Source organism: Ruditapes philippinarum, unplaced genomic scaffold (genome assembly GCF_026571515.1).
Source record: "Ruditapes philippinarum isolate M1 unplaced genomic scaffold, ASM2657151v2 ctg3678_1_1_1_1, whole genome shotgun sequence".
In the NCBI taxonomy this organism is placed as follows: Eukaryota; Metazoa; Mollusca; class Bivalvia; order Venerida; family Veneridae; genus Ruditapes; species Ruditapes philippinarum.
This window is the reverse complement of record NW_026858632.1, coordinates 3,299-75,387: the sequence shown is the minus strand read 5'-3', so window position 1 is coordinate 75,387 and position 72,089 is coordinate 3,299. Positions and strand designations below refer to the sequence as shown.

At 32.6% G+C, this 72,089-nt stretch overlaps 1 protein-coding gene across 1 annotated transcript; it reads left to right on the top strand.

Moving 5' to 3' along the window:
* The first annotated feature begins 30,925 nt into the window (after positions 1-30,925).
* Positions 30,926-50,624, top strand: LOC132753782 (interferon-induced very large GTPase 1-like). Its single transcript, XM_060744308.1, has 7 exons — positions 30,926-30,976; positions 31,308-31,341; positions 34,724-34,854; positions 43,656-43,821; positions 45,295-45,342; positions 45,814-46,044; positions 46,507-50,624. Exons 1-7 carry the CDS (start codon positions 30,926-30,928, stop codon positions 50,622-50,624), a joined length of 4,779 nt encoding a protein of 1,592 aa, XP_060600291.1.
* Positions 50,625-72,089: the final 21,465 nt, after the last annotated feature.

Here is a 72,089-nt window from a genome sequence, read left to right as displayed (position 1 = left end):
TTCTATACCATTATTTTACGTAATATTAACAAAGGTACCCTTCCAAATTCACCATATACAGCAGCATTTGATGTTTGCTGTCTAACACCCAGAAGTTGCTTCAGAAACTTTTTATGAACATGTTCTATGTCTGGTGCATTATGCAAACCAACCACATACTTCAGAACCATAATTGAGAATATGCATAATCATGTAGTCAAATACCTTTAACTTTTCCGATATTTTTAGTGACACGTTATCAAATGTGAATTAAGTGAGTAAAGGGCCTTTAAGGCTTGTTCTGACAAAGATTTTTGTGCTTGGAACAAGGTACCGTTTGACGAAATAGATACACCTAGATAAGTTTTATTAACACATTTCAAAATTTTATCATTATAGAAAACATCATCATTTTCTTGTCTAATACATATATAGTTTATCTAGTAACAATTGTTAACCACTTTTCGTATATGAAAACAAAACTGTATCATCGGCGAACAATTACGGAAATAATTTCATCTCTTCTAACGTAAACATCTCAATATTATTATCATACATTTATTCATTAATATCATGATTGATAAAAAAGATAATCAACAAAGAAGATAATGGTTCGCCTTGTTTAATACCATTATTACAGTCGAAATAATCAGTTACAGACCCATTAACTCTAACACATGCTTTAACATTTATGTAAACATTTCTGAATTTCTCAAAAATTAAAGAAAAATGTATATTACAGAACTTATGTATGCTGTCAGTGCAAGAAATTTTGTATAATTAAGTTCAGGTCTTAGATACATTTATTGCTTATTTACAGCAGAAAAAGCATACATATATCGTATTTTAGCTTACCTTGCACATAGTGCAGGTGAGCTATTAGGATGGCCAATTATTTGCGCCTGGCATCCGTCCACACCTTATTCAAACGACATCTTCTATGATACCACAGGACCGATGTTAATGAAACTTGGAAGGACTACTCTTTGTATGAAGCTCTATCAAGATTGTACAAAGAATTCCATTTTATGCTAAACTTTGGTTGCTATGGCAACTAAAAGAAAACACTTAAAAGTTCTTATACTTCAAAATGGAAAGGGTTAGAGCTTAGATATTTCTCACAAGGGCATTAGCTTGTTGGTTTCTACAAAGTGTATTCAAATTATGGTTTAGAGTTGCAAATTTGGCTCTGTTTTGGGGGCTAAAGGTTTGTTTTTTTATTGCAAGGTTATATAGACTTTCTTTGTAGAGATAAATGGAGATAGTGTATCTTGTATTTTTTGTCTCAACAGACATTGTTATGAAGAGTTTCTGTTAAAGCATTAGAAAGATGAAAAGGTTGTTGAGTGTGAATGTTAATTCAAAACAGAGTCAATCAGAATAGCACAAATTAGAGAGCTACAGTGAAGTTGAATTCCCTATTCAATAATGGATTCTTCTATTAATTTCGTAACACCATCAGTAAGGAGACTGTGTCATTTCCGAAATACAGTGTAAAATATTTTGGTTCTTGACAATGACTTGCACATTTTTTTTGTGTAAAATATTTCACAAAGAAATGAAAGTGAACAAAAAAATTTGTATTTTTTTCACAAAAATTAGCTGATTAAGATAAAAGTTTAATTTACAGTACGGATATTATTTTTACATCCTTCCGGGTTGCGGGAAAAATCAAGATACCTTTTCAAGATGAATTTTGAAAATCTTGAAGACGTTTCACTCTTTTTTATACCAAAATTATATTGATACTTATGATGTACTAATTTAAAAATAGACCTAAAATATTGAATTGAATTGACCTAAAATAGACCTTAAATTTAATAAAAATAAATTAAAAAGGGGGATTTAATTTTTTTTGTCAATGACTTACTTTAAGTTCTATCATTTCTGTTATCTTTTCTTCTATATTGTTGTTGAAATAATGTGTTTTCTATTCTTTGATCTATATGTGCAATTATCATATTATTTCACTTAATGAAAAAAAAAATTTTGATTAAAATAACACTTAAATATAACTAACTATTTGAACTTTTGTAAACATGGACTCAATAGGCAATTTTAATTTAAAGCATAACAATCTTGTGACAACAATTAACTTTGAGTAACGTTTTTTTGTTGTTAATTTTAAGGGATAAAAAATGTTTAATTATTTAATGCTAGTATAGTGCTTTTGCGATATATGTCAAAATTTTTAATGGCCGTTGAAATTAAAAAATATCTTTAAATTGAATTAGAAACATTTATTGGGACTTTTTCAATATTTGTCATGAATAATAGTTTTTTGTGACTAAAATTCATTATTATATAAACAAAACTTATGGAGAAGTTTCTGTGTTAAAATAGGCTGTTGTCAAAAAAAAAATGATGGTCCAATTAGTAAACTGTTGATGCTTAAGTGCAGTGTTTATACAACTGATTTAATAGTGGTGTCAAACTGTTAGTTGATTGTCTCACCACATTTTCTTAAGTTCGTTTAATGGCTACTGTTTAACAAATTGATGAAGGAAATAATTTTAAAAAATAATTTATTTAATACACATGTTTCGAATTTCATTGTTTAAGACTTACAAAAAATAATCAGTATATAGTCAATATATTTAATATATTGATATTTTTTATTTATTATTTAAATAATATTAGTCACTTTACTGATTGTGATTTCAATAATTTAAACTGATACTTATAATATGTCTTTGTTGTTCTTTCTATGTTATTCTTTTTTTAATTTACTATAAATAGAGATTTTTCATGTTGTAACACTAATAATAAAAGTGATATTTCAGAAATTGTCTTTCATTTACACCTCTTATCACTCAACCCATAATTAAATGAGTGATCTTCTAATAATTCGTATTAACAATAACATTGAAATCAACAAATTGAAACATTTAATTGAATTTTCATTTTACGCTGTTTGATATTAATGGAATTAAAATTTGTTAACTTTCCTAGTAAACATCTCTAAAAATACGGAGTGAAACGTCCATACAATGGACAGAATGGCGGTGAAACGTCTAGGTGTGAAACGTCTTGGGAGTGAAACGTCTTAATAGTGAAAAGCCTTGGGAGTTAAACGTCTGACAGTCACCGAAAGTATGACAAAATGGCCGCCATGCACAAGAAAATTGAGAAATTTTGTAACATAAACTCGTATTTCATAACAAAGAAGTGAAAATGAATACAATTATCTGTGTTTCGTTAAAACAGGTATTTTGTTAACTATTTGTTAAGTATTAAGGCAAGACATTCAGTATTTATGTAAATATCACCGACCGTGTTATGATTTCTAAAATTATACATTCACACATGTGATATTGACCACAATAAATGAATTGAAAATGGAACAATAATTATGGTAATTATCCATGGTGCTATTAATACTTAATTATCTTAATCATTTTGTTAACCAATTAAGAAGCTTACGTAATTTTATAATTTAAAAATTACCTAACGTCACAATATTATCAATTTAAACTTGAAAATCTACTCGAAATGACTTCCCAAGCAGTTATTTTTGAAACACGAAAATGATTCATATAGACAAATTACACAAGAAAAAACTTAATGCCGCATCAGATGAAAAACAAAAATGTTAAATAGCGGCTTATAAAGTTTTGGAAGCCAGAACTACTGACAGGCCTTTTTTCCTCTCTTTTGGGAAAACGCCCTGAGATGGGAAATTTGTGTCGTAAAATTTTCCAATTTGGGAAAAAAAGGTTTTCGTAGTCTTTTACAGGGTATATTTTGCGTCCAGTCCATAACTTTTTCATAGATCAAAGGATTTTGTAAATACTTGACACTAATGGTCACTATAATAAGACAATGTGTCTTGCGCAACACCTGCATCCCTACCTCCAAGTTCAAGGTCACACTTAGAGGTCAAAAGTTAACATAGTCTGTTTGATGGTATATTTTGTGTCTGATCTAGAACTTCTTCAGGATTTTGAAATAACTAGGCACCAAGAGTAGCAATGGTAAGATGATATGTCAAGCATAACACATGTGTCCCTACTTCCAAGGTCAAGGTCACACATAGAGGTCAAAGATTTACATAGTCTTTTATAGGGTATATTTTTGTGTCCAGTCCATAACCTGGGATTTTAAAAATACTTTGCACAAATAATCACAATAATAAGATGATATGTCAGGCGCAAAACATGTGTCCCTACCTCCAAGGTCACACTTTAAAGTCAAAGATTGACATTGTCTGTTACAGGGTTTATTTTGTGTCTGATCTATAACTTCTACATAGTTAAAGGGATTTTGAAAATACTTGGCATCAATAGTTATATTAATAAGACGATATGTATTGTACAATACCTGCACCCCTACCTCCAAGGTCAAGGTCACACTTAGAGGTCAAAGGTTAACATGATAGAATTTTCAATTCCGTGTTTCATTTTACTAGTATTTCTTTAATAAATTTATTGTTGCATTTGCAGATCTAGCATTGATCATAATTTTGGACATAAAATCCTTCTGAAATTAATACCTCAATCTTTTGAAATAGTACAATTTTATGCTTCATATAAAACTTCCCCGAGGCGGGGGACGTTGGTAACTCTGTTACAAATTCTTGACCCATTTTTATTGAAGTATTATCCAACTTTGTACTTTGTCTTCATTGTTAAGATTTTCATGATGTAAATTCGCTACAGGGAGTGTATTTTTAGGAACCTGTACTTTATAGAAAAAAAGACGTATTTCTATACACTTGCTTGCATTCCTGTTGCTGTTGGCCAAAAATACTTTACATTTGACAATAACCTTTAAATGACAATGATATTAAAGAATTTCATAAACCTGGTGCTTGTTTTTAAAAGAAAAATACTTATTAGATCTCTTCCTTAAGGTGAGCAATATAAGGCCACCATGGCCCTCTTGTTTTATTTTAATTTAATTTTTTTTAATTACATTGTTATTACAATGTATGAATTTAAACAATGATCATAAACAGAATTTTTGATTAATAATTTACTAATAATATGAAAACAAGCACTTTAGATAAATTTCATGACTTTGTCATATCAAGCATCATGTTTTTGTTGTTTTTTTTTGTAACTCAAGAACACTTCAAAGTAAATTTCATCATTTCTCTGTTAAACCAACTTTCTAATAAATGTAACACTTAGTGATCAATATATTATATTACTAAATATAAAGACTATTAACTATACTGGTAGTGATTTCGATATTCAAATATGTCATTGTTGTTCATGAAAATTTTCATTTTTAAGTTGTTATTTTTCTTAATTTATTATAAATAGAACTTTTTTCTTCAAATTCATAAATTCTTATTAACAATACCCTTAAAATCAACAAAATAAAGCATTTAATAAAATTTCCCAAATATTATATGAAAATCATTTTGTTAACTTTCCTAATGAACATTTAAAAAAATGGGAGTGAAACGTCCATACAATTACAAATTGGGAGTGAAACGTCTATGTGTGAACTGTTTTGGGAGTGTGATGTCCCAATAGTGGAATGTCTGGGGAGTGAAATGCCTGACATTCCTTTAAAACTTTGTTTGTTTATTGAGAATAATATTTGACATAGACAGAAAGAAAAATATTTGGCTACTGTCACTTTTGTGAGATTTATTTCCCTTTTTTATGTTTTATAACACATAGTAATTTTTGAAGTCCTTAAACATATGTTACATTATGCAAAGTGTAAAAAAAATAGGCTGAATACATACTTCTTTATACTCTAATTCATTGCGCCAACACCTGTCAGCATACATTTCATTCAGTTTTCAGAGAAAACTTCAAAGTATAATGTTCAGTTGTCAAAGAATTGTCAAAATATAAATGCGAGAAACAGATATTTAATCCAAATATATAGAATAAAGGTACTGGCGCAATAATCTAGAGCAAAATGAAGTTGTTGGACACATTCCTATTTAGAATTTTACCTAACAATATAATTTTTATGAACTTTAAATATTTTGTTTCTAGAAAGTGGGAAAATGGGAAATAATTCTAAGAAAATAAAAGATAACCAAAATATTTTGATTTTGATTTTTACCATATATCAATGCTTAATAAACAAAACAAGTAAGAAAGAAACAATAATAATTATTTTTCTAAAAATATGATATTTTATGTCTTAGCCCGATCGGGCATTTTCACAAGCTTGCTTAAATTGTTTAAAACTTATATGATTATGATATTTTATGCCGGCTCGCCACGGCGAGCCGGTATTACGTTAGGATTTTACTTAGAAACAACTTAAAACTCCGAATCCATCCAAAAATTTAATCGAAGCTTAGCTTCCAGCTTTCTACAAAATTTATCTATCAGGGCTAGGATCCAAAATTATTTAGCCAATCAAATTTAATCTTATATAGCGTGAAAAAACCTTCAATTTTCACGCCATTTTTAAAAAGCAGCAAGTATTGTTTTGAGCGCAAAGATATAATGATAATTAAAATGTTTGTTTTCATGGATTCTTTTCAGTAAATCATATTTACACTGACTTTTGATTAAGTGATTTCACCAGTCCTGTTTACTCTGTAGTAAGTTTTCGTTTGGTTAATTAACATAAACGACATCAGGTTCTGTGCATTTTTTCTTTTTCCTTTTTTCCGGTCATTTCATCCTTTCCGGTATTTAGTGTATGTATTTACTGGCCGGGATCCGGGACGCCCGGGATCCGGGATCGCATAAGATAATAGAGGAAAAAACTAATAAACTATATTTGTGTTGATTATTGTCGTAATGAAAGGCCATTAAACGTTAAGTTTTTTTTATTGTATGTAATGAAAGTTAAATTGATTTAACTTAGGATATAGATATATTTAGAGCTATTTATTAACAAAATCACAATACTTATAATTATATGCCTAATTAATTGGAAAAATCAAAGACTATATTCTTGAATTGGTCAAATCCCGGGATCCCTATATGGTTTAATACGATCCCAGCTTTTCTGAAAACAATATTCTTGAACTGTCCAATTCCTGGGATCTCTTTATTTTTTAATATGATCCCGGCTTTTCTGAAAACTATATTCTTGAACTGGTCAATTTCCGGGATCCTATTTTTTTTAATAGGATCCCGGCTTTTCTGGCTGAATTGATTGACAACTTGTGTTTACTTAAGGACTTGTATCTGTCACTTATTCCAATACTTAATAACATATTACAACTTAACTTCGTATAAAGAGACATTTTTATGAATTCTACTTATCTATTTTTTTCTGGTCAAGGTCAACAGGCCATATAGTAAATGTGCATAGACATAGGGATTTCATTCTATCTGTTTACATGCATCTTCATATATACTCATATTCCTCTTTGTTAAACTGAGAGAACTGGCTTCCTTAACTTTATATGTCACTTTTATTTTGATGTTCGCTGAAGTCTTTTCAGCTAACAGAACTGTCATTTTTACATTTAAACACGCCCCTGGGAAGAAATTACGAAGCGAGTCGCTACTAGCTTTTTTAAAAGCTAACCTTGTTAAACATTTAGAAACGGTTTTATTTTGCGTGCGTTTTATCGTGCGCATATCGTTTACCGTAGGATGGTCCCCTATGGTAACTTTGTTCTTATTATTCCAGCAAATTGTACAAATAAAAAAATAGCTTGTATTTACTATTTTATTAAATTGTGTTTAACTTTACTTTAAAATACACATGTCATACATAGAAAACTAAATGATTTAAATTAAAAACATTTATGGTCAGTCAGCCATGTTTTGGATTGAAGCTTAAACGGAGAGCACTATGGTACAGTGGTATGTTAATTTATGGCCCTTTTTGGCTTCAGTAAATAATTTCTTAACAGGATTTGACATCACTACAGTTTCAGCAGACGACCTTTACTTGTCAGAACATGAAAATATCAGTTTCACGGGTAAATATTGGGCAAAATAAAGAAGTTTTTTTTTCAATACAGGCGGGCAGTTTTTTATTTTTCTATCATGACAGAAATTTATTTGAAATGAAAATATTTCTAACAATTTCTATCCAAATTTAAAAAAGCAACACTTCCACTTTCACTTTAATGGTAGAAACAGTATACGGAATGGGCAAGGACGCAGTACCCGCGGGGAGAACTATATATCGTTTTCGGTAAAGCCTGCGTATAGCGTGTAACGTGTGTGCGTTTTTTCCAGAGCGTACGTTTTTGCATCTAAATTTAAACGTTCACCCTACTGTAGCTATATAATAAAAATCAGTAAAAATGATGCAAATGATAGACACTGGTTTGTCTATGTAAATAAAAGGGCGAAATATACATGGGTGCAAGTTGAAAATTTGGAAAAACCTGAAAACTGTTATTCATAATCATTTTCCTACATAATCTAATAGTAAAACATGATGAAATTTGTCACAAAAAAAGCTGACTTTCAGGCACATGCCGAAACACTTCTGAAAATACATAGATGTGTCAGGGTGGTCATCATTTTAATTCCACAAACTAACTCTAAAGTACACCATCAATACCCCTTACTTTTTACTAGCTGTGTATTCTGAATAATGTTCAAACACCAAGATAGATTGTTGTATCATCTGTACTTCATAATGATCTTAAGAAAGTGAACTTGAATTTTATGTTTCAAACTGAGCCCTGTTGATACTTTACAAGTTGAATGTTCATTCCTATAAGTTTGAGACAACATGTCAAACTAGAGTATTTTTATAACAAAATGTTTGTTCAAAGCCAATCCCTTCTCTTGTAGAACCTGGACTTTAATTTTTGGATCATTGATATTGAACTTAAATTAACACATTCCTATTAGTTTTCTTTGTGTCATCAAAAACACAGAGGAGATTAATACCAAGGTTGGCAAGGTGAAGAAGGTATTTTGCTTCACCCTGTCAAAATCTTTATTCATGTACAATATATATTTTGTAACTTTAGGTTAAACTAATTCGTCTTCATATAAATTAAAAAAATAAATTCAATTTTTCGAGTATCATAATATATGCAAACAAGGATTTAAGGGGATGGGTGCACTTAACACTTGCGCATTGGCCAACTCATCCAACTTAAATTGTCCAAGAAAACCCCCAGAAAAGTAAATTAAAGCTACACTCCCAATTAACATCTATAGATTTGCTTAAGATGGTAAAGTATGCATAATTGCATATAAGTAAAATTTGCACTTTCCATGAATAATATTATATAAATAACACATGGGTTTGTGGGTAACAGTAAAAAATATCATCCCAAGGAAAATACTGTTACCCGAGGCGTAGCCGAGGGTAACAGTATTTTTACGAGGGAGGATATTTTTACTGTTACACAAAAATGTGTTATTTATTTTATTACCCCGAACAAATACTGCTGTGATGATCTGAATTTGTAAACTAAATCTAACTGTAACAAAAATATACCAAGAGTAGCAATAACTAAACTGTCCTTACCTTGCAAGTTTTAAGTGTACTGTAGGCCTACTTGAAAAGCTGTTTTCTTTTATTTTTTAAGCAAATGATGATATCTAGCAGTCATAAACATACAATAAGCTGTATTATATTTAGAAAACAAATCACTAACCTATTTATAAGGTTATGATCTGTGAAATCTGATCCTTGTGTATCCAGAATATTCTGCGGATGGTTTTTGACAAAGTGCATTTAAAAAATAACGACGATACTCCTACAGATGTCTGTCCACTAACTCGATCTGTAACGTTTCACTGGTTAAAATTGCTAAATTATCCTAATCGTCTGCATGTTCCAGTTTGACACAAAATTATTCACATTACAATTACTTCTGTTGAAAACGGATGTTTACTTTTTGACTATTCAACAAAAAGATATTTTATACGCAAAAAGAACTCTAGTGTGCATTTTTTAAGAACTAAATTCTATAAGAGTCAAAGTTACTTTGGTGATGCCCTAGGCCCTATCGTCGAAAATAAGAATGAAGTGAGAGAAAAATGGCGGCCATTTTATTTAATTATATTTAGAAAATAGACCACGTGACCAGCTTTTATACTGTTAAAAATACTGTTACCTATGTAACAGTACAAAATTCTTAGTCATGTGGTACACTTGCATTAACAGCAAGAATAACTCCCAGAGGCCTATGGGAAATTAACATTACGAAAAAAGTGAGGGGTAATAATAAGATTGTGACTAATCAGTTAATATGTATAACTTAATGACACAGATATAAACACCCCTATTATCACACCCGTTAACTGTAGGACAGGAACTAACTTACTATATATATATATATACATACACCAGCAAAAAAGTTGCAAATCACAATTTGTGTAATTGTCATTGACCTTACAATGGTTTTATTTGTAATGAAATTCTAAAATAAATATCAAAGTTTTTGTTTCATATAAATAGCAGAAGGAACAAAATTTAAAATTGTTGAAACATGTTTTAACGCTTTATTGTCTCCTTAAATGACAGTTAATCAGTACCTGTTGCGTTCATTTATCTATGGATCAACGAAAGTGATCAAAAGTACATGGACCTGGCATAACGCCATATGGACTTGGGTTTAAGTGATGCTCTATTTAAAATTTCATATATCCAATGGCAAAAAAGCATTTAAAAAGGTACAATTCTGCAACTTATTGACAGAATTAAAAAATAAGTGTATTTGCCTGTGAATGATTGTGTTAGATCGAGCGTATATTTGCTTTATGAGCGGCATGCATGTGCGAATCTTTATTAAAATAATATAAAAAAGTCCATTTGCATAATTTCACAAGATATAAGTTGTTTGTCTATGACCATTCTATTCAGGGAGCAACTCATAAGTCCATACTGCAAGAATTTGCAATATGCAATGCCGGGTTACTCTCTTACCATTTCATATTTATTTATATATTACAATTGATATAAGCAACCATTGCTAATCTTGTTCTCAAGGAACTTCTGATTATATTTTAGCGATCCAAAATAAGTTTCTCGGACAGACAAGACAATTGCAGTAATTGATTATACCAAGTAGATTTAATGCTGACATTTAACATGATATTGTGTTTAAATAGAACATACAGACTAGTACATTTTAAATAATTACAATAATGAAAATTCTATTAAAATATAAACAAATTACACTTACTTTTGACTGCAATAGTAGTCCAAAATTGTTATTTTTTGCCAGACAGTACTTTCGTTAATTTTTGTCGTATTTCTCTAGGTCATAATTATGATACTTTTGATGTAATTATATCTCCTTTGCATTTGTATATCGGTCTGTAAAATCAATAAATCTATAACAATTAGGCCTAGAAACTTCAAACTTAGTATGGCGATGGGTCATTATAAGTAGATGACCTCTATTGATTTTTGGATCAAGAGGTCAAAGATCAAGGTCACATTGACATTGAAGGTAAAAACGGTTTCCAATCAATATCTCAACAACCTATTGACTCATCCTCAAACATCGTAGGAATATTGGTCTTGGCAAGTTGCTGGCCCCGATTAATTTGAGGGTCAAGAGGTCAAAGTTCAAAGTCATATTTACCTTGTAGGTAAAAACAGTTTTCGATCAATTGCTTGACAGCCCATGGCTTTTGGCACATTAACTTCATAGATACATTGGTCTTAGCAAGTGGTTGACCCCTATTGATTTTTTGTGTCGCCTTGAAAATGCGTCGTTGTCGGTGTCCCTTTAAGCTTGTCTTGAGCATAAGTCAGTCATTATAAGTCGGATTGACTTCAAACTTGGTATACATGCTTCTTATAATGACCCAAAGTGCAGTGCGCAAGAACCGGTACTCTGTACTTCTTAATTTTTGAGTAATTGCCCTTTGTAAATTTTCATTATTTATTTTTGTCCGGGCCATTCATCCTAAAGTATAAAAGCTTAAACTTGAAACTTCATATGATGATAGATCATATTAAGAAGAAATACAGTGCACAAGAATCGATACTCTGCACTTCTTATTTTTTGAGTTATTGCCCTTTGTTAATTTTCATACCTTATTTACGTCCGGGCCATTTCTCCTATTGTATAAAATCTATGAACTTGAAACTTCATAGAATGATAGATCTCATTAAGAAAGAGTGCAGTGCTTAAGAACTGGTACTCTGCATTTCTTTTTTTTTCAAGTTATTGCCCTTTGTTAATTTTCATACTTTCTTTTTGTCCAGGCCATTTTTCATAAATTATAAAAACTATAGACTTGAAACTTCATAGGATGATAGATGTTGTTGATAAGAAGTGCATTGCACAGAAACTGCTGCTCTGCACTTCTTATTATTTGAGTTATTGCCCTTTGTTAATTCTAGTGGGGGTCTAGTGGGGGTCAAGGGATCAAAGGTCATGGTCATATTGACCTTGTAGGCAAAAAAGGTTTCCGATCAATAACTTGACAACCAATGGAATTTTGGCCTCAAATTTCGTAGGTACATAAGTCTTGGCAAGCAGATGACCCCTATTGATTTTGGGGTATATTGACCGTGTAGGTAAAAAAAGTTTCCTATCAATAACTAGACAACTAATAGACCCTTAACTTTCAAACATGCTTTTGGTCAGAAGATGGCTTCACTGCATTTTTGGGTCAGATGTCACGATCACATTGACCTTATAGGTTAAATGGTTTGTTATCAATATCTCAACAAAACATAAGCCTTTTACCTTATAATTTTACAGGTGCATTGGTCTTGGCAAGTAGATTACTCCTATTTTAAGGGTCAATGTCACATTGTCTTTGTACGTAAAAAATGGTTTCTGACCAATAACTCAACATCTCAAGTTGCCTTGGTTGATACATTTTATTAAACTAAAATGCTTTTGGTGTCTGATGTAAAATAACAAATTGTCATTTAATAAGGCCTACGTGATTCATCGTAAAATTTATACATTTATATTTTTAAGAGTTGTTATAGCTTTGTCATAAAATTGATGCCCAAAACCTTTAAAGCCGCAATGACCTAGTGAATTGTCATGACCAGTAGATAATCCCTATTGATTTGTGATCCCTAGGTCAAATTCAGTCACAGTTAACTGGCCACATGACTGATTGTCTGCCGATAGGGGGCATACATGTTTTATAATCATATCTTGTATTCTTTTCTTTTTAAACAAATTATTTGTAAACTTTTGCTCCAAAGACATGCCTATCTGTGCCTTCACCATTTTTTGAACTTCTTAAGTCTTTTAAGTCATGGGTTATATATATATATATATATATATATATATATATATATATATATATATATATATATATATATATATATATATATATATATATATATATATATATATATATATATATATATATAGTATCAGTAATCCCCAACTTAATCCTCGAAAATATACTGACAATTGCTCACCAATTTTGAATAGCAAGTAGATAATTATATTATCGGGGAATAAATTATATACTTTACAAGGGGACCACAAAACTATGCTTCACCAACTCTCTCAACATTAGGCATTATACTTTCTGAAATGAATATTTCAACTGGATGGATGGGACTATATGTGTTTATCTTTACGTGTTAACAAATGGATATTAATTTAGCTACATGTACATAAGGAGTAACTGTATTTTTCTTTGATTTATTCCGTAAGCTCTAATGTTTTCTCTGAGATGGCTAAAATAAGGAACAGAAAAGTAGCCATTTCTGTATCGAAATGTAAGCACATTTGTCTGCCTGACCAGTCCAACTTCCAATGGAAGCTAAATTCTGTCAATAATCTTTAAGCTAGCTAAGAAAAAAACAAAGCAAACCGTTGGTGTAAGTGAACAATTTTCACTGATTTATCCCTAATATGCGTAGTAAAGGATTAAAAGGTCCTCAAATATTGGCTTTTCCGTCCGTTATCCTGCGGTTAATTAAAAAGTACTATTTTTCATGTAAAATTAAACGTTGACAGATAGCAATATAAAGATTGTTTATTCTTCTAACAAGTAAATTGTTTATTCTTCTAACAAGTAAAGATTATTAAAAATCGCTTTACTCTTTCAGTAAATTTAAAGATGGGGATTGATATTGACACCTACAGAGGCCGCATTGGTTCCTTCAACCATCGCCTTAAACTTGCCGTCAAAGCCAGAGGCAAGACTAGCGTCAACTTCGATTGTGCTTTGAAGTGTATCGGTTCGGTAGTATTTGTAGGCCTACTGTTGGTACTTGCTGGAATAGAACAAAATCCTGGTCCTCCCGGAAAAGGTGATTTATTTTATGCATTTATGTATAAAGGTTTTGCAAAAAGTAATACGTGATTTTTATTTCTTTTCAAAGATATTGCATTGTACATTGATAAAGAAAAGTTCAATATAAGTATTATTTGTCATTTTTTTTTTAGCTTACCAGGACACAAAATGCTCAGAGGTGAGCTTTTGTGACCGCTGTGTGTTCGTCGTCAGTAGTTGTCGCCTATTTGTTTTAATAATATCACCTCCTTAACCACTTGATAGATTTTGACAAAACTTCAAAGGAATAATCTTGGGATGGTTCTCCTCCACAAAAGTAACATAAATGATTTAAGTCTGATGCATAAGTAGGTTACAATGGCTAATGTAGATTTTCAAATGAACTCTTTCAAGCTACAATCCTCCAGATTAGTCAAAACATTTTTAGAAAATCAAACTTGAAGAAAATCACGGGGGAGGAACAGTTACACGAAGAATGGAGTTCTTATGATAACTTGTTCAGGAGTTCTTGTGATAACTGTCATGAAGTTCGTCGGAAAACATTCGTATATACTACAAAAACACTCGTCAAAAATGGTTATTTCCAACTTTCAAAAATAAGTTGTAGGTGCTAAATCAAACTTTAATGATTAAGCTTGTCATGCATCTTGTATTATGTGTCAAAAACTAATTCATAAGCCATTTTTCATCGCCTCTTATTTAAAATCTGGTAGTTTTGAGTAAAATTTCCAAATTATTTGCCAATCGCACGTATTGACTTGTTTATTTCAGGTCTTCATCTATAATGCAAACTTTCAAACATAAAGCACCGGCTTACAGATTTATTCCCGATTTTTCAAATGTCCTGGAGTTCTTGTGATAACTCTGAAGATGTCACAGAGTTCTTATGATAACTTTTGTTATTGCCAGTTTGTTTCTTACGCTTAATCACGGCACGTTTTGGCGTTTATTATATTCAATAAGATTGTAAATCATTATGAAATGTAGTACGATCATCCTTTGCACAAAAATTAGGATATATAATGTTGGTTTTGAGTGTATTTTAGTTAAAGAGATACTATTTCTTACGCCTCTTTCATTTTTATTGTATTTTTGCTGACGCAGATTTCGTAGACTGGAAAAAGGGGTTTATGTAGAGCGACGTGATAAAATGCGCTTTGAAATATTCAAATATTGTATTTTCATGTATACTTTACAGTCGATGATTGATGAGTATTTCCCTATATAATCTTAGTGGAGATCTTAGTGGAGGAAACTCTGCTACTTCTGCTGTAATTGATAACAAAAATATATAGTCAGTTTTTACTTAGATCCCTTGAGCCTGGAGGAGCCAGCAAATTTGTTCGAGGGATCGGTAGTGAGAGCCAACCACAGTTGAGTTTTTATCATGTATCGTACTTTTTTGAGACATTATAAATTATCTAGGTTATATACTTTTTTAAATTTTGGTATGAAATAATACAAATTACTTAGCCTATAAGTAAGGGCAGCATACCAATATATTGTTGTGTCGCCTTGAAATAGGGTCACTTTTGTCGGCGGTGTCGTCGTCGTTGTCGGCGGCGGTGTCGGCGTCCCCTTAAGCTTGTTCAGAGCATAAGTCAGTCATTATAAGTCGGATTGACTTCAAACTTGGTATGCATGCTTCTTATAATGACCCAAAGTGCAGTGCATAAGAACTGGTACTCTGTACTTCTTAATTTTTGAGTTATTGCCTTTTATTAATTTTCATACTTTATTTTTGTCCTGGCCATTTCTCCTAATGTAAAACATTTATGGACTTGAAACTTCATAGGATGATAGTTCTCATTTAGAAGAAGCGCAATACACAAAAACCGGTGCTCTGCACTTCTTATTTTTTTAGTCATTGCCCTTTGTTAATGTTCATACTTTATTTTTGTCCGGGCCATTTCTCCTAAAGTATAAAAGCTATGGACTAGGATGATAGATCTCATTAAGAAGAAGTGCAGTGCACAAGAACCGGTACTCTGCATTTCTTATTTTTTGAGTTATTGCCCTTTGTTAATCTTCATACTTTATTTTTGTCAAGGCCATTTCTCCTAAAGTATAAAAGCCATGGACATGAAACTTCATACTAGGATGATAGAACTCATTAGGAAGAAGTGCAGTGCTCAAGAACTGGTACCCTGTATTTCTTATTTTTTTTTGAATTATTGCCCTTTGTTAATTTTTATACTTTATTTTTGTCCAGACCATTTCTGCCCTTTGTTAATTTTTATACTTTATTTTTGTCCAGGCCATTTCTCATAAATTTAACAGCCTCTGTGGTCGAGGGGTAAGAGTCAATGACTTATAATCCAGTTTCCTCTCTTGCGTGAATTCGATCCCCAGTAGATGCTTTGGTAGTTTAGCACGGAGGAAGGTTGTCTAGTCCTGGTGTAACTCTCCAAGAACGATGGTTAGGGAACAACCCGCCTATATGACTGAAATACCGTTGGGAAAAGGCGTAAAATGAAAAAAACAAACATTCTAATAAATTATAAAAGCCATATTTCTCATAAATTATAAAAGCTATAGACTTGAAACTTCATAGGATGATAGATCTTATTGATAAAAAGTGTAGTGCACAGAAACTGCTGCTCTGCATTTCTTATTTTTTGAGTCATTGCCCTTTGTTAATTTTCATATTTCATTTTTGTCCTGGCCATTTCTCCTAAACTATATTGTTTACAAGGCGACACATCCGACTCGCGGAGTTCTAGTCTGTTTAAGAAAGGTGGTTGCTTAAAACATGTGAAACTGAGAACGTGTACGTTTTGAGACATTTTTGTTTCGCGGTTTAAGCCATAATACTGCTGAATTTCTGCTGCTGAAAAATGGCCTATGAATTAGTTTTCGACACATAATACAAGATGCAAGACAAGCTTAATCATTAAAGTTTAATTTAGCACCTAAAACTTATTTTTGAAAGAAAATAAATAAATAAAATAACCATTTTTGACGAGTGTTTTTGTAGTATATACAGATGTTTTCCGACAAACTCCGTGACAGTTATCACAAGAACTCCTTTACAAGTTATCATAAGAACTCCATCCTTCGTGTAACAATTCCTCCCCTTGGAAATGTACTAAAATTGTAAGAGAGGTAAAAGGTAATTTATATGTTTTGTCCGAAAAATGAATTATTGAGCAATATTTATGACCATATTTTTACTGAGTAACTTAAACAGGTAAGACTCTTTTGCATATTTTGACCTCTTTTTGGTAATTAATATGGCTTGTAAGTGCAGTTTGCAATGTATAAAGTACTTTCTTTGTTAACTTTACAATATTTTACTTCAAAATTTTCATGGAAAGTAGGATTAATTTGGAGGCTTGCTGCTTTTAAAGTCCTCTTTAAAAAAAACTACGGTGCCAATATGTTAGAGCATGTAGAATTACCATGTTGACTTTCACAAAAATAATTTAATCATTCACCTGGGTCAAAAATGGCCCCGCCCAATGGGTATGTGTTTATTGATAAATGTTTTTTTTCCTTCTTTTATGAAACTGCAATGCCAAGAGCTAAAGTGGCATTGCAAGTGAATCTCTACAAAAGTCATATTCATCAAGCTGCTTTGGGTCAAAATTGGTCTTTCTTCTTGGGTCACCTATTTTATAAAGAATTGTATGGTAAGATATCTTAAAAGACCTCTCCAAATACTATAGTGTCAAGAGCTAAGATATTTGGCATGTAACATACCTTGTCCTCTACATGTACAATAGTGATAAACTATGCTCCTTAAGAAAAAATTGGCACCTTCCCGGGATTCACTTAGTTATACCCCCTCGCACATCAAAGTTGTAATACTAGAATCAGTTTGTAACGGTTGTTCATGACCATTTGGTGACCCCTATCAATTTTGAGGTCACTGGGTCAAAGGTCCAGATCATAGGGGTGTTAAGTTCAAAAAGCTTGTCCGCTCAATGGCTTTGGTTAAAAAATCTTTATATTTGGTAAATAGGTTGGTTATGACTTTTAGGTGACCCCTATTTATTTGAAGGTGATTGTGTCAAAGGTCAATGTCACAGGGACTGTCTGCTTAAATGCTTAAGAATGCCTGTCCACAGTATATTGATTTTTTCGTCAGAGTTCAAGTTCACAGGGGCCGTGAGTCTAAAAAGCTTGACTTTCTTTTAGAAGCCAAGAATGTTTCGTCCCACTTTCTTCATATTGGCATAGCTGGCATCCCAAATCCCCTGCATTTTTGGGTCTGACCAATTCCCCCCCCAAAAACAAAGTTTTAAGGAGGACAACGGGAACCACTTTCTTTTGTTTGGGTTTTGTTTTGTCGCACTAAATAATTACTAACCTTTTTAGCTCACTGTTTTTAAATTTTTGGGAATAGATTTTGGTTGTGCCCAGTAAATGACCATTTTCATTTTAGGTCAGTAGGAAAAGGGCATGGTCCAGGGCTTTAATTTTAAACGAGCCCCAAAGAAAATTACAACTGTCCCCGTTTCTACCTAGAATAGATTTTTAGTATTTCCCCTTGGGACACGTTTTTCCCAGGTAAAAATGTCCTCTAGAAAATAAGGCTAGAATTAATAGCATTTTTATTTTGCCGTTACATCTAATGATTCATATAAACCCTTTTTTTGGCTTGCCATAAAATAATTTGCAATAATTTTTGTTCAAAAAAGGCTTATTATTTTTAAATTTCTAAATGAGTAATGGAAAAGGGGGGGTTTAACTGTTTTTTTTTTACATTGGCCGTTTAATCCTTTTATTAATTTTTATTGATAATATCTTTGGTGAACACATTAGCTTATCATATCCGCCCGTTTAACTCACACGACACGTGAAATAAATTGTCCAGCGGTTAAAATGTTCTGTGAGCAACTTCCGTTTCCTCGTTGTGAGCAACCCCATCTTTGACGTTTGACACGATAAACAAGGGTGACTTTTTCATAATTTTTGAAGAATTACAAGACATTTATGTAAAAATATCGGAATGCAGTTAAGCTAGCTACTGTGTTTTCGAGTATGCACATGTAAAAGATATTGTCTGGTTGGTGGACAATTTGATGGAAATACCGTGCGACGCAGTCACATAGGGGTTTATACCTGGGAAAAATGGGGAGACAACTTCTCTTTTGGGAGCCTAATTATAACATTATAGAAAACGTCAGGATTCTGGTGAACGTTTTGTGCATTCTTACTTAAAACAGATGCCCACAAGTCATCAGCGTAAATTATTATCTGAAAGTCTTCGTAGAAACGAAGATATACTCCATTTTGCTTTAATGCTCGTTGTGAGCCACCATAACCTCGTTGTGAGCAAAACAAGCGCAGTGCTTGTCTGGTTTTAATATGTAATTCAAATGGCAAGAATACAATTTTCAATCTACCAAAAGCAATCAAAACGTTTTTGTACAAAAGTTTTTCTTTGCAATAGTTCTTCTTTTTCTTTATAAAGTTTTTTTGAAAATTATTCTTCATATTCACAAGTCATCAGATTAACAAAAGAACTAATCAGTGTAGGTAAATCAGGTATTTTTATTTCGTATACTCTAGTTTGGCTCGAGTGAACATCACGGGAGTTTATGAATATTTCAACAATTTCACAGTCTTGTGTGATACACACATACATGTGTTTATCCTGAGCTGAAGACTGATCAAGTTATGTAAAACCAAGAACTATCACGGTAAGTTGACAATGCCCCTGAAGTGGTGCTTTGTCCTTTGATTTATGGACCAGATAGATTATTTTGTTTTTGACAATTAGATCTTCAATGTGAAGGTAATTCAATGTCAAGGTGAAATACATATAGGTCAGTTGGAAGGTCTTTCCAAAGGGGGCATTGTGTCCAAATATGAATTAAATCAACTTACTTATAAAGAAGTGATGACCAATCTTAAAGTTTTTGGGATGTTCTAGAAGGTCATTCACGGTACAAGATAAAAAAAAAATACAGATCATTTTGAAGATCTTGCCTAAAGGGTGTTGTTTCAAAATATGAGTAGAATCCGTTTACTAATAAGGAAGTTTTGACCAATTTTTAAGTATTTGGACAATTTGACCTTCAAGGTGAAGTCATTCAGGGTCAAGTTCAAATAAATAGGATAGTTGAAAGGCCTTGTCCAAAGATGTGTTGTGCCTAAACATTATGCCAGGACAGTATGGCCAATCTTAAATGTTTTTGGACAATTTGACCTTCAAGGTAAAGGCCATTCAGGGGTCAAGGTAAAAAAATACAGGTCCGTAGGAAGGTGCTAAGGGATGTTGTGTTCAAATATGAATCAAATCCGTTTTCTAATAAGGAAGTTAAGGCCAATGTAAAAGTTTTCGGACAGATTGACGGACGTACCAACTTTTGATATTTATGTGGCAAATCAGCTCATAAACACCACCTGAACCAACGTCCATTAGCAAAATTAGCTCAAAAAATAGTTCTTAATTTGAATTTTATGAGTTTTTGTTCTTTATTTAACTACGGAATGAAGCTCATAAATATCATATATTTGCTCGGACTGACAGACGAACAGTTCAAAACTAATATGCCTCCCTTTGCACAACGTCAAGTGCAAAGAAATGCTGCTGTGCAAAAACGTTTTAATTGCTGTGGTATATTGAAAATTATATTTTCACCATCTGAATAACATATTAAAACCAAACACGCACTGCGCTTGTCTTGCTCACAACGAGGTTATGGTGCTCACAACGAGGATTAAAGCAAAAAGGGTATATCTTGGTTTCTATGAAGACTTTCAGATAATAATTTACGCTGATGACTTGTGGGCATCTGTTTTAGGTAAGAATGCATAAAACGTCACCAGAATCGACGTTTTCAATGTTAAATTAGGTCCAAAGAGAAGTTGTCTCCAGTTTTCCAGCTACCCCGAGTGACTGCGTCGCACGGTATTTCCATCAAATTGTCCACCAACAGACAATATCTTTACATGTGCATATTCGGAAAACACATCGCTAGCTAACTGCATTCCGATATTTTTACATAAATGTCTTCAATCTTCAAAAATTATGAAAAAGTCACCTTTTTTATCGTGTCACACGTCAAAGATGGGTGCTCACAACGAGGAACGGAAGTTGCTCACAACATTTTTACCGATGGACATTTTTCACTCGTTGTGAGTTAAACGGGCGTGTCATATGAACCAATAAAATGAAGTGACGCCTTCCCGTGGTGGCACAACAACAACAACAGTACTTGTGAAGATTTCACCAATCTATTGCATTACTATCATTTCCAGCCATATTTTATCACTCCAACCCATAGGAAAGGAGGAGTTATGGACAATGTTTATATAAACTTTAATCCAGCAGGAATAATTACTGATATGACACCTACATATTATAGTGATCACTTTGTGCTTGGTGTAACTATACCATTCCACAATTTGTAAACTGTAGTTTTCATTTACCTGTTATAATTTCATTTAAGGATCATATTGTTAGTATGTTAGTAACTTTTCATTCTAAAACTACATTTTCCATTTTCACATTTTAAGCATATAATTATGTTCTCATTTATTCATCTTAAAACACCCCCAGGCAAAGTATGAATGTGGGGGGGGGGTATTCAAGTCATGAATTGGAGTTTCAGTTTTAATGTCCGTAGGTCAAAGGTAAAGGTCATTTTGATCTTTGCCACTAAAAATTTGCAGAGAACATAATTTGACAATGTACTGTCTGACTATCCTCAGATTTGGTGGGGAGGTTTTCCTTGAGCCCGAAAAGACCACTGTTGATTCTGACAAAGCGGTATGCAGGGGTATTCACGACATGACAGTGACAGTTCAAGTTTTTATAGACGTGTATAAGAAAAGAAATTTGAGTCTTCTTTGGGGAATTACAATGACAGATATTTCGCATTTATTTTTGCCTAGTTTCAAAAATGACACTGCATTGTGGGTCACTTAGTTTACAAAGATTTGCATGATAATATGCCTTTCAGTCAAGCCTTATGGGTTAAACATTGCCGTACGCCTAATAGGGGGGCATTTTGTTCATAAAGTTGTATTGTAAAAATATCTTAAAAATCTTTTTCTCTGAAAATACAATGTCCATAGTTTAGATAATTTGCATGTAGCATCACCTTGCAATACTCTATGAAATGTATACAATTCATACACTTTCATTCGTACACAAAAATTACATCTTGTTTATATACAAAATTACTTATATCTTGCCCCGTGGGTCGCTTACTGTATATAAACTTACAAAGAAAAACACATTCCAGTAAGGTACCTAATGTAGAACTTCTTCTCTGAGGTGCATTCAATATTTCCTGCGTAAAGTTTACTTACCACCTCAAATATTGTGTTAATGACTATTGACATATGGGTTTTAAACTTTAACACTTGTTTAACATCCTGTAGACAGAAGGAGGTAACTCTCCAAGCATTTTAACAGAATAATGCGCCTTTTTATTTAGAATTTATGTCACTACTTCAGGTATTTTCAAAGTCTATTGATATATGGCTTTGAAACGTTGCACTCTTGTTCACCAGCATGCCCCCAATCTGTAGACAGAAAGAGTCTGTTGACTTATGGCTTTAAACCGTTGCAAATTGCTCACACTTGCGCTCACCCCTACCTGTGGCTTGGAGGAGGTAACTCTATCAAGCATTTTGACAAACTAATGCCAATTTTTCGTCTTAACATTTATTTTTAATGTGTGCCACCTCAAATAAAATTCAAATACCATTGTCATCTGGCGTTGAAAAAAATGCATACTTTTTACCATCATGCCCCCAACGTACGTGTAGACATCTGGCTTTGGAACAAGTTAAAGTTTTATATACTTTATTTGAGAGCATGATTAGAATTTCTCCAAGGTCAATAACTGTAACATGGATTCGATAAATATTGGCTCTTTTTGAACTCAGTAAATAATTGACGCTCTTTAACTTTCAAGCATTAAGAATAGTCCAGCATAATGTCCTACAGGCAGTTCTTGTTAATGCGTGTCCGGAGTATAACTTCTAAACTGTCAATTATATCTTATTAAAACTTCACAAAAATGAGCATCGGTAAAAAGGACATGTGAATTTCCGCTGCACCAGATGTGTTGCATAACATCAGATTTTATATAACAGTTTAAAAGTTGAAAACTTACCCTGCGATTGACCTATTTTCATAGTCACATCTGGTGCATCGGAAATTCACATATACTTTTTACAGATGCTCATTTTTAACCAGGTTTTCCGAAGGAAAAAATGGTTATTAGATTGAGGTACAGATGGGCGGGCGAAAACAATTTCTTCTGTGTGCAACTCCTCCTACATTTCTCAACAGAGTTTGACCAAACTTTCACAGACGCTTTGTCATCAAGTGCCCTGGAGCATATTGTCGGGGTTTTGTGATTAGATAATATTTGACTTAATTATGGCCCTTTGTTTTTTTCCTTTTATAGAAAATATAGTGAATTATTTCTTCTTTGGTAACTCCTTCTACATTTCTCAAAGGATTTTGACCATATTTTCACAGAAGCTTTGTCATCAAATACCCTTGCGCATATTGTTGGCGTTTTGTGATTGGATAATATTTGACCTAATTATAGCCCTTTGGTTTTTTCCTTATGCCGGCTTGCCACGGCGAGCCGGTATTACGATAGGATTTTACTTAGAAACAACCTAAAACTCCGAATCCATCCAAAAATTTAATCGAAGCTTGGCTTCCAGCTTTCTACAAAATTTATCTGTTAGGGCTGGAATCCAAAATTATTTAGCCAATCAAATTTAATCTTACATAGCGTCAAAAAACCTTCAATTTTCACGCCATTTTTAAAAAGCAGCAAGTATTGCTTTGAGCGCAAAGATATAATGATGATTAAAATGTTTGTTTTCATGAATTCTTTTCAATAAATCATATTTACACTGACTTTTGATTTCGCGATTTCATCTGTTTTCTCTCTAGTAAGTTTTCGTTTGGTTAATTAACATAAATGTACATCTTGTTCTGTGCATTTTTTTCTTTTTCTTTTTTTCCGGTCATTTTATCCTTTCCGGTATTTAGTGTATGTATTTACTGGGATATACTATTCTCCGGTGCAGTCGCTTCTGGTCTCTCCCGGTCTTTTTTGACCGGGATTTACATGACTTGAGAACTTGTACAAATCAAACGTTAATCATGCCCCATGAATCTAAATTCGCCCACACCCAAGAGAGCTCTTCAGTAATATATTCCTGTATAGGACTTGTGTCTGTCACTCATTCCAATACTAAATAGCATATTACAACTTAACTTCGTATAAAGAGACATCTTTATAAATTCTATCTATCTAACATTTTTTTGGTCAAGGTCAACAGGCCATATAGTAAATGCGCATAGACATAGGGACTTCATTCTATCTGTTTACATGCATCTTCATATATATCATATACTTATATTCCTCTTTGTTAAACTGAGAGAACTGGCTTCCATAACTTTATATGTCACTTTTATTTTGATGTTCGCTGAAGTCTCTTCAGCTAACAGAACTGTCATTTAAACACACCTCTGGAAAAAAATTACGAAGCGAGTCGCTACTAGCTTTTTTAAAAGCTAACCTTGTATAGAATATAAATTGAACAATTTCTTCTGTGTCTGTGTGCAACTCCTACATTTCTCAAAGGATTTTGTTCAAAGTTTCACAGAAGCTTTGTCATTTAGTGTCCTGATGCATATTGCTGGGGTTTTGTGATTGGATAATCTTTGACCTAATTATGGCCCTTTGTTTTTTTATACAGAATATATAGTTCCGGTCAATGACTATTTTGGAATAAGATATTTTTATGAAATTTGATGTGAAGCAAGTTTTCATAACGACGCACTTGGGATGGTGTTTTTGCACGCTAGGGTCAAGGTTACAGTAACTAAAAATAGAAAAATCATTTTTGCACATAGTTACATTTTTGTTGCTATATAAAACTATATCTCAAATTGTATACTGCCGTATATACCGTGAGCACAAGAAAGTCACTGAAATTACATGTTTTTCTCTCCTTGCTTTGTAGACTTGTAAATATGCATATTTATTATCTTATTGAGTTTTTATTTCTAAGGCATATTTCTTGATTAAAAAAAACATTGATTTATTAAAGGTCCTTTGAGCCCCAAGAATGCTAAATTTCATATTTTTCAAAATAATTTCACTCTTGATGTTTTGTTTTAGTTTCCTTAACATCTCTTATTTGCCAAATAACAGTCGCTTTTTGCTTCTATGGCATATAAGTCATTAGTAATACCACTTTTTTACATTTTTGCTATGTTTATGACATATTATTTCACTTCAAGCACTTAAGTTTGAACTGATAAGCTCGTATCATGCTTCAGTTCCTTTCTTAAAACATTACAAAACAACTTCTGCCGTTTTTAGAAAATGTAAATGAATTTATTTCTGAGGATTACTGTGAATACTTTAAATATATATAAATAAATACAGCGCAAAAGATTATTATATAATTTAGTTGCATTTGTTCTCTGTTGAAGCGCGCCTTTCATTGAGCTTCAATGGTAGAATAATTAATAAATTAATTAAAAGTAATTTTATACTCTGGATACTTTTTTATTTTAAGAAGAGGAGGAAGAATTTGTCCTTTTAATAATCAGTTATACAAGTTGCCGACGTGATAAACGGGAAAATGAAAAATATAATTTTTGACAAGTTTGACTAGCGCCTTGGCCTATATATCATTCTTATCCGTTCTTTATTCTCCGGTACATCAGATAAGCAACTTGTTTAACTAATACTATAATACAACATTGAAGCATTTACGTGTTTACAAATTATTTTTCGAGCCACTTTTCATAATTAAGTCCATAACGTATGTGGGAAAGAATCTGCTAAAAATTGTGAAACTGTCTTTTTGGCTGGTCGCCTCGTGATGTCATTCTGTAGTCTGGTATGCTTGCCTTTTTTATTTTTAGCTTTCTTGTATCAGGTTGAGGAATGTCAAATATATGAGACATAAAAAATAATAATTTTACACGTATTTCATCAAACATCAATTCGTCTGCCTTCGAAGCAACATCTCGGGCAAATACTATAAATGTTCTTAGCTTATAATGCACTTTATAAGCCCTTCTGAATCATGTAGGGAAGTTCATAAGAACTGTGACGTATTACTTCTTGAAATCACGCTTTTGAATGAGACTGCAAAGAGAAGACTGCATGACGAAGCTTCTAAAATATGAAATGTTTTCGTTGATAAACATCCCCATGAAAACTTTTTTTCGTTGAGCAACATACACATACACTGTGATAACCTACTCATTTTTATGATCGAACTTTTTATGCGCAGCATCTGCCATGCGGTGGCATATAGCGATTCATCTGTGTGTTTGTGTGTGCGCGTGTGCGTGTATGTGTGCGTGTGTTTGTGTGTGTGTGTTTGTACGTGTGTTTTATAGATTATATAGTGAACTTAAAAAATCTTCTTGTGAAAGACCACTTGTTGAATTTCAACCAAACTTGGTAGGATTGATCCTTGGGTAAATGGCTTCCAAAGTTGTTCAAAAAATTTCATTCCATGCAGAAATCTGGTTGCCATGGCAACCAAAATGAATTATAAGAATAAATTTAAAATAATCTTCTTGTAAACCCAAAGGCCTAGAGCTTATACATTTTGCATAAGGCATTGTCTGGTAGACCACTACCAAGATTGTTCAAATTATAGCTCTTGGGTCAAAATACCTTCTTGTCTGCGGGTTCAAGGCTTAGAGGTTTGATATTTGGTATGTTTTATTATCTACAGGTACTCTACCAAAGTTGTACAAATTTTGCCTATAGTGTCAAAATCAGCCCCGCCCCGGGGATAATATGTCATTTAAGGTTTTCCTTATATGTATATAGTAAAAACTTTAAAACATTTCTTCTAGCAATTGACAAATGCTAGAGGTTAGATATTTTGCATGTAACATCGTGTAGTAAACTTTTACCAAGATTATTCAAATTATGGCCCTGGGGTCAAAATTGGCCCCGCGCCGGTGTCATTGATTTTTAATAAGTACATATAGTAAAAAATAAAAAAAAATATTACTGTCTGAAGGTTCAAGGCTTAGAGCTTTAATATTTGTTATATGATATCATCTCTACCAACGTTGTTCAAATTTTGCCTCTAGTGTCAAAATTAGCCCCGCCCCGGGAGTTATAGGTGTTCCTTATTTGTATACAGTAAAAACTTAAAAAAATCATCTTCTCTAAATTGACAAAGGCTAGAGGTTAGATATTTTGCATGAAACATTGTGTAGTGAACCTCTAGCAAGATTTTACAAATTATAGCCCTGGGGTAAAAATTGGCCCCACCCCCGGGTGTCATTGATTTTCACTATGTACATATAGTAAAATTTTTTAAAAAAACTTCTTGTCTGAAGGTACAAGGCTTAGAGCTTTGATATTTGGTATTAAATAATATCATCTAGGGGCCCTCTTCTAAAGTTGTTTTAATTATGCCCCTAGTGTTAAAATTGCCCAATTGAATTGACAAAGGCTATAGGTTAAATATTTGGCAGGAGACTTTGTGAAGTGAAACTCTATCAGGATTGTTCAAATTATAGCCCTGGGGTTACAATTGGCGCCGCCTGGGGGTCATTTGGATTTTCATTTTGTACATATAGTAAAACAAAATAAAAAAAGCTTTTTTGTCTGAAGGTACAAGAGCATAGAGCTTTGCTGTTTGCTTTAATAAATATCATTCTATAGGTCCTCTACCAAAAAGTTGTTTCAAATCTTTCCCTGGTGTCAAAATTGGCCAACCCGGGGGCATTTGACTTCTCCTTATGTAACATAGTAAAACAGAAACTAAAACAAATTTTTCTAAATTGGAGAAAGCTACAGTTTAGATATTTGACATGAAATCGTTGTTGGTGGACCTGTATCAAGATTGTTTTGAATCAAACCCTTGGGTCCAAACTTTGCCTTGCCCAAGGGAACACTGACCTACTTTCTTGTCCTTTGATGTACAGCAATGAAATTTGGACAATGTGCACAGTTTTAGTTGTAAAAATGAACTTTGATATCAGCTGACCTAGATTTTGACAAAGTGTCTTAACGTTGTTGTCCTTTGATGTACTGTCATGAAATTTAGGCCATGTGAAATATGACTTTCAGCACCAAATTTACTAGTCTCAGCTGCATAGATAGATCTTTTATTTGAATAACAATAGATTTAACCACAAACATTGACATGTGCTCTTTTGTTAACCAATATGTTGTGGTGAAATTGTTATTGTATCCACTTATCTGAAAATAAGGAAAATAAGAATTAGATAAGTCAGGGATCTATGCATGATGGCAATCTTCAGTTGTACAAAAATAAACACAAATTTTGTTCGTACATTACTATTTAGTGTTGTATTAATGCGGTAGCATAGCATTTTTCACAAATGCAATCTTTTTTTTTGTCTGTTCTTTTTAGCTCACCTTAGGTTGAACTTTTAGGATCGTTAAATGTCCATCGTCCGTCCATATTTGTTCTTAAACACTCTAGCGGTTACATTTTTTTTACCTCAATCTTCATCAAACTTTGTCAGGATGCTTTTCTATGAAATGGCTTAAATGAGTTTGAATATGAGTAATCTCGGATGAAAACTAGGTCACAAGAGCTAAAATTAGAAAATTTGTTAACACTCTAGTGGCTACTGTTTTGATCAAAATATCCTGAAAATTGGTCTGAATGTTTGTTTTGAAGATTTGTAGGTCAAATTTGAATATGAATCACCTGATGTCAAAAAGTAGATCACACTGCTAAAAAATGAGCAAATTTCTGAGTCACATTTTGACTCAATTATCATCAAACTTGGTCAGGATGCTTGGCTAGGTAATTGCTCAGATGAGTTCGAACATCCGGGGTCATCTCGGATACAAAACCAGGTCACAGAAGCTAAAAATAGAAAAAAAATGTGCCTACTGTTTTGATCCAAATATCCTGGAAATTGGTCTGAAAGTTTGTTTTAATGATTTCTAGGTCAACTTTTAATATGGGTCACCTGGGGTCAAAAACTAGATCCACACTGCTTTCAATATGAAAGATCATTTGTTAACATACAGTGGGGTCATTTTTTTGTCACTGTTATGAAACTTGGTCAGGATGCTTGTCTAGGTAATTGCTTGGATGTGTTCGATGGGTTAGGTGAGCGATCTAGGGCCATCTTAGCCCTATTTGTTTGATTTTTAGCTCAACTGAGCAGAAAGTGGTAAACGATGAGCTTTTGTGATCACTGCGTCCGTTGTCCGTCCTGTTGTTGAACAGGAATGTTCCCTGCAGGAAGCCCTTCAAAACTGTGCTAACATTTCCATTCCATGCTAACTTCTGGTTGCTATGGCATCCGAAAAAAAACGTACAAATATTCGTGTAAAAAACGGAAAGAGCTTGAGCTTAGATATTTGGCATGAAAAATCTTTTAGTAGATGTCTACCATGTTTCTAAAATAAAAGCCTTAGGGTCAAAATTGACCCTTCCCCAGGGGGTGGGGGTTCATTGATTTTCCTTATGCATATATAGTTAAAATTAAAAAAAAGCAAAAAAAAAAGCCTTGAAAATCCAAAAATGATAGAGCTTAGATATTTAACATGAAACATTAGACGTCTGCCAGGTTTGTTCAAATAAAATCCCCGGGGTCAAAAGTGGTCCCACCCCGTGGTTCATTGACTTGTCTTGCATATATGTACCAAAAAACAACAATAATAATAATTAATAATTCTTGTTATAACTGAAAGATCTAGAGCTTAAATATTTAGCATCCTATACGAAAATGACTTTAAGTGACTTATATGTTTCTTATTTGCAAAATACTTTACCTATAGGAGAACTATAATTCGTTATATATAAGTCACTTATTAATCACCTAAAAACCTATCTATGTTTGTTATAGGTAAATGCTACATATTAGTCACTTTTATGTTAGATATAAGTGAAAACGTAGAACTTTTGTGAGACTTTTTATTACTGAGTAAAAGCTGAAAAATTAGTTAGTCTTTCCTTTAACACAATGGGTATCAAAATACTCAGAATTTAAAATACTATAATCTTAGATTTAATCACAAACAATTAAGATTTTTTTTTAAGTGTTGCTTATTAATTTTTGAATACAGCTGGGTTTTTTTAATAAGATAATAGGAAAAATGATTATCAATTAAGTATAATACCTGTACAAAATGTTGGCCCAGATTCGGTGAGAATTGGGACAGAAATGGCATTGAATCAGTGATTTCTTGGCGACCATGGACAGAAATGAAATTCATGTCATTTTTTTCTCATAAGGAAAATATTTCACATAAAAATCACACGAGGCATAATGTTACTCTTTTTTTTCTTTCGTTTTTGTTTTTTTTTTTACTTAAAACAGACATTAAAATCTATATGATTTTACCTACTGTACTTCTTACAGACCTAATTTTGCTAAAAGAAAAAAGAAAAAGAGGTGTAATTTTTGAATTTACAAGTGTAATTTTTAAGACAATTATACCTGTATTTTAGATATTAAAACAATAAAAAAACAGTGCTTGAAATAAACCCATATATATTGCCCTTTTAATCTATTTAAAATCTAAGAACCAACATGCCTGTATTTGCTTATATTTGATTATTTTTGGAAAAGATAACATTTCCTATGCAGAACTTGTAAAAAAGGACATTGCATTTTCTTTTTCAAAATGTATAATGACTTTAAATTTACATATCTAGTAGTTCTTTGATTTTTTCACATTCAATGATTGTAAGATAATAATGATGAGTGCTTTGATTTTTGGATTAACCCTGTTTTACATAATATTGGAGCTGTCCAGGTACACAGTTGTAAGTCGGAGACTTTTAGGTTAGAAAGCTGGTGTAAAACACAGAGGATCAACTTGATGTTTTAAGCAATTTTAGAGATAGTGTTTTGTTTAAGATGTTAAAGTATAATTATGGTAAATATGAATGACAAGAAGAATCACCTTATGCAAGAAGATATACAACAGAATCAGGTAAATACCTTTGAGTTGCATTTATGCAGATATAGATTATAGATTAAACAATCAAAGTAAGATAGCAGCAAACTAAAATTTGTAACTTGAGAGATCAATGCTGTTTTTATATTCTTAGCTTCATACATTAGATTTACTTATACATGAAACTGATTTAAATCTAAATTAAATAGTCAAATTAATTTGTAAGATGATTTGAATTATTAGAACTAAATAATCAGTAGTTTTATGCAGCTGAATAAGACGGGGTCATCATACTAGTTATCATTTTTTTTATTTTATTGCTGTTTTCAATGGAAAAATCTGATATTACATTTTACATACATTGCAGCCTAGTGGAACAAGTTCTTACTTTGAGATGCCAGGTGAATAATGATATGCAGTATTGAGCCTGAAAAGGTATATTTTTTAATTTCTATACTTACTGTTCTAAATCTTTCCTAGAAAAAAAAGCATAATAAAAATTAAAGTTGTTGCAAATAGTGCAGTGAATCAATTTTTATAGAGACTTTAAGCAATTCTTAAACAACATTGGTGATTTGTGCACTAAAATGAGATACAATGTAACTTAGTATATTTGTATATGCATAAGCATAAATAGGTAATATAGTTTGATGATATTAAAAAAATATGAATATAACTGCATATACAATAGTACACAATTTATTCCCACATCTTTTTTATACCCCCGAAACGAAGTTGGGGGGGGGGGGTATATAGGAGTCACTCGGTGGCCGGTCGGTTGGTCCAGCGGTCCGTTGCATTTTCCTTGTCCGGAGCATAACTTGAAGACTAATGTTTGGAATTCAATACATCTTCATACAATGATCAAGCACATTAAGAGGAAGTGCAGTGTATAAAAACCATAACTTTATCTTGACTAATTACAGAGTTATTGCCCTTTGTTACTTTTCCTTGTCCGGAGCATAACTTGAAAATTACTGGTTGGAATTCAAAACAACTTCATACAATGGTCAAGCACAATAAGGGGAAGTAAATTGCAGTGCACAAGAACCATAACTCTATCTTAAGTAATAACAGAGTTATTGCTCTTTGTTTCTTTTTCCATAGCTTTCTTTTGTCTGGACCATAACTCGAAGACTAATGGTTGGAATTCAATATAACTTCATACAATGGTCAAGCACATAGAGAGAAAGTGCAGTGCACAAGAACCATAACTCCATATAGACTAATTACAGAGTTATTGCCTTTGTTTCTTTCCCTTTTCCGGAGCATAACTTGAAAACTACTGGTTGGAATGCAAAAGAACTTCATACAATGGTCAAGCACAATAAGCGAAGTGCAGTGCACAAGAACCATAACTTTATCTAAACTAATTACAGAGTTATTGCCCTTTGTTACTTTTCCATTGCTTTTTTTGTCCGGAGCATAACTTGAAGACTTATTGTTGGAATTCAATACAACTTCATACAATGACCAAGCACATTTAGAGGAAGTGCAGTGCACAAGAACCATAACTCAATCTCGGCTAATAACAGAGTTATTGCCCTTTGTTACTTTTCCTTGTCCGGAGCATAACTTGAAAACTACTAGTTTGAATTCAATACAACTTCATACAGTCAACAAGCACATTAAGAGGAAGTACAGTGCACAAGCACCATAACTCTATCTTGACATATTACAGAGTTATTGCCCTTTGATACTTTTCCTTGTCCAGAGCATAACTTGAAAAGTACTTGATGGAATTCAAAACAACTTAATATAATGGTCAAGCACAATAAGAGGAAGTGCAGTGCACAAGAACCATAACTTTGTCCAGAGTAATTATAGAGTTATTGCCCTTTGTTACTTTTCCATTGCTTTATTCTTGTCCAGAGCATAACTTGAAAACTACTTGTTTGAATTCAAACAATTTCTTACTATGGTCAAGTATATTGAGGGGAAGCGCATTGCACAAAAACCATAACACTTCCTTGACTCATTTTAGGGTTTTTGCCCTGTGCTAGTTTTTATTGTACAGTGCATAACTTGAAAATTAATGGTTGGAATTCAATGAAGCTTCATACAATGGCCAAGGGCAGTGAGATGAAATGCAGTGCACAATAAGACCATAACATTTTGGACAAATTACAATTATTTCCCTTTGTTTCTTTTTTGTCCAGTGCATTACTTGAAAATTAGTTGTTAGAATTAAATACAACTTGATACAATGGTCAAGGGCAATAGGAGGAAATGCATTGTACAATAACTATTACTCCATCTTCAGTATTTGTAGAGTTATTGCCCTTTGTTCCTATTCCTTGTCCGGTGCATAACTCAAAAACTAATGTTTAGAATTCAATGCAACTTCATACAATGGTCAAGCGCATTGAGAGGAAGTGCAGTGCTCAAGAAGTGTAACTCTTTCTGGACTTATTACAGAGTAATTCAATAAAACTTTATCAATGGTCAACCACATTAAAAGGAAATGCAACATACAAGAACTACAACTATCTTTAATTGCCCACAACCATAACTCTATTTCAATTATTTTGCAATGTATTCTGTTACTAGTAACTTCCTCATTTCCGAAGCAGTCTTGCGAGGGTATTAATCACATTTAGTGATAGTTCTAGTTTAATTAATTATTAATTTTATCTTTAAAGGTGAACACAGCTACATGAAGTTCTCCGAGGAAACAGAAGCAGAGGGCTGAAACAGACGTCTATAAAAAGAAAAGTAGTTTAAATAATCAGAAACATTAAAAAAAATGATTTGAACAGTTCCTCACTGACAGACATCCAGCAAAATAAGTGTTTGATTCTAAGAAAACCAGTACCAACAAAGATTTCCTGCTAGAAATAAAATTGTTTCTGTAATAGTGTATGTAAGATGATCTATTCTGTGTAATGATCTGAAGTATATGTATGATTATTAATATGTTGAATTTTGTTAATTTATATGACTAAGAATATAAATAATTAAACATTTTTGAAATTGAATAACTCAACTTTAATTTTCTTTCTAGCTTTTTTGACATCAAGCAACATATATACATTTGAAATACATATACTTGACTTGTATGTTAATTGACTAAGTGAAATATAATTTTCATATAAAATAGATAAAATAGCCTACGAGTGACTTATAAGTGAATTCTGTGAAGGGATGAAATATCTTCTGGTGGATGTGCACCACTTATGTTTAAATAAAATCACTGAGTCAAAATTGCCCAGCCCCAAGGGTCATTGATTATGCTTATATGTTTATATGTTAAAAAAGAGATAAATCAGTTTGTAAGAAACGATGAAGCTGAGGTGTCTTTTCTGGTAATTATCTTTCATTAGATACATTGTGTTATATATGTTAATGCTATTATAACTGCAGTTAAAGGCGGTAAAGTCTGAGTAATCCAACAGCTTAGGACTTTGTCATTTGTAGGAGTACTCTGGGAGGTAATTCACTAAAGTCCAGAATTTGTTGACTGTAATGCATAGGTGATCTATTCACCGACATTTTTGTTTTACCTCATACTTTATGAGAAAAACAATATTACGTTTGCAGAAGATGCAGGTGTAGACAAATATATCAGCATCATACAAGCGGTTGATACTCGACAGTACAAAACTACTGTACATAGGTGGAGCTTAACATGTAAAAGTACCCTCACTCTCATTTGAGTAATACTAACAGAACTTTTAACTAAAACTCATATTTATATAATTATATTGAATTCCTTTGAAGGAAAACGTAATTATGATTTCAGTGTGAAAAGTAATTCTAAAGGAGTCTTTTGTGTCTTTCCAGATAAACCTTTGCACCAGAGGGTGTTAGAAAGGTCATTACCATACCTTGTTGATAAGCTTAACCCACATCCGTTGCTGGACTATTTAGTAGCAGAAGAGGTATTACCACAAAGCATTGCCAGTGATATCAAAGTAAGAAAGAGAATTCTGCATATTATATATACTTTCAATTTGTCATGTTCAATACAGATAATTAATTGAAATAATTTTCCATAGATATCCCATTTTTACTTTGCATGTATAACAATTGAAGAAATAACTTTACAAGAGTTTCATGACATATTTCATTAGTAGCACTTTGAAAAAAAGTTGCAATCACACACATTGTATATAAATGTCACATTACTTTGTAAACTTAGTTGTATAATCGTATGACACCTTATCGGTTAAATATATGTTGGCAGTCAACATTCATCGAAGAAACAAGCTCTTACTGACGCAAGACATGACACTTGCAACTTTTGATTTCTTAGCAAGTGTAGGTCATTTGCATATTGTATTTAAGATAATGAAATAATGTAAATGATATTAACACAACTGAAGGCGTTATAAATTTCCTTAGCATGTCCATACTACTGTTATGCCACGCACAATACTCTTGTTATTTAGAACAAAATAATGGTTCTGTTGGATCTTGACGTTAGTAAGGCTTGAGGGTGTAAGGAGTGTTGCACATTTCTATAATACTTCATTGAAACGGGTCTGCAATTTTCATGCAATATTGTTATTTTCAATGCTTCTGTGGGATCAACCAGATTTAAGAACTTAGTATCTAGATCGACTACACGAAGTACATGGAGAGCTGTCCTACTCGTGGCGGCGTCCGCGTCCAGATTTCAGATGTAAGTTTTGGTGTAGTAACATATTTTTCACTATTACCATTTATTAAGGTATCAACTTCAAACTTCAAATATTTGTTTTTTATCATCCACAATACTAATGTGACAAGGTTCATAAATCTTACCACCAATATTTGCAATTTTTTCTCCCCTTGAAATTTCATTGGAAATTTATTTTTACTGTTTTACTGTGATTTCTTTATTTCTTAAGGGAACAACTTCTTTAGTTTTAAAGGTATCTACCTCAAACTTCAAAAATATATATTTCCTATCATTACCCACATGTTGTATGACAAGGTTCATAAATCTAGCATGACTATTTTCAGAATAATTCCCGCTTGAATATTGGAATTGATATTAACAAATGTTATTTGAAAGAATTTCCAGCATATTTTGTTAAACCCCCTGGCGTCTGTCCGTCCGTTAGCAATTTGGTTTCCGGAGCATAACTTAAGTTCCATTTGGCCCAAAATATTCAAACTTCATAGGATGATTGTCTATATCAGGTAGAAGACCCCTGTTGATTTTGGGGCCATACGGTCAAAGGTCAAGGCCACTTTTACCTTAAAACTGAAAACAGTTTGCGGAACATAACCTAAGTTCCATTTGGCCCAAAGTGTTAAAACTTCATAGTATGATTGTCCATATTTGGTAGTAGACCCCCAATGATTTTGGGGTCACAAGGTCTAAGGTCAAGGTCACTATTACCTCAAAACTTAAAACAGTTTCCCGAGCATAACTTAAGTTTCATTTGGCCCACAGTGTTCAAACTTAATAGTATGATTGGCCATATTGAGTAGAAGACCCCTATCGATATTGGGGTCACAAGGTCAAAGGTCAATGTCACTTTTACCTTAAAACTGAAAACAGAGCATAAGTTAAGTTCCATTTGGCCCACAATTTTCAAAGTTCATTGCAGGATTGTTATTTGAAGGAGGTAATACTTTATTTAATTCCCATATCGTATAAATGCTTCATCTTTACTCAAAAAATCATTTTCGGGCATATAATGCTCCACCTAGCGGTGCTCTTGTTTTACAATAACTTTCTTGTCATGTGGGTAAGAGTTATCAAACGAAAGCTCCTGTGTTCCAAGAACTATTTCATTTCATTTTTAGCTTAACTATACAAAGTATATGGAGAGCTGCCCAACTTGCCCCGGCGTCGGCGTCCGTGTTCGCTTCCAGATATCAGATTAAAGTTTTGGTGCAGTAAAATGTTTTTCACTATATTTTTGTCATTTCTTAAGGTATCAACTTCAAACTTCAAATTTATGTTCCTTATCATTAACAACATCTTATGTGACAAGGTTCATAACTCTAGCACCAATATTTCAAATTTATCTCCCCTTGAACTTAGAATTTTCCTTTAAAAATACTATTTTGTACTGTAACTATTTAATTTCTAAGGGGATCAACTTCAACCGCATCTTATGTGACAAATTTCATAGCTCTAGCACCAATATTTTCAGATTTATCTTCCCTTGAACTTAGAATTTTCCTTAAAAATATTATTTTTGAATATTACTTATTTATTTCTTAAGGGATCAAATTCATACTTCAAATATATGTACCTTATCATTAACCAAATGTTATGTGACATGGTTCATAACTCTAGCACCAATATTGCAAGAATTATCTCCCCATCAACTTAGATTTTTTTACTTGAAAAATGTAATATTTTACTATAACAATTTTGTCCGCCGCCTTTTCGAAGAAAAAAGGGGGATATAGTAAAAGGCTCTGTCATTCTGTCCGTCCTTGACACTTTCGTGTCCTGTCCATAATTTTGTCATTTATCAATGGAATCTGAAATAACTTGGCATAAATGTTTGTTATAATAAGACAAAATGTCATGCGCAACATCCAGAACCCTTCGTCCAAGGTCAAGGTCGCATTTGCTCATTCAAGGTCAACATGGTCTATTTGAGGGTATATGTCGTGTCCAGTCAATAACTTTCTTATCTTTGAAGAGATATTTTGTAAATACTTTCCAAAATTGTTTACACTAATGAGACAATGTGTCATGTGCAACAACTGGTCACCTACCTCCAAGGTCAAGGTCACAGTTGCAGGTCAAAGATTAACATAGTCTGTTATAGGGTATATTTTGTGGCCGGTCCATAATTTTTTCATAGATCGAAAGATTTTGTAAATACTTGCCACAAATTGTCACTATAATAAGACAATGTGTCATGCACAACACTTGCATCCCTATCTCCAGGGTCAAGGTCACACTTGGAGGTCAAAGATTAACACAGTCTGTTATAGGGTATATTTTGTGTCCGGTCCATAACTTTTTCATAGATTGATTTTTTTTAAATACTTGCCACAAATAGTCACTATAATAAGACAATGTGTCATGCACAACACCTGCAATCTTACCTCCTAGTTCAAAGTCACAAGTAGAGGTCAAAAATTAACATAGTCTGTTTTAAAGTATATTTTGTGTCCGATCAAGAACTTTTAACAGTCTGTTATATGGTATATTTTGTGTCCTGTCCATAACTTCTTCATAGATCTAGGGATTTTGAGAATACTTGGCACAATTAGTCACAATGATAAGATGATATGTCATATGTAACACCTGTGTCCCTACCTCCAAGGTCAAGTTCACATTTAGAGGTCAAATATTTACATAGTCAGTTATAGGATATATTTAGTGTCCGATCTATAACTTCTTCATATTTTAAGGAATTTTGAAAATACTTGGCACAAATAGTTACAATAATTAGACGATATGTCATGCATACCCTACTGCCAAGGTCAAGGTCACGCTTAGAGGTAAAAGATTTATATGATAAATTTTTAAATTCCGTGTTTCATTTTTGTGCCCCCACTTTAGTGGCGGGCATTTAGATTTACCCTTGTCCGTCCGTCTTTCCGTCCGTTCACTTTTGTGTCGCATGTAACTCAAAAAGTATTTGACCGAGAGTCATGAAACTTAACAGGATTGTTGATCAGCAATAGTAATTGTGCACCTGGGTATTTTCGTCTGGATAATTTTAGTATTTTTAGAGTAATTGCCCTTGACTTAGTAAAAGTTTGCAATTTTTAACTTGTGTCGCATGTAACTCAAAAAGTATTTGACCTAGAGTCATGAAACTTTACAGGAATGTTGATCAGCATGTGTACTTGTGCACCTAGGTATTTTTGTCTGGATAGTTTTAGTATTTTTAGAGTTATTGCCCTTGATTTAGTAAAATTTTGCAATTTTCAACTTGTGTCGCATGTAACTCAAAAGGTGTTTGATCTAGAGTCATGAAACTTTACAGGAATGTTGATCAGCATGTGTAGTTGTGCACCTGGGTATTTTCGTGTGGATTTATTTAGTATTTTTAGAGTTATTGCCCATGACTTAGATTTTTTTTTGCAATTTTCAACTTGTGTCGCATTTGACTCAAAGAGGATTTGACATAGAGTCATTAAACCTTACGGGAAGGTTGCTCAGCATATTCAGTTTTGCACCTGGGGTTTCGCTTAAGGATAAATCCAGTATTTGTATTAGAGTTATTTCCTTTTACTTAGTAAAAACCTTTTCATTATGTTGTTATTTGTTCCTTGAGTGCTTGAGTTAGAATCGACCAACTTTACATGAATAATACTCAACATCACTAAATTACAGGAATAATGATTCACATCACTGTGAAGCTATGAACCTGGGATTTGCTTGTGGATTTTTTAGCTCGACGTTTTTATATATACAAAATATATAGACAAAACTAATGTGACAAGACAGACCGATTAAATTTATAAAAAGGAAACATTTAGATTTTGTTCAAACATTCTTTGTTTGCTTTGAGAGAAAGTAAAAATTCGAGCGTTGCCCCCGCCCGACTGTGGCTCTTGTTTCAGTTGTGTAAGAGTTATTGCCCTTGACTTACAGTAGTATAAATTTGCAATTTTTAACTTGTTCATGCATAGCTCAAAACGTATTGTAGGCCTTAAAGTTTACAAGAATGTTGGTCAGCATGTGTACTTACGCACCTTGGGGTTTGCTTGTGGATTTATTTAGTATTTGTAAAGTATTTTCCCTTTACTAAGTAAAAGATTTTAGTTTTCAAAAAATACTTGACATAGAGTCATAAGATTGACAGAACAGTGGCGCGGTGGGGGCACCCGTGTGATATGGACACATTTCTAGTTTTACTTTAATCAATTTATTGTTGCATTTGCAGATCTAGCATTGATCATAAGTTTGAACTGAAAGTCCTGATATCCATACCTCAATCTTTTGAAATAGAACAATTTTATGCTGTGTATAAAAATTCCCCGAGGCGGGGAACGTTGGTAATTCTGTTACAAATTCTTGTTAGTTTTAAAGGTCTCTACCTCAAACTTCAAATACTTATTTTTATCATCAAGTACATTTTATGTGAAAAGGTTCATAACTCTTGAAGTAATATTTACAGATTCATCTCTCTTTGAACTTAGGATTTTCTTTAAGAAATATTATAACTTCTTTACTTTTTAGCTCGACTATACGAAGTATATTTAGAGCTGTCCTACTCGCCCCGGCGTCGGCGTCCGCGCCCAGATTTCAGATTAAAGTTTTGGTACAGTACAGTAAAATATTTTCATTATAACTTTTTCATTTCTGAGGGTATCAACTTCAAACTTCAAATATATGATTCTTATCATCAACCACATCTTTTGTGACAAGGTTCATAACTCTAGCACCAATATCTTTAGATTTATCTACCCTTAAACTAGAATTTTCCTTAAAAAATATTTTTTACTGTACCTTTTTTATTACTTAAGGGATCAACTTCATACTTCAAATATATGTTCTTTATCATTAATCATATCTTATGTGACAAGGTTCATAACTCTAGTACCATTGTTGCAAGAATTATCTTCTTGTCAACTCAGATTTTTTACTTAAAAATGTTATATTTTACTATCTTTAGTAACTTCTTTAGTTTTAAAGATACCTACCTCATAATTCAAATACATATTCCTTTACATCAACCATATCTTATGTGACCATGTTTATAACTATTGAAGCAATAGTTTCAGATTTTTCTCCCTTTGAACTTAGAAATTTCTTAAAGAAATATTATAACTTCTTTACTTTTTAAGGTATCTACTTCAAATATATATTCCTTATCATTACAAACATGTTGTGTGACAAGGTCCATAATCTAGTGTGACTTTTTTTTAGAAAGTTTTCACCTTGAACTTGGAATTTATGTTAACAATAATAATTTCTTGTCATAAGAAGAAATATATTTATATAATAATTGATTTTTCTTTTATAGTTTTGTATTATTTACTGTGCCCACTATTTGATTAGTCGAGCTTAGCTGTCTCCTGTGACATCATTTGTTTACTGTTACTTCTTTATTTCATAAGGTATCTACTTCATACTTCAATTATATGTTCCTTATCATCAACTACATCTTATGTGACAAGGTTCATAACTCTAGCACAAATATGTATAGCTTTATCACCCCTTGAAGTTAGAATTTTCCTTAAATTGTTTTTTTACTGCTACTTCCTTATTTTTTAAGGGATCAACTTCATACTTCAAATATATGTTCCTTATTATTAACCACATCATATGTGACAAGGTTCATAACTCTAGCACCAAAATTGAAAGAATTATCTCCCCATAAACTTAGATGTTTTTACTTGAAAATTGTTTTTTTACGATAAATTCTTTAGTTTTAAAGGTGTCTACTTCAAACTTCAAATATTTATTCCTTATCATCAATTTTATCTTATAAGGTTTATAACTCTTGAAGCAATATTTTAAGATTCATTTCTCTTTGCACTTAGGATTTTCTTTAAGAAATATTATAATTTCTTAACTTCATACGGTTTCTACTTCAAACTTTAAATATGTTTATTATCATTACACACATGTTGTGTGACCAGGGTCATAACTCTTTATGTAAACAAATGTAAATTTTTTACTATAACTTTATACATAATTATGCATAATTGATTTTTCTTTCAATAGTTTGTTTCCTTACTGCGTCCAGTCCAGTCGAGCTTTGCTGTCTCCTGTGACAGCTCTTGTTGAACTTAAAATATTTCATTTGTAAATTTGTATGGCATATTATAATCGCACCGTCTGTCTGTGCGACCCGACTTCATTCGTCTCCGGACTGTAACTTTGTCATGCATAGAGGGATTTTGAAATAGCTTAGCACAAATGTCTGCTACATGTTCAAGAACCACGTCCCTACCTCCAAGGTCACACTTACATTTTGAAGTTTCACATCACAAATAGAGTTAATAGGTACACATATTCTGGACTGTTACTTTGTCATTCATCAAAGGATTTAAAAATAACTAGATATGAATGTCGACCACATCAAGACGACGTGTCGCGTCCAAGAATTAAGTTCCTACCTCAAAGGTCAAGGTCCGCTACCATTTTAAAGTTTATCATGATCACAATAAGAGTAAGTAGGTACACAAAATAGTGTCCGGGCTGTAACTTTATCATGCATTGTAAAAATTTAAATGACTATGCAATAAGACGACATGTCGTGTTCAAAGGTCAAGGTCACACCAACATTTTAAAATTTCACTTTATCACAATAAGAGTTTGTAGTTACACTTATTTGTGTCCGGGCTGTAACTTTGTCATGCATCAAAGAATTTTAATATAACTTGGCATAAATGTCTACCACATCAAGTCAACTTGTCGCGTGTAAGAATCACGTACCTACCTCAAAGGTCAAGGTCACACTACCATTTTAAAGTTCACTTCACCACAATTAGAGTTTATAGATACACACATTCGTGTTTGGTCTGTAACTTTGTCATGCATTGAAAATTTTTAAGTAACATAAATGTATGCATAAATGTCAACCACATGAAGCCACATTAAGACGACATGTCCAGTTCAAGACCCCTGTCCCTACCTTCAAAGTCAAGGTCATATTTTTTAGTTTGAAGGTCCTCATTCTCACGAGAAGAGCTTGAAGATACACACTCATGTCCAGACTGTAACTTTGTCATGCATGGAAGGATTTTAAAGTAACTTGGCACAAATGTCTACCACATAAAGATGATGTGTCGTGGTTTGAAAGCTCGTGTCTGTCTGTCAGTCTTCATTTACAAAACACTCATGTCCAGACTGTAACTTTGTCCTCCATTGAAGGATTTTGCAACAAAAAAAAAAACAACTATGCACAAATGTCTATCATATGACAATGTTGTATCGCGTCCAAGAAACACGTCCCTTTTCAAAGGTCACTGTCACACATATTTTTAAGGTTCACAGTATAACACTTGGAGATTATAGGTACACACACGATTGTGTGCGGACTTTAATTTTGACATGCATCGAAGGATTTTAAAATTACTTAGAACAAATGTCTACCACATCAAGATGACGTGTTGTGTGTAAGACCATTGTTCCTACCTCCAAGGTGTTAAGTTTGCTAAAAATAGCACTTCGTTACAAGAATTATATTAAGCAATTAGTTACTTTCATTCTCTTTTCTGCTTAATAAACCTTTTCGGGGACATTCGTCACTAACGTGACAGCTTTTGTCTAGTATGATTTTTGTTATTATAAATGGTATCTACTAGCTAGACTTAAGAAAATTAGTTGTTCTTTGCAATTACTTACATCATGCAGAACAAGGTTCCTAACTCTGGAATCTTTTTTCAAGAGCTATTTCCTCTTTAAACTTACATAGCTCAATCAAACCGAGCCTGCATCAAGTTTCAATTTGCCGTGTTAAAGCTTTCTTTAGGGATTCTAATTTCTCTCTATTTTATAATTTCACTTTGTGTTTTTGAAGGAATTACTTCAGATTTTAAATTGCTGTCTTTTCCATAAAGGTATAGAAATTTCTATTTAACATTTATTGACAAGGTCATATGCAAATTATGTTGGGCCAAATATAGAATTTAAGTGCTTCTTAATACTGATACAGAGAGATATTTATGTCATAATTGATTTTTCTTTCATAGTTTTGTCTTCAATGCTGTGTCCAGTATTTAATTGGTCGAGCTTCGCTGTTTCCTTTGACAGCTCTTGTTAAAATGGTATTTCAACTTAGTTTACTTTACACAAATAATACTTGAACAAATTGATTATAGTTTGAAACTGGTATAACTTTTCGTTTAGGAAAAACGTAAAATATCTGATGTTATAACGGAACTTATACATTGTATCAAAACAAGAGATGAATCCTTATTCCTTACTGTTAAGGAAGGTTTGAAGTCAACAGGACAGGGCGAGCTAGCGGAAAAACTTAATGCCATAGAAACAGACCTTAATATTGAGATAAAAGGTACATAGAAGTTTAAAATTTCTTAATATTTAGTTTTATATGAAGTTGTTTTTATCTTTAAAGAATTTGTAACATTGTCATATTGGTAATTAATTTTTTATATTCCTTTAAATTACCTACATTGTAATATTGAATGTCTTATATTTCTCAACAATACAACCGTATGTAATCAGATAGTCCTTAATTTCAAAATGAACCCGATTCTAATGCTCACATATATTACTCATTTTTAAAAGCTCAACTTTTCAAAAACTGAATAAATTGTAATGACTTTCCCTGCGGCGGCGAAGTTACTGTTGATTTTTATTTTAGGTTAAAGTTTTCAAAGATGTTAAGTTTCAACGTACAATCCTCATTTAATTGCTTATAATTCTTAAAGGAATGTAACCCTAAAGGTCTTTTGTATGTTCAATATTGCTCTCTCACAGTGAAGCTACAGCTAAATAATGTATTGTGAAACATTAACTAGTTTACTTCTATCAAGATGTTTAAATAAAAGCCCTAAGAGCAAACTTTGCTTTGCCCAAGGGGGACATGTGTATATATAAAACCCTGCTATTGGGAGTAAAAATTCTCCTGACCACGGTGTCAGCAGTTTAATATGGGAAAAGCTTTTAAGCAATCTAGCTTTCGATATATGAACAATTAACAGTCGTTGTAACTTATATTAACAGGAGAGTAGGTCCTGAAAACTTTGAAAGTATACAGAATTTCTTTAAAAATTTACATTATATACCAACACTATTTTGTCCTCAGATGAGCGACTTGAGGCTTATGATTTGAGCCCATTTTATTAAATTTCGGCCACTGTCTTCTCTTTTAGGGCCCACACATTCTTTTAATTGGGGGCCATATGCCGCTTTTCATGGATTTGCACAATTGTGTCACATGGAAGGCTCCATGATGACTGGCATATGAACACATCTGTGGATGTTTGTAGATTCAAAATATCACCATTTTCTTGTTTAAATGTTGAATTCTGCTTAAGCGAAGCGGGTGCTATGGGACATGGACGGTAACTTGCACTTTCCAGTGCCGTCCATGAACATGCTCAATCAAACCGAGCCTGCAACATTTTCAATTTTTTCGTGTTGGGCTTTCTTTGGGGATTTTGTTTTTTTCTTTATTATGGCCCATCTGTGAATTTTATATTTTCCAAGTTTACTCAAAAGTATTATAGAAATTTATTTCAAACATGACGTGCTTTTCAAACAGTTTTGCAGAATTATTTCCCTTAACTGCTTTGAATAATTTCATTTGGTACTGTCAAAATTAGAGCTCGCTGCTCATCGAATAGATCTTGATAAAAAATGCTCTAAAATATATTACAGATGTCAGGCTCCATATGCATAAAACGTTAAGTATATCTTATATATAAAAATGTTATGAACTGATGAATGTGAGACTTTAATTTTGTCCAAAAAATAGAATTTAGAACGAAAAGTTTTATATTTACTGAATGTTATATTTTAGCGGACCAGACATCAGCTGACTCTGATTCAGAATTTTCTGATGCGCCAGGTAAGCAATGATTCTTTTTCTCTCCGACTATAGATCTAAAGAAATAAAAACTTTCAAAATAAGATATTTACATAACAATATGACAATTACTCTTTTAATATACGAACCCCATTACAATATGACAATTTCCCCATTAAGACAAAATAAAATAAATGAAAGGTATAACCTTGCAATATTTCTTAATTTAACGAAGAAAAAAATATTGAAGCGAAGCGTATGAATTAATGACGAAAGTTATAAGGCCCGTTTAAGGTAAGTATTAGCGGGTGAATCAGACTGTTTGGCAACAACTAATGAAAAGAAACAATTGAGAACAAAGTTGAATGATTTGAATCATTTTCATTATCATGCATAACTTGGTACTTTTCATACCATTTATATGTTTTATATATCAACTGAAAAAAAAAACAGTATTTCATCATCAATATTTATATTCTCTTCTTTAATACATCATCATCGTTATCATTTCAGACCATGTAGAGCCAATAGAAAAAGATTCTAATATTGACAGAATTATTCAAAAGTTTGGCTTAGAAAATAAAATGGATCAAAAAATACAAGTATCAGACGTGGTTCAATTAGACGTTTTTGAAAACGCAGACAAACAAAAAAATGATCAAGATTTACCGTTTATTTTTCTACAGCATATATTGTCTGGTAACAGTGGTGCATTTAACTACAAATCCTATCTACCTGGTGATGGTAATGCTACAAAAGGATCCGTGAACTCTTTATTTGCACCTGATGAAGCTAATGATGTTAGTCCATTAGATTTATTTGTGTTAGTGTATCAATGTTGTGATCCTTTACTTCAACAACTTTTGTTTCAGAAACTTTACCTCGCAAAAATTGCACTTCCTCTTTTGTATAGTAAATATCCGTCTTCTAGGAAAATATTGTCAAAATGGCCTTTACGTTTTCTTCTTACTGAAACTAAAATGAACAGGGAAAACCAATTGAGGGAAGTTGAAGTACTCGATTTACCCTGTTATAACGTTACTTTTACACGTTTTGGGAGGCCTAATTTTTCCAAATCAAATCTTATAAATAACCTTTTATGTGATCATGGAACTAACACCTTTTTTCACAAAGACTGCCCTTTAGGTATGACTTCTAGATATGCATCACATGGATATGTTGAAATGTTTTTTGTCCCATATGTAGACAGTGGAAGTAGTAAATTCGATCAGTCAATGATGTTTATGAATGCAAGAGGTGACTTTAATACAGAAAAAAATTTCAGTGTCAGCGATCGCGATTTCATCAATTCTGTTACAGATACTGTTGTTGTTATCCTTGATTTAATGACTTTTTTAAGCCATACAACATCATTAGGAGAACAAATACAGCGTTTTTCTTCCGTTTTGTTACTCTTTGTCGGTGAAATAAGAGTAAATGATGACACAAAAACAAAATTAAAGGACTTTGAAACGAATGTCATAAATCATAGCAAATTGAATTTACACATAATTGCAACTCACACAGGTATGAAGGAGAGAAATTCAACAGATATAGTTGCAGATGTTAAGTTTGCCATATGCAAATTTGTACATGAAAAAGAATTTGATTTAAAAACATTTGGTTCAAGAGTTGGAAAGTCTATAAAAACTGACGAAACATCTTGTTGCAAGGAAGCCTATCAATCAGCTAAGTTGTTGATTGCAGAAATCGGGAAAATATCGCCAGAAACACACATAATTGAGAAGGTTACACCGGTACAAAGTAAAATTACAAAATTGCTAGGTACACTTATTAAAGACAGTTACAGTAATAGTTCGCTATGTGCATTTGATGATCAAACAAAGAAAATACCACAAGCAAGGCTATTAAAAAGAGAGCAAATAACATCGGTGATAAAAATCTTCAGCAAATCACTGGTACAGAATAGAAACCGCTGTTCTTTTCTTCAGCTGTATTTGTCTTCTTTAAAGCTACTGCTTGAAAGAAGAAAACGATTGGCACCTCAAAATTTGTTTGATATGTCAAAAACATTCGATACAGAAGAAAATGCATTTTTAGAGATCGAACATCTTTTCCGTGAAATTGCTCATATTTGCGACTCTATTGAAATATCTGGGACAAGCAGTGAAAGCATTGATTTCCCTCACGTGAACGAATTAGTCGATGTTGTCTCGAGTCTAATGGTACAGGGATATAGTTTTGAACTACTTGATGCAGAACATTTTTTTATTCCCACAGAATGGATAAAACTAATCTTAAGTGAAGTCAATAGAAAAATCAATGAAAAACAATTGCTTGTTCTATCAGTTCTTGGTGTACAAAGTTCGGGGAAATCCACGTTGCTGAACACAATGTTCGGATTCCAATTTCCTACCAGCTGTGGAAGATGCACAAGAGGAATACATATGAGGTTGGTTCCTCTTGTAAAAAGGAAAAATGAATTATCCACCGTACCATTTGATTATATTCTAGTAATTGATACCGAAGGTATAAGAGCGCCAGAATGTCTTGACACGCAAGAAACATATTACCAAAGAGACAATAAACTTTCAACAATAATAGTTGGTCTAGGAGATGTAACTATTCTAAATGTAATGGGCGAAAGTATTTCAGAAATGCATGATATTTTGCAAATTCTTGCACACGCATTCTTGCGCTTAAAACTAGCGAACAACAGTCTTGATATTCGCAAAAGCTGTTTTCTTATACATCAAAATGTTTCTGAGATGCAAGCTCCAATGAAGTTAAAAGCTGGTTTAACGCATGCTTTGCAAATTTTAGACAAAGCTACTAAAGAGGCTGCAGAATTCGAAGGCATATCCGACATAACAACGTTTCATGATGTTATAAAATTCGAAAGAGAGTCAAATGTATTTTACTTTCCGAATCTCTGGCATGGAAATCCGCCAATGGCAAGTATCAACCGGATGTATTGCGACCGAGTCAATGTTTTGACAACGAGACTATTTAAAGAATCTCTTCATGATCGAGGAAAATCCTTTAAAACTTTAGAAGATATCGCTACACATGTGCATGATCTATGGAAAGGTGTTTTAGCAGAAAATTTTATATTTTCTTTCCGTAATAACATTGAAAAAAAAGCTTACATAGAAATGGAAAAATTTATAAGGGATACATTTTGGTTGCTTGAAAGTTCTTTTGACGACGAGTCACTACAAATGGTTCAGAAAAGGTTTTCAAAATGTGACGATCATGACTCTTTAAAACGTACATTAGAAGAAATACCATTGTCAATTAAAGAGTTGATATCAAAACACAAGCAAAAGGCGTTCGATAAGATGGAAGTTTTTTTTCAAGGGAACAAATATAAGGAAATGCTAGTTAGATGGAAGGAGCAGTCATTGAATCGCTTAGACATGTTCTGTAAAATAATTGATGACAACAGAAATATGGAGATTGCCACTTTGTACAAAAAACGCAAGGTAGACATAATGATAACAATGATGTGTATAAAGCATAAAGATCAACTCAGAAGAAAATCACTTGAGCTTGCAAATGAGTTGCGTGCATCCGGAACAACGATTGACAAGAATGAGAAGATTGCAAGATTTGAACATATATGGGAAACCATTGTAACAGAATCATTAAGCTTTGTTAAAACCCAACCTGAAAAAAGTTCATTAAGAGATGACTGTATTTTCTTTCTTCATAATGTTTTTGGAAGTCAATCTGCTTTATTGAACCGTTTTCTAAAAGGTGATACATTTGATGAAGGACATGAATTAAAACATTTATCGGGATCATTTGTGAAAACCGAAATAGATATAAGTGATATAAGTATGTCAAAGAAAAAAATCGTTAAAAGTAAAAAAAATGAGAAAAATTCATCAGAAAAATTTGAGGAAAAATTGAAGCTAGTGCAATGTGCAACGGAAAATCTATTTCTGACAATTGACACAAGAGTAGAACTTACCTGCCAAAGGAATGAAATAATTACTAATCGAGATTTGAAACAAGTTTTGAATGACACTTTTAAGTCAGTTAAAGAAATCTCTACAAACCAAAGCCACCATTTCACAATGAAAATAACGTATCAGATAAAAGTTTTAGTGCATGTAAGTAAATATTTATGTAGACGTTTTGAAGCTGAGAATATAGAACATTTGCAGTCACATAGCATAACAGCACGTTTAGATACATATCGTAAACAGATGCAAGAGAGGTTCTTTGCGTATTTAGAGGAAAGAAAAGCTGAAGACACAGCAGTATGCTTAATGCATGGAATGATTGAAAACTTGCTAAGTGAGAATATTAAAGAGAATTTGACAAGGAAAGTAAAGTTTGTTTTAAAATTTACTTTACCACAACTGAAATATGATTTGCTCATTGCTATTCTGACTGAGCTTATGGAAAATGACGATTTTGACCAATTTAAATCTTACATTCTTAGCCCAAAAGATCATGCATATCTTTGGGTCAATCAAAAGGCAAAACGTTTTTTATTTTCACAGAGTACCGTAATGTATTCAGGAGTTGCAGAAAGAGAAATAACAAACTTATTTCAAGTTATCGAACACAATTTGAAAAAGAGTACCACAAATTTTCAAGACAACAAAGCGACAATAGAAAATTGGATTGAAACTTTTAAATCATTAAACGACACATTTACATTTCCAAACGATTGTTTTAATAATGTTGCAAGGGAATTTGAAAATTTAGAATGTATCCAGATTGTTGATTTTGTAAATAAAATCATTGACAAATTAGATCAAACAAAAGCATCGCTTATAGACATGTACAGAAATGTAACTGAAGAAACTATAAGATGGAATGGATGTAACCCAGTAGATAAATTATTTGAAGATATTTGGGGCTGTTCGGAGCAATGTATGTTTTGTGGAGAGCCCTGTATCAAAAGTAAACAGCATGATACGTGTCATATGTGTCTGCAGCACAGGCCTTTAGGAATATCAGGTGTTTTTGATGAAGGAACTGGAGATATATTTCTGACATCGTGTCATGTGAATGTAACAGGTGATGGAAATGTTCCGTGTACTTTTATTAACTTTCGATGCAATCCACAGAAAAGGAATGATTGCAAAGACAAAAGGCACAAATTTCAAGACTACAAATCAATAGTAAGTACATGGGATATTGAACCAGTTAGATTAATGGAAGATTGTTCGTTGTTTTGGATGTGGTTTATGGGGAAATATAAACAGCAGCTCGGTGAATATTATCACATAAACACAGAAAATATCCCATCGACGTGGAACGAAATTCAAGAGAAACGAGCTCTTGATAGTTTGTGTAACTTGCGTGCATCGAATATAGATCGGATTGGTTCGGTTTTAAAATAATTTTATAAACGACATGTTCATCCGTTTAAGAAATACAATCACTTTTTTTAAATATGCAGAATTATAATTATACATTCATTTAGCGGAATTACGCGAGTATGTGATGATATTTGAATTCATTTTAGACATAACAATTTCGCTCTGGATCTATATTTAATTTAGATTATGAAATCCGTTGTTGGTCATACAACTTATTTCAAACAAAGTAGTCTTTTTGGGTTTTGTGACTTGATTTTTTTCATAAAACACTATAGGGAGAATATCATATTCTCGAGTGAACTTAAAAATGTGCTACTAAAAAGGAACATCTTTGTGTTGAGCTATGGGAAATCTTGAAAAAAACATGGAGGTAGAATAGAGACATATTAATACTTTACAATTAACTATTTGAATTAAAATCTTATTCTTGTTAAGCATTAAAGTGGATCTGAGCAAAACAAAAAACAGGTATATCACAATATACAGTATGTCCCTTTCTTTAAGGTGTCAATTCATTTGACTGCTTATAAAATTGTTTTAGCGGACCATCTGCAATTATTACAAATGCAAGGAACAATGACATCATCAACACATAATTTCAGATTCGAAAACAAATATTGAGAGCTTTACTTTCACTCCTTAAATGAAATAATGTTCTGTAATGTTTGTGAACAATGAGAGGTTGTAAATTCATAGTCTTGGACTTGTGTTGTTATCATTCGCCTGGGCCATCAGCGGAAGGTTTGCAACATCTCCAAAGTCCCTTTACTAGATTTCTGATATATCCGTGGAGTTTCCACTTATACAATTGATACGTTTGAGCAATATATTTTGCAACACAAGTAATGTTTTGTTTTGCATTGATATATTACCAGTTTAGCCATTTTGTTTTAACCACTTATATATTTAGCTCAAGACTTTTTTGAGCAGCCAGAAAATTGACAAAAATCTGTAAGCAAAGTGATCCATCGGAAGCATTAATCACAGCAAAATTACAAGAGAATTACAGATTCGGTTTGATTGAGTCTGTACATGAGGGATAATGAATACGTGCAACATCCCTCACGTCTCCTAGCTTGAGCGGTACAATTCTCAACACTTAATAGTGCTGGCATCAATGATCCCGAAGGACCAGAAACATATAACAACACTGAAGTGAACTACGGGGCAACATTTTACAGCTGCCACACAGCACTTGACACCTGCTGTTGTGAAGTATAAAAATCTGGAAGCAAAGAGATCCCTCGGAAGCATTAATCACAGCAAAATAACAAGAGAATTGCAGACTCGGATTGATTGAGGATGTACATTAGGGATATTTAATACGTGTAACATCCCTCACGCCCCCTAGCACCGGCTTGAGCTGTACTCAATTCTAAATACTTAATAGTGCTGGCATCAATGATCCCGAAGGACCAGAAAAATATAACAACACTGAAGTGAAGTACGGGGCAACTTTTTACAGCTGCCACACAGCACTTGTATAAAAATCTGGATACAAAGTGATCCCTCGGAAGCATTTATCACCAGAAAATAACAATAGAATTGCAGACTCGGTTTGATTGATTCTGTACATGGAAAATAATGAATACGCGCATCATCCCTCACGCCCCCTAGCGCCGGCTTGTGCGGTACTCAATTCTCAACACTTAATAGTGCTGGCATCAAGGATCCCGAAGGACCAGAAAAATATAACAACACTGAAGTGAAGTACGAGGCAACTTTTTACAGCTGCCACACAGCACTTGACACCTGCTGTTGTGAAGTATAAAAATCTGGAAGCAAAGTGATCCCTCGGAAGCATTAATCACAGCAAAATAACAAGAGAATTGCAGACTCGGTTTGATTGAGTCTGTACAATGCATTATAAATGGTAATGATAAAATAACTTTACTGAAAATTCTAAAAAAGATAAAAATAAAAAAAAAATACATTTATTTTCTAACTTTTATGATACCACATGCATTTATCCCATTGACTGACGAACAGGTATTTCACAATTTTGGATAGAAATATACTGTAACAACATTATTTATAACGGTTATTATTGTGTTTTAAAGATTAAATTAAAAACATTGTAGGTGAAACAAATTCTTTTTTAAACGTTGTTTTGCATGTCACAAATAGATCAATTTAATATGATATACATTTATATTAATGATATCTAGTATTGCTTTTAATTGCAACGTTCATATTTTCATGGATTTTGTATTATTACATCTATATAAGTTAAATATTTTCATCTTTTAAATACTTTTTAAAAATGATAAAATAACTTTACTGAAAATTCTTAAAAAGATAAAAATATAAAAAAACATTTATTTTCTAACTTTTATGATACCACATGTTTTTGTCCTATTGATGCCTGACGAACAAGTATTTATGATGTTCACAATTTTGGATAGAAATATACTGTAACAACATTATTAATAATTGATATTATTGTGTTTTAAAGATTAATTTTGAAAATTTGTTGGTGAAATATTTATACAAAGTCTTTTTTACGTTGTTTTGCTTGTTACAAATACATCAATTTATTATGATATACATTAATATTAGAGATACCTTGAAGTTGTTTTTAATTGCAACGTTCATATTTTCATTGGTTTTGTATTATTACATCTATATTATTAGTTATAAAGATTGTTGACAGGTTATATGGCCCTATATAAACGGCTGTTTGTAAATATAACCCGAGCCGCTAGGCGAGGGTTATATTGCAAACAGCCGTTTATATACGGCCATATAACCTATCAACAATCTTTATAACGAATTTATATAATACAGCAAACATCATTTTTTAGAGAAAGAAGTAAGATTTCTTCATTAATCGACAACAGCCGTGTATATAAAACTATATAAACGTCAAGATTATCCAATGAAAAGCGACATTACAAACGTGCAGTATTATAAAAGTGAAAATATTTACATCTTTTAAACAACTTTTGGTAATTTATTTACTTGATTAACTGTTATACATGTAGTTAATATCAATTGCTAATTTGAAACTAGTTTAAAGTTGTTTTATTAAAGAATAATCTATGTGTGACAATACTCCACCTTACTTTGTATATAAAATATCCAAAATTGTTGGATTTTAGACATTGTTGAGTGGTGATGCACTTTATTGCATTTTTGAATTAAAATCTTATTCTTGTCAAACATTGTAGTGGACCGGAGCAAAATGAAATACAGAAATAACACAATATAGAGCTCGAGTCTGTTCTTTCTGTGAATTGCCAAATCATTTAACAGCTTACAAAATTGTTTTAGTAGACCATCTGCAATTGTAACAAATGCAAGGAACATTGACTTCATCAACAACACACAAGTTTGGATTCGAAAATAAAATGTTTAAATGCTTTAATTTCAATCCGTAAAAAGATTGTTTGTCCTGTACGATTGCATACGATAAGAGATTGTAATTTTATGATTTTTTGATGTTGTCTTGGTCATAGAGGGAAAGTTTGCAACATTTCCAAAGACTCTTTACTACATTTCTGATATATCTGTGGGTTTACACTTATGAAACAAAGTAAATGAGATTTATATCAATTAATTATTATATTATTATATAATTGATACGTTTGTGCAAGATATATAAAGTGATTTTATTTGCATTGATATATAAGGAAATTTGCCATTTTGTATCAGCAACTTATAATATCAACGCAAGACTGTTTTTATGAATATTTAGAAAATCAACAATGGATTTTAAATGTTTATAATAAAATGACTTAAGCTGAAATTTAAAAAAAAAAGGCAAAAAGAAAAATACATTGATTTTCCAATTTATAAGGTACCCGTTTGCTGACGAACAGTTATTTTATAATGTTAACAAGTTTGGATAAAAATATAATTTAATGATATTATTAATAATTGATATTTCTGTGTTTTAAAGATAATTTTGTAAATTTGTAAGTGAAATATTTATACAAAGACATTTTGATACTTTGCTTGTCACCATTATATTTGTAAATGATATACAGTTATATTATAGATATTTAGAATTTGCTGTTAATTAGAATGTACAAATTTTCATGTTTTATTTTTGTTTGTTTTTTTGTTGTTTTTTTTTTTGTATTTTTTAATATGATATACATTTATATTAGAGATATCTAGTAGTTGCTTTTAATTGGAATGTGCATATTTTCATGTTGTTTTTGTATTTTTTTACTTTTTTTTAAGTTATTTATACTTTTCTAAAAAGCCTTTTGGATATTTATTTACTTGATTAACTGTTATACTTAATATATCAATTGTTTATTTGAAAACAGTTTAGATCTGTTTTATTAAAGATTAATCCAAGTGTGACAATTCTCAAACTTACTTTGTATATATAATATCAAACATTGTTGGTTTTTAGCTCGACTAATCGCAGAACAATCGAGGTAATGCAGTCACCCATTTGTCGGCGTCGGCGTCCCTGTGGTTAAGTTTTTGCGTGTAAGCTGGTATCTCCATAACTACTGAAGGGAATGGATTAAAACTTCATACACTTGTTCTCCTTGATTATCTAACATGATTGGCACAAGTCCCATAACTCTGATTTGCTTTTATGCATAATTATACCCCTTTTTCGACTTAGAAATGCTTGATTAGGTTTTTTCATGTAATCAAGTATCTCCATAACTATTGAAGGGTTTGTGCCTTTTTTGTAACAATTTAATGCGTTCATAATAATAAAGCAGTGATTAACTGGATAAAACATCTTAACAACAAGCCTTGTACCTTTTCGGACAATTTTATGTATTCATATAGGTAAGCATTTTTATACTCAATGAAACACCCTTGTGACAACTTTTCGAATAGTCGAGCGTTACTGTACCCCGACATTTCTTATTAGATATTGTTGAGTGTTATTGCATTTTATGACATTTTTTAATTAAAATCTTATTTTTGCCAATCATTGTAGTGGACCGGAGCAAAACGATATACAGAAATAACACAATATACAGCCTGACCCTATCTACGAATTGTCAAATCATTTGACAGCTTGTTTAGGCAAAACATCAGCACTTATAACCAATGCAAGGATCATTGACTTCATCAAAAACACATAATTTCGGATTCGAAAATAGAATGTTGATGGCTTTAATTTCAATCCGTAAAAAGATTGTTTGTCCTGTACCTTTGTGTACCATGAAATATCTTTGTATGGGTCGTAGAAAGAATGTTTGCAACATCTCCAAAGACTCTTTACTGCATTTCTGATATATCCGTGGGTTGACACTTATGCTACAAAGTAAATGAGATTCATATCAATTAATAATCAATTACATTATCATATAATTAATATGTTTGAGCAAGATATTTTGTCACATAAGTTAATTTTGTGCATTGATTATATATCGAGTTTAGCCATTTTGAATCAGCGACATATAAATTCAGTGTAAGACTGTTTTTATGAATGTTTAGAAACTCAACAATGGATTTTAAATGTTTATAATAAAATTATTAAAGCTGAAAATAAAAAAAGGATAAAAATAAAAAAATAAATTTATTTTCCAAGTTATAAGGTACCAAATGTTTTTATACCGTTGGCTGAAGAACAGTTATTTCATAATGTTAACAATTTTGGATAGAAATATAATTTTACGATATTATATTATTGCGTTTTTAAGATAAATTTTGAAAATTTAAAAGTGAAATATTTATACAACGACTTTTAGATATTTTGTTTTGCTTGTCACCATTATATCAATATAATATGATATACATTTATATTAGAGATATCTAGTAGTTGTTTATAAGGTAGTACACCCTAATGCATTAAATCCACTTTGAAGAGTATTCAAATAGGCTAGAATCACTGTATTGAGGGGTGTGGGTTCAAACCACAGAAGAGGCAACTTTTTTTCTTTCTTTTTTTCTTTTAAACATTATTTATTAATCTCCCAGATCCCTTATGGAAGAAAAAGGTGTTTCACTTTAATTATATTATTATTGTAGGTATTTATTTACTAAATAATGCCAAATTTCATAGCAAATATGATAACAGATACCTTCAAAGTTAAATAAAATAAAAATACATGGCCAAACTATCTTATATTTTGCAAGACCAACCAATATACATTTTAAAACATTTAGACAAACTTTGAAAACCGCCCCTCATTGTGGAAAATTTTAGGGATATTTTGAATGAGGCTTTTTACATAGGGGAATGACCAAATGCGTGTTAAAAGTGGTTGGGGTAGGGTTACATTTCTATAATATTAAAAACATTTCGTTTAAAAAACAATCATTTTGCTTGTTTAATTTGTTACCTTAGAGCCATTATTTGGTCCTTAACAATGAACAATAGGAAAACATTTTTCATAATGATGATATCATAGATTATTTAGGGTTTCCTCATTTCTAAAAAAAAAGCCCTTCTGATGGCAAAGTTTTAGTTTAGAAAAAGTGTCCATAACTCATAAACCACGTGGTAAATTTTGCATACAGGTGTCATTTAAGGTTTATACCTGTCCTATGTTGTCAATTTTACAGTTCCTTATAGTGCCCATTAGGGATGTTCTACCTTAATTGAAATGTACATATTTTCATGTTTTTCTTTATGTATGTTTTACATTTTTATATTAAGTTATTAACATTTAACTAAAAAAAATTATGATATTTGTTTCCTTTATTTACTGTTTTACTTAATATATCAATTGCTGATTTGAAACTAGTTTAGAGAATAATCCAAGTGTGACAATTCTCCACCTTACTTTGTATATATAATTTTCAACATTTTTTGTTTTTAGACATTGTTGAGTGGTTTTGCATTTTATTGTGATCGCATGTTATCCGTCATACATGCGTCCTTCTCTGCGTACTGGCATACTAGCACATACATGGGAACTGTTTTCATGATCAAGAGGGACATGTTTCTTCAAAAAGAGGGAGATTTTGAAATTTGCAATAAACAAAAAAGAAAGTTCTGACATCAAAAAGAGGGATTTCTTTTATTTCTAAGAATACCCCTTATTTTAAGAAAATTCTTTGAAAATATGGCTGCAGAAAGTTGGAGTCTCCCGTTAAAAGTGGGAGAGTTCACATGAATGCTAGCACTTTCATTTTATTAGTCCCCTACCGGTTTAACCGGAGGGGACTTTAGGTTTACCCTCCGTCCGTCTGTCTGTCTGTCCGTCTGTCTGTCCGTCTGTCTGTCCGTCTGTCCGTCTGTCAGTCTGTCTGTCAGTCCGTCCGTCCACAAAACTGGATCGCGCGATAACGCAAAAAGTACTGAAAATGTTTTTATGAAACTTGATATATGGATAGATGGCAGTATGGACATTATGCACGTCTTTTTTTTCTTCCTATGTTGAAACTTCTGGTTGCTATGGCAACAAATAGTCTGAAATATGGCAAATTTAACACATAAACTTGATCCAGTGATAACTCAAAAAAAACTGAAAATATTTTTATGAAACTTTAAATATGGGTAGATGGCAGTCTGGAGATTATGCACATCTTTTTGTTTCTTCCTATATTGAAAATTCTGGTTGCTATGGCAACAAATAGCCTGAATTTCAAGATTTCGGATTTAAATGTTTCAGCTTTTTCACTATAAGTTCTTTATTTCTTAAGGTGTTTACTTCAAACTTTAAATATAAGTTTCTGGCCATCAACCACATCATATGTGACAAGGTTTACAACTCTAGCACAAAAAATATCAGTATTACCTCCCTTGAACTTAGAATTTTTATAAAAAAAAATGTTGTCTTTTTTAAATAACTTCTTTATTTCCTAATGTATCTACTTCAAACTTCATATATATGTTTCTTATTATCACTCAACATTTTTGAGAAGGTTAAATACTCTAGCAAAACTATTGGCCAATGGCCCATCAGAATGCTGCTGGGGTTCTAACCGGTAGGGGACTTATGGATTGCTTGCAATACTATGATAATTGCTTGTTTTAATTGAAATCAAACTTGCTTAGAACTTTTATTACTTGTATATCACGATTCCGTTCTTGGACATATTAAATCCCTTCATGTTTTACAGAGCTAAGTTCTGTTAAGTTACCAAAATATAACATTCAGTCAGTAAAGTCAGTTTTGTTTGATTTGAACCAAATTTTTACAAAACCTGTATAACTAGTAGATTTTTCATTCTAAGGGCCAGATTCAATCATGTATATTTATACAGGAATCAGTTGCCATATCTACATATAAGATAGCAATATTTTTATTTCATATCAATTATAGGTACACAATACACATATCAGAAGAATATCAAAAATCCTATATTAAGTTTAACATATGTAGGCCATTAAAGGGTAAAAGAGTAGATATATATCTTTTCTGTTAATCAATATTTTCGATATATACATTGGGAGAAAAGCACATTGGACAACACCTTCTTTTCAAGATGTTCAAGTATTGCCTTAACTTTTTCTTGAATATAACTTCAAGATCAAGTGATGGACTTTTGAAAGAATTGGTCATGCCTTTATGTGCAAAAAAGAAGAACTTTGGTCCATACTTTGTCAGAAAGCCTTTATGTTGAGTAATTCAAATTGGTCTATTCTTTTCAAGATGTTCAAGTATTGCCTTAACTTTTTCTTGAATATAACTTCAAGATCAAGTGATGGACTTTTGAAAGAATTGGTCATGCCTTTATGTGCAAAAAAAGAAGAACTTTGGTCCATACTTTGTCAGAAAGCCTTTATGTTGAGTAATTCAAATTGGTCTATAGCTTTTTATGACCTTAACAGTAAAGTAAAAGTGAAGTAACATGAAATTTTATTAACCACTATGAACTATGTTGCAATGTAAGGGTCAAGTTACTTCATGTTTGGACTCATCAACACAATGCCCTCACGCTCATTAAAATGTTTATGACCTAGACACAAAACTGACATTATCAATGTCTCATTTTCACAATTCATTACATTGATCTAAAAGTTTTAATAAACTTTATTTAAACATTAAAATATCCCCTACCACTTTTTTCAGTTGGTATCAGGCTAAGGTAATTAGAATCAAGGTAATGTGTTAAAAAACTTTGGATAAAGTTTAAGTTATTGAAGTGAAGTTAAGGTTTCTTACACCATGACATGCTGAATTTACCTTATTTCAAACACACATTCAAAACTTACCTCATTTTCTGAAAGATTCCACCTGGTGGAGTTAGGAGATGCATATATTCCAGCAATTTGAACACATTTAGTCGCCTCTTACGACCACGTAGGGATACATTGTGACTTCAATTCTGATGACTTAACCCTTTAAAACAATTCCTTAGCCAAAAGGGGAGTTCCAGAATTAAATATGTGTTTTCAATATCACCATTGTAGTGGTGTCACAATCATTATAACACAATTTATACTTAGATAATTATATTTTGGTGAGTGACTAGGGACCATCATAACCTATAGTTTTCAAATATTTTATATTGTAAGTTTAGCGATAGTTCTACCTTTTCTTGTACTTTGTATATGTTTTATATAAAAAAGGTGATTGGTTAAAAAAATATTGTGTTTTTGTTTTTATATATTTATCTCCCCATTGATCAACCCACATCAGCACACTTGACCAGTGAATGTAAGAAGCCCGTCATCCACCGTCAATATTTCAGCAACCATATGCATGATGTCAATTCAAGTCACTTTAAGCTACTAGGGAGACGACCGCCTCCGTGGTCGAGGGGTTAGAGTCGATGACTTCTAATCCAGTTACCTCTCTGGCGTGGGTTCGATCCCCGGGAGATGCTTTGGTAGTTTAGCGCGGAGGAAGGTTGTCTAGTACTGGTGTAACTCTCCAGTAACGATGGTTAGGAAACTACCCGCCTATATGACTGAAATACTGTTGGAAAAAGGCGTAAAAAGAAAGAAAGAAACAAACAAACTAGGGAGACAAGTACAAATGCCTTCAATAGCACACCGCTACACGCTGTTAAATCTTACTTATTTTGAAATCGACAAAACTTCACTCAACATATCGTAATAACACAGAATAAATATTTCTATTATATGTTTTATGCTGGAAAAGCCATGCTGGAAAAGCCAAGTTAAACTGCAGTGTGGGCGTAATCCCTAACAACTGGATTACCTTTAAGGAATTTAAAGTAGCACCAGAACGGCAGTAGTAATTGTAATTTTGATCAAAATGCCGCATCTCTAGCCACTTCACTTATCTATGTCAATGTAAAACACAATATACGTCATTGATGCATTAATGCCGCAAGTTTTACTTTTACGACTGCAAATTTATCTTCTTTATTCTACGAAACAAACCCCATTTAGATGTCAATTACAAAGCGTTAAGACCAAATATTTGGTATGCCGTCTCCGGTACTCGTTTTGATCACCAATAAAGAAGACGCCGGGGGACTTTTTTTTGTTACACTACCGAAAAACATAAAAGAAAAGTAAACACTGCAGAAAAAAGTCTGTAACTGTCAATAATATATAAATAAGGGGGTCATACCATGCGCGCGAATCCTCAAAATTCTGATACCGCAAACACTTTTCAACTGATATTTTTAACAAAAACGAGTCATGTTAAGCAAAAAGAATAGATTTGAATTTAATTTATTTTTCCAAAAAATGTCCTTACTTCTAGTTTTAATACACACAAGTCTGTCTTCCCTTGTTTGTATGTAATTGGAATTTGACATTGGATGACAATATGATTCGCATGGCAACACCTGGGAGAAATTTAGTGAAATTTCACAGGAGAGATCAGCATCATCCCTAGTTGTGCATATCTTGTCAGTATTTTGCGTTGAATGCGATTTTGATTCTGGATAGTGTGTACACCCGGCGTTGAATTGTTACAAAAATTGAGAAATTGTCGATAAAACTGAAAGTTTCACACAACATTACTGGAAGTTATTTAATTGTAGAACCTGTTTCATAAATATATTTTTAATCTTTATTATTTTTCCTTTGTACGAAACATGTCTTGAAACGAGCATTTTACAGGAAATAGACATTATGATACTGCGAGACATAATGATACTGCGTACACTCTAAAAAAATCAAGATACTGCATGCGTACACATTTATATGTTATTGATTCTGCCTTTACTTTCTTCGAAGAAGTTCATAATGGGATCAAATCGATTACACTGGCGAAAAATAATAATAAAAATATTTAAAATAAAGAAATAAGATTCAAATCCTGTGATAAAGTAGGTCTCTTAAAATGTTTAAAATGTACACCATAAAAAGGTCTGAGTTTAATATATATTTACTCATCAATATAACACTCTAAACTGATAAATATGTTCGTACACTGCTTTACTAACTTTTAACAGTCAAATGTACAGCCTAGAGGTCTACTTATATACTTTTAAGTCGGTTGATGGACATAAATTTGAGAGTAACAAATATTGGAAACATTGGTTGTATTCTTATTTTATCACACGCGAAATACGGAAATAAAAGCAACAGTGAAATTGTTTTCTTTTTTGACGTTTCTTGCACGCGCTGTTTTGGCGCAGCATTGTGACGTCACGTAAACAACACTTCAAACGTTAATGACTGATTTAAAAATATTGCTGTCCGTATTAATTAAGTTTAGACAACTTTCTATCATTCTAGATAATTTATTAATATACTTTATCACTTACACATTCACTTCAAGAGGTCTTCATTTTTCGGTATGTGATAAATAGAATGTTAAATTCATGTAAGTTTAATACTAAATTTATTGAACTCGTTGAATAAGATAATAGATCTTTAATGCTCGCCAGAGGCTCGTTTAATAATTCAATGTTGAGCGTACGCTCTTTTTTATCACCTACCTTTGCCGCTTTTACGTCTCCGTAAAAATGGTGTTACACTATTAGTTTTAAAGATTTTATATATTTTAGCGAGGGTTATATTGCAAACATTCGTTTATAAACGGCAATATAACATGTCAGAAATATTTATAACTAATTTAATATAAACGTCACAATTATCCAATGTAAAGCGACGTTACAAATGTGCAGTATTACAAAGCCGTTCATATATCTTGACATACGTCATTTTCTTAATATAAACATAACGTTAAGACGCGCTCAATGTTAGTGTTATACAAAAGGCGCGTCAGTGAAGAATGTTTTTTTTTTTTTACTTCAAACGGTCTTTATTTTTGGTATATGATAAATAGAATATTAAAGTCGTGTACGTTTAATACTAAATTTATTGAACTCCTTGAATAAAATAATATTTTGCTCGCTAGAAACTCGTATAATATAATTTTGTTCAACTCTTTCAAGTAATTCAGTATTAAACTTACAACCATTCAACATACTCTGTTTATCACATACCCGTGTCGCTTTTGCGTCTCCGTAAAAATATCATTGCACCGTCGTGTTAATGTATCGCATATGACGTCACGTCAAGATATAGTCACGACCGTGCAATACCATTTTTACAAAGACGCAAAAGCAGCATAGCTACATGATATATAAGTATATTGAATGAGTTCGTTAACATTAGAAACACTGAGGCGAGAACAAATATAACCACCACCAATATAGAACAACTATAGTTTTACTTGACGTGTTAGAATGGAAACACATCGTGATTCTGTGATATATACATAGCACGACATGTCGTTAAGATGTCCGTAGGACTACGGCCTTTGTGATTATATTACCGCACATCTACTCCATACCGTGTTATATTATAGCACAGTTCACTCAAAATCAATACATATCAATTATACATATTTCTTTGTTTAACCACCCTGAAATTAATTTTCTCACCCTACTTTATACAAGATTTTTATCATACGAGTTTTAACAACTTGGCACTTTCTTAAAGTTACTTTTCTAAACAAAGGTATTGATTTCATCGATTTACCTAGTATTTTTCGTGATAAACGCGTTACCGACGCGATTCCTAAATATTTCAAAAACTCTGAGATTCCAATTATTTGCTATAAATATAAAACACCTGTCAGAAATATCATATTCAATTATAACAAAATTGTCTCCGACCTAGACGTTGAGTCTAATACACCAACTAGTTGAGACTGAAAAAATTCTAAATTCTGTAACTTGGATTTTGGCCATATAATCACTGGTGATTTTGATATAATAAACGACAAGAGAATCCGTAATTTATTTCTTAAAGGACCAAAATATAGAATTCCTTCCGATATTGATTTTAATGCTTGTCGAAGTCAGATAGCTGAATCGATCGAGGACTTTTCAGTAAAATGGTGTCGTCGCGAAAATGCTGATAGTAATGCACTTAATTCATGGAAACATAATATATTTAATATTATTGAATCACGCATCGAATTTTACCGTGGTAATGAACATCTTTTACCACCTAAACCTAGACTTACTTTACGGCGTCTCAGAAAGGATATATTAGCGTTCCACTCTAAATTTGTTTTAGTTCCGGCAGACAAGGCGGCCAATAGCATCATCGTTGTATGACGTATTCATTATATAAATGTTTTACAAAATGAACTTAACAGCACCAATACTTATTCTAAAACCGTTCTTTCTGAAAGAGATATTGTGAACAGTCATTTTTCTAGTACAATGTATTTCTAACTTTAAAGTACGTGTTGATGAGAAAGAGCTTAAACTTCCTATCATGTACTGGATTCCAAAATTACATAAACATCCATATAAAGCCCGCTTTATTGCTAATTCTTTATCTTGTACTACACGTGCCGCATAATCTTATAAATGATAAATTAGTATCTTTAATTCAAAAAACATTTGCAAGAGAACAGGTCACGTTTCTTGCTTGCAATTCAAAGAAGGCTTTCTTTACCAATGTTATCATTAAACAATATACAATGTCGACATGTGACGAAGTTTGTAAACCACTTTCTTTTTTATTAGATAACATTTTTGTCAGGTTTGGTAATACAGTTTTCAAACAGGTAATAGGCATTCCAATGGGAACTAATTGTGCCCCCCTGATAGCTGATTTATTTCTTTATTGTTATGAGAGGGACTTTATGTTAAGTCTTTCCCCTACTTCGCATCAGGAAATTATACACGCATTTAACAACACTTCCCGCTACCTAGATGATATTTTTACCATGAATAATCCTTATTTCGATCAATTGGTTTTTAAAATATATCCCAGTAAACTTAAATTGAATAAAACTAACTCTTCAGACGTTATTACATCTTTTTTAGATTTAAACATTTCTATCATTAACAATACTACAGTAACTAAAATCCTCGATAAAAGAGATGAATTTGATTTTAATATTGTTAACTACCCACATTTAGATGGAGATGTACCTCATGCTACATCATACGGGGTGTATATTTCTCAATTAATTAGATTAGCTAGGGCGTGCAGTCGTGTTGATAATTTTAATGAACGCAATTTGTTTATTCCTAACAAACTTCTTAAACAAGGTTATCGCTATCATAAATTGCGTAAATATTTTACTAAGTTTTACCATCGTAATTCAGACTTAGTTTTAAAATTTAATTGTAATTTAAAAACTCTTTTACGACAAGGTATTACCAAGCCTGACTTCTATGGAGATGTGGTTTACAAACTTTGTAGGATCATGGGTCATAGTAATTTTTCTGCCGTCTTCACTAAAATTATCAAACGGTTTATTAAAAGAGGTTATGACCCAATTATTTTAAGGCATACCGCATGCTTGGTGTTCAACCCTTTTACAGTTGGTCGCTACGCTTTCCTCTTTTGATTACATTTGACGGACTAAGTGGGAGACTCTATGATGGACAGTTCTTAAAGCCCTTTGGGGACTGAATTGTCTTAATGTTCGTCTTCTGCCTTGCTTCGTCGGGCCCTTGTAGGTGATTTTCTTTTTGCTTTGCCTTCCTTTAAGGCATCGAGTACTTTGGTAATGGTCATTAGGCAGTACCTTTTTCTACATATTTACATAATTTTGTATGTGTTTTATTTATTTTGTCTAATGTAACCATGACCATTGTTAGAATTTCACTTGGCGGGGATTAATTTTACATACATTTTCGTGTCATTCAGGAAAATATTGGGGCTAAGAGTCAGGTTTGGCGCGCCTAAAACCGATTTAAACTCCCCAGTGGTTTAACTACCTCTGACCGTTTCAAGGCGGTACCCCTTTGTGTTCCTTCACGTGTTTTTCTTGTCTGTATTGTTACTTGTTTTTGGATGTTTACATGTTTTGTGATGTCTGTCCCGGATTGTCGTTGACGGTAGGTATTTTCTCTTCCCCCCCTTCCATTTTAACCACCCCCCACCTTTTCACCCGTAAAGCCCTTTTCCCTTTTATTCCCTTATGGGCCTGCTTTTGTTTATATTATTTCACATTACATGTCCCGCCCCTTTCGCCCTTGTGTCCACTCCAGGTACTTGTTTGGTGCCTTCTGGGTGTCCTGCTTGGGTGTGTCCGGGGGCGGCGTCCTTTGCCTTGTTGATCTTTATTCTTGTTGTATTGTGTGCCTAAGAACATTAAGACTGTTTAACAACAAAAGAATATGCCTATTCAAGGGTCACAATTGTAAGAACCATCTTAACGATGTCGATCGTCCTTCATGTTATCTGGAGAAGAAATCGCGACAAAATCGGCATACATTTATTTCTGTTTATGAGCTATAAATTTGACTGTAAAATGTTAGTTATTTTAAAATGCAGTGTACGAAGAAATTATCAGTTTAGAGTGTAACATAAATGAGTAAACAAATCTAATGAAAAATATTAAACTCAAAGCTTTTTTAGGATGTACATTTTGACATTTTAAGGGATAATACTTTATCACAGGATTTTAATCTTAGTTTTTTATCTTAATTATCTTTTTATTATTTGTTGTTCGCCAGTGTTATCCATTTGATTCCATAATGAACTTAGACTGCTTCGAAGAAAGTGTAGGCAGAATCAATAACATATAAATGGGTACGCAGTATCTTGATTTTTTTGAGAGTGTACGCAGTATCATAATATCTATTTCCTGTAAATGTTTCGAGTTAATACATTTTTCGTACGAAGGAAAAATAACAAAGATTGAAAATATATTTTTGAAATAGATTCTACAATAAACTAACCTTTCAGTTGTGTAATCGACAATTTCTCAATTTTTTTAACATTTCAACGCCGGGTGTACGCACCATCCAGAATCAAAATCGCAATACCGGTTAAAAAAAGTCTTCGCGGTATCAGAATCTTGAGGATGCGCGCGCATGGTATGACCTCCTTGATAATTGAACTGCAGAAATAAGAGTTCGAGTTAATGTGCATGGTTATATTACACACACTCTAACGTAGCATAAGGAGTGGAGTAAAATGCTCAATGTTGAGCGTAAACAGATATTTAGTTGACCTATTCCAAGAGGGCAGTCTACAAATCTTAAAAAACAAAATCCTTAGACCCGAGAAATAGACATGATAAATCATGGTAATGTGTGTTAATTTTGATTAAAGACAACCCCCTCTCTTATCTAGAATTGCCGTTAAGTCTCAAAGTGTAAATAATTTGGAAGTGCAATATTCAACGAATTGTCGTTCGCTACGTAAAGGGGAACGTTTTCCGGGGTTTATTTTTTTTCACGCAACAGTTTAGGTCAATTGAAGATTACAACATTCCTACACGGAACTGCATTGATCTATTGTTTACAAAAATAAAACACTACTTAAAAGAGAAAGAAGACAAAAACTCATAAACAATACCAAAAAATAACCGTTAAAGCGGCCTTCCGCTCTTTTTCGAAAATGTTTTACGCTTTATTTTTAACTACACCACAACTTTAAAAAGATTTTTGGGTGTGTACAGGCGATAAGCATTCCTGTTTATTATTCCTCGTGTGAACGTTTAACTACATAGCCTAATGTACGTTACTTGGTGTTATTTTGATATTTCATCCAGTCAATATTTTTTGCAGGGGCGATCAATCTATATAGACATAAGAGAACGTAATGTTCCAGTTTTCTCTCCTGGTTGCTCTGCTTACATACACTTAGCAAAAATAGAAACCTGACAGTGTGTACTTTATTATTATTTTCAGGAAATATAGATGACGAAAATGTTAAAACGAATGTTTGGCACGAAAAAGAGATGCATGCACAACATTGATATGCATTTTGTTGTATATTTATTATGTTTAAGTTTCTTAAATTACGCTAGTTCTAAGGAAAGGGTCAAAGTCAATTTATCAATATTGTGGCTATATCGTTTTGACTACGTGCAGATAGGTTTTAATCATTCATTAACAGTTTTAAAATGCGTGCAGTTTTTTCATTTAATTCAATATCGGTTGTAGCCACCTCTGGCTCTAAGTAGTGCGTCATCGAGGCGACGCATAGAATTGACGATACGTTGAACAAGGTTATTTGGAAGATTGGTCCATTCGTCTATCAATGCATTTTGTCAATTGGAGGGTATTCTGTGGGGCGTGATGTCGTCGGACATTTCTGCCAAGCACATCCCAGATATGCTCTATCGGATTCATATCTGGAGACATTTGCTGGCCATTGCATGGTATTGACGTTGGCTGTCGCTAAGCGAGAGCGAGTTATCCTCGCCGTGTGACGACGGGTGTTGTCTTGTTGAAACACAACGGGACCGTTTCTTTGCATAAACGAATAGCCTAGGCATTCAAGACTTCGTTGATGTATCTTTGGACGTTTAAGTTGCCATGTTTAACAATAAGCCGGGTCTTTTGTCCATCCATTGTCCCACCCAATACCATGACGCTTCCACCACCGAAACGATCATACTGTATCACACTGACAGGTGCAAACCTTTTGCCCTTTCCACGGTAAATTCCTACACGGCCGTCGGCATAACTGAGGTTGTAACGTGACTCGTCTGAAAACAGGACAGTATTCCAGTCACGTCGCCGCCAGTGACGATGCGCACGTGCCCACCTAATACGGGCCTGACGATGGCATAAAGTGAGAATACCGTGAACTGTGTTGCGACTGCAGTTAAACGTTCTTCTCACGTCAATAACAGAGGCCCCACCGAGCAGCATTCCTAATGGTTGATTTCTGTCTGCTTCTGATAAGTGGCATTGTGAAAGCTATCAACTTTAGGTGTGAATAACACTAAATAGTTACTGAACACATGTATAATGCCTTACATCACTGTCTATCTGACATCGTTCAGCATGCACGGGGTTCACGAAACTAACATTTTACGCTAAACTGCATTTTACCGACAATACGCGGTCAAAACAAAAAACATGTATAGTGTATCGATAGTACATGAATACTCACAACACCTGTTTTGATTTAAATCACAAATTAGAGAATATAAGGTTTCTATTTTTGTTGAGTATGTATATATTTAAGTGTTTTACTATATTCAAATGTTGGTCCGGGTGTTATTTCAGTCATTGGAATGCAAAAGATGCAGTATTACTCTGAGAGGCATCTCTTTTTATAATATCTTATGTGACGACAAGACCGAATTTTAACCGAATCGGACTAGTAATCTAAGTGTAGGTTAAAACCCATCTAGGGAAAGCCGTTTTGTTCCTAAGCATTGAGCTAGTTTATATATGTAAGCTAATGACGTTCTACACATTATCAAAATAAATTCTGTATACGTATAAACCTAATACCTCTTGTAAAGATACCTTGTATCAAATCACCATTAAAATTGTATCTTATCCTTTTGTTGAAAATAGGCCAATGTTTTAAATTGTTCAATATATCATGTCCCATAAACCGTTACTCTTTATGAAACAAAAACTTAAGGGTTTAAATGCGTGTGTGACTAAACAAAATGTCTTACATTTTATCTTAAGGATATTTCGCTCTTAAAAACATTTCCACCTAAGTGTAGTAGCTCATTGAAAACCGTGAACAATAAGTACAAATGTTGCTGCAATGCAGCAATTGAGAAGCTCCGCGCGCAAAAAAAATGTGCTCATTACAAATACCTTACCAAATTATTCCTACGCACAGGTCATGTTAGTCAGATTCAGTACTATTGTAGATTTTTTCCCAAATGTTTTGTAAACCATTTTTTGCATAATTATACTTATCTTATGCACTGTCCATAATTAAAAAGAGGGGCCAGATATTAAATTTGAAAAAATGCTTTCACTGATGCCTACCTGGTAACGATTGAATACAAACAAGACTTACAAGACTTGTAAATGTTATTTGACATGTAGTCAGTAACATAAGATGATAAAAATATCAAAGTCTGTTTTTTATTATTATTATTATAATTGTAAAAAATATACAAAAATATACAAATAGTAACAAAAGGGACTAATATTATAATATAATAATATTACCTGCATTTTTTTTCATGTCAAAGTAAAAAAAAAATGGTTTCATTAAATATTACCTGAATTTAAGACAGGTTTGAAGAAATTCACTAACATCATGTTCGTGCGTGTTCAAGATATAAAAGCTACTTGACATTGGTGATATATAAAAAGCTATTGTTAATTGATTTATTGGGAGATCAATATACTTTTTTGCTGAATTGCTTTAAAACCTTTCATAAAAAACATACACCTCATGTTCAAACTGCAGATCAAAGTTTCAGTTGTTACCAATGATGCAATCTATCTATCTGTAGCCTATGTTTAATTAGGTTCCATCCGCCTGTACGAGTATAAAATGCAGCTTTCGCTGTCGAGTACGGACCCCGGACATGCCACCAAGCACAAAGAGTTGATAATTTATCTCCTTGCATTACCAATGATGTTGTGTGTGTGTGCGTGCGTGCGCACACGCGTGCGTGCGTGCGTGTGTGTGTGCGTGTATTTGCGTTTATTTATACTTGCCACCGGTTGCCCATATGGGCGGGTCCTCCAGAAGACTATTTAGATTTTTGGAGGATAGTGCAATTACAGATACAGAAAGATGCCCCAATTCCAGAAGCTTCTCCTGGTTCTTTAGCGTGCCAAGTGTTTAAACACCCATACACGGAGACTGATTAGTAGTTTTAGTTAGCCAGCCCACCTAAGTGTCAAAAATCAGAACATTTATAGCTATTTATAGCTTTCGAATTCATGTACAGCAGAACTGCTTTCCGGTTCACATTCATTAATATGACATGCTGCGAATCACCGAAGGGGGAACCAAAATAATAATCGAAGGGAGTTTTTGAAACAGAATTTATTTTTAGCTGTAAATCGAAAGGATTAATTGATTAAATCCGGGCCGATGGACAAAAAAATAGAAAACACAAATAGCTCCGCGCCTGTGGGCGGGGAGCATTAACTTGCACGTTTAAATCGTCTCAGTGATATATCATCAGCTTATACGTATACCAGTCTAAATTTGCTTTAAAGGGATTCCACAGAGGTTGTTGTGACATGACGGGACTGGACATAATTTATGATCAATTAGGTGTATTTATATATCAATAACTTGTGAAGAAAATTTTAATGATCTTAGTAAATCTGTATGTAAGAAGTGCCACAGCTGTCCGTTCAATGTAGGAAATTTAGACTGTTAATTTTGACCTCTAAAATACCGTAAAGCAATACTTTCTAGTTTACGATTACGCTCGTGTCACTAATAAAATAAAATACACCTACAAGGCTCTTAATCGAATGATAAGATACCCGTCTGACAATGTTTATAAACATTAAATTAGTCACAAATACCATTACATAACGCTTTATAAATTGTTAACAAATGGTAGATAGATGTCTTTTGGTTTCGTGCTCTTCTTCTGTTTTATATTTGACAATATTATGAGTGTTATTTGCTTTCTTCGAGAAATAATTAAGGTACAGAATTTGAGTAAGGCACCGGAAATTGACAAATAAGCAAATAGTTAAAACATAACGGCAAATATACCCCTCTATACTTTAAATAGATACAAGGAATGCAACGCCTTTTGCACATTCGATACACATTTTATCTTATTACACACGTGGAAAATCAATGTCAACAAACCAGTTTAGCAATTTCGATACACAATACAAAATTATACCTTTTACAACCGATTAAATTTTTAAATCAAAGCATTGCATAAAAATAAATTGGCAATATTTACTGAAATGTCAACAAATAAATTTGTCTGGCACTTCATGCGCTGACGTCAAAATTCAATCAAGAATCTCTTAATTTCAGTCTCCAACCAGAGATGTATCCAACAAACCCACTTACTACATTTAACTTAACTACATCATTCCCTTGGCTGACCCCCAAAATATAACAGTATTTGGTCGCTAAACGTAAGTACTAAGTTACCGGTCCGTACAATATAAACATTTCCACATTTTAAATTTGTAATTTCCTTTAATCTTTACTCTTGGTTATTATAATTATAACTTTTACTACAGATTGCATTTTAAGATATTAAATGCATATTTGACAATATATTGAAGGTAATCAGAAATAATATTCAGTTATTTAATTTCTATCTATGTAAGACAAATATAAAGTTAAATGATATTACAAACTCTTAGATATTTATTATAAACTATAGTATGTTCCTCCACAAGAGATGCAGACATTGTATAAATTTATTGTCTGTACTATTTCTTCACAGTACAGACAATAAATTTATACAATGTCTGCATCTCTTGTGGAGGAACATACATGTACTACAGTTTATATCTAAGAGTTTGTAATTTGTACTTCATGTTATGTATTTA

Excerpts from the sequence above, each read along its gene's own strand:
- LOC132753782 (XM_060744308.1), top strand. The coding sequence starts at position 30,926 with ATGAATGACAAGAAGAATCACCTTATGCAAGAAGATATACAACAGAAT. Across the intron at positions 43,822-45,294 it reads CCTTAATATTGAGATAAAAG|CGGACCAGACATCAGCTGAC; the intron begins GTACATAGAAGT and ends GTTATATTTTAG. Across the intron at positions 45,343-45,813 it reads AGAATTTTCTGATGCGCCAG|ACCATGTAGAGCCAATAGAA; the intron begins GTAAGCAATGAT and ends TTATCATTTCAG.